The sequence below is a fragment of the Melopsittacus undulatus genome, chromosome 6 (genome assembly GCF_012275295.1).
Source record: "Melopsittacus undulatus isolate bMelUnd1 chromosome 6, bMelUnd1.mat.Z, whole genome shotgun sequence".
Lineage (NCBI taxonomy): Eukaryota > Metazoa > Chordata > Aves > Psittaciformes > Psittaculidae > Melopsittacus > Melopsittacus undulatus.
In genome coordinates this window covers 22,964,995-23,037,083 of record NC_047532.1, presented here as the reverse complement: position 1 = coordinate 23,037,083, position 72,089 = coordinate 22,964,995, and the positions used below count along the sequence as shown (strand labels likewise).

General features: G+C 37.4%; 1 long non-coding RNA gene across 1 annotated transcript; it reads right to left on the bottom strand.

The window, feature by feature from the left end:
* Window positions 1-33,007: 33,007 nt before the first annotated feature.
* On the bottom strand, window positions 33,008-51,419 carry LOC115946853 (uncharacterized). The gene is made up of 4 exons (XR_004080869.2): window positions 51,344-51,419; window positions 45,576-45,649; window positions 38,822-38,929; window positions 33,008-33,464 (listed from the first exon to the last, which is right to left on the bottom strand). It is a non-coding gene; the product is annotated as an uncharacterized lncRNA (long non-coding RNA).
* Between the last annotated feature and the right edge of the window lie 20,670 nt (window positions 51,420-72,089).

The following is a 72,089-nucleotide window of genomic DNA, read 5'->3' as shown; positions in this document are numbered from 1 at the left end:
ATTTGGGAATTCCTAAGTGCTAGAACCAGACTAAGAAGTCTTGCACTATGCAAGGGGTGGAGAAGCTGAAGGAGAAGAACAGCTGCTTATTTTCCATAGAAGATAAATTCCATTTTCAGTCTGTGAAAAACATGCATTTCCTATTTCATATCAGGCCCCAAATTCTCTATAGATTTTTGTTTTCCTTTTAATTTTTCTTCAGAGGAAACTTACTTCAGATTTATGGCAGTCTTTTCTAGTGCTAAGGTACTTTCCAAATAAATATTCTGATTTAATGCCTTTTTGTTTCAATATATAAATTTAAGCATATTCTTTCAGCCTGAACTATAGGCAAAACTGGAAAAATGCCTTTTGTACTAGACTATAGAATGATATGAGTTTTGAGACACTGACAAATTCTTAATTCTGCAAATTTATGGCCTGATCTTGGAAGGTCTGATTACTTACTTTTTACTCAATGCTCAAATTATTCACATACTTGTATGTATTTTCCTAAAATACAGACCTTATAAGATACACAGGTCTTCATGAGGCAGTCTCTAAACAAACCTAATTAAAATGTTAGGGTTAAAATAAAAGTTTCAGATATTCCCCTTTTAGAAAACTATATAGGCCTTATGACTGTCAACAAATATAGACAATATTTGTGAGACATTTAGGAGAAAAAAAATTAACACAATGGGGAAGAAATTTTTTAATAGGGTGCAGCAAGTAATCCGTTTCTCAACCAACCTAATCCTAGCAAATCTTGAATCTTTACCATTCTTCAGATTAGCAAAACTTTTAACAGGGATAGGTCTAGTAAGAATAATGACCTCAATATTTAAAGGCACAACCGAGAATGAAAAATAAACAACATTGTTAGTTATACTTCATATTTATAAAATATTACTACCCTTGTTTTTCAAATATACAGTTCTTTTTTTTTTTGTAACTTGTTTATATCTGTGTCTTGTCCTATATGGAAAATGTTAGGATGTGTTTTATATAAAAACTACTGTGAACTCAATCTCATCATTTGTTGCTTTTTTTTTTCCACTTCAGATTTTATTTCCTAATGGCATAGGCATTTTAAGATCAGCAAAACCAAATCTTGTTCTCAAGAGACTTGGCTTGCTCTGAAGTGTTAAGCTAATTACCCATTGAATGAATGGCTATGAAATACCAATAAAGCAGTTCTTTCAGATTCTTTATGTATTTCAGATACTCTTATGTTTGAAAGTGTTATTATACTTTTATGAGTTATACTGTGATCTTACGACAATAAAATGTGTTGGGTTTTTTAAACTGATTTTCTGATACCTCTCAACTTTTAACACATTGCAACTGCATTGGCATCTTCAAGAGAATATAAGTAAATTTTGCATCAAACTCCCTGAGTTTCAGAGAGAACTGAGCATTGGCCATGAGTATCAGCCTTATAGCATCCTGTTCCGGTTTAATGCATCTCTGTCTTTGTCTTTTCTAGCAACAGCTGGAAACACACAAGGAGAGACTACTAGACTGCTCCTAGTGGGTTCCCCTTTGCAGGATAGGTTACACCTTAGTGCATTGTTGGTGCAGGCTGCAACTGTGATACAGATAATACTTAGCCAACACTTAGCTTATAAGCATAGACTCATAGAATAGTTAGGATTGGAAAGGACCTCAATATCATCTAGTTCCAACCCCCCTGAGATGGGCAGGGACACCTCACACTAAACCATATCACCCAAGGCTTCATCCAACCTGGTCTTGAACACTGCCAGGGATGAAGCATTCACAGCCTACATGGGCAACCCATTCCAGTACCTCACCACCCTAACAGTAAAGAATTTCTTCCTTATATCAAGTCTAAACCTCTGCTATTTAAGTTTCAACCCGTTACCCTTGTCCAGTCACTACAGTCCCTAATGAAGAGTTCCTCTCCAGCATCCCTATAGCCCCCTTCAGATACTGGAAGGCTGCTATGAGGTCTCCACACAGCCTTCCCTTCTCCAGGCTGAACAGCCCCAACTTTCTCAGCCTGTCTTCATATGGGAGGTGCTCCAGTCCCCTGATCATCCTCGTGGCCCTCCTCTGGACCTGTTCCAACAGTTCCATGTCCTTTTTATGTTGAGGACACCAGAACTGCATACAATACTCCAAGTGAGGTCTCACGAGAGCAGAGTAGAGGGGCAGGACCACCTCCTTTGACTTGCTGGTCACGCTCCTCTTCATGCAGCCCAGGATACGGTTGGCTTTCTGGGCTGCAAGTGCACACTGCTGGCTCATGTTCATTTTCCTCATTGACTAACACCCCAAGTCGTTCTCCTCAGGGCTGCCATGAATTTCCTTTTTGCCCAACCTGTAGCTGTGCCTGGGATTGCTCCCACCCAGGTGTAGGACCTTGCACTTGGCATGGTTAAACCTCATGAGGTTGGCATCAGCCCACCTCACAGGTGTGTCAAGGTCCTTCTGAATGGCATTCCTTCCCTCTAGCGTATCAACAGAACCACACAGCTTGGTGTCATCGGCAAACTTGCTGAGGGCACACTCAATCCCATTGTCCATGTCAGTGACAAAGATATTAAACAAGACCGGTCCCAACACCGATCCCTGAGGGACACCACCCGTTACTGGTTTCCAGCCAGACATTGAGCTGTTGACCACAACTCTTTGAGTGCGACCATCCAGCCAGTTCGTTATCCACCGAATGTTCCACCTATCAAATTGATGGCACTCCAATTTAGAGACAAGGATGTCATGTGGGACAGTGTCAAACGCTTTGCACAAGTCCAGGTAGATGACATCAACTGCTCCAACCCTGTCCATCACTTTTGTAGTCCCATAATAGAAGGCCACCAAATTGGTCAGGCAGGATTAAGCATAGATACATGGAGGCAGACAATGAAACACCTTACACCTTACTTGGTGAATACAGTGGATTTACTGGTTATTTTTATGTTATATACACATTGACAGTTCACCCATTGTCAGACCCAGAGTAAAAAACACAAATAGTTCAGCTTAAAGTGAATTATATATATATGGCTCAGCCACTGTTAGAATAAATAAAACTTTTATAGCAATTCTTTACATATTTGAGAAGTGTTTTGAAGAGTTTTTTTTGTATTTTTAATGTATGGGTACTTAACCTTTTTTTCTCCCTGATCTGTAATACAGCTCTAATTATAGCAGTTAAAGGTGAAGGAACAATTAGAAATTTAGAGAAATGCATCCAACTAAATTTTACATAAAACTAAGTCACAAATTTAGGCCAATAATAGAAAGGGATTGTTTTCCTAATAGGAAAAGAAAAAAAAAAAAGATTTCTTTTCTGATCCAGAGTGATATACAAAATTCTAGTCTGGCTCAATGGTTTATGGATATACAAACTTAAATCTGTAGCTGATCAAGAACTGCAAAATGTTTCGGAATAAGTATTTTTGCTTGCCAGTTTAATTTCTTTCTTACAAAAGATCTATCCTGAAACAAGGGGAACAGAAAATCACAAAATGGAATTTATAAACCTTTAGAATTAGTTTTAAGCAATGTTAAGTTCAATGGCTTTGTAACAGTAGCAGTGGGAAATTACTGAGGTGCATAATACATAGAAAAAATAGAGTACAGCTAGAGAACATACTGGCACAAGATAAATCGTTATAGTTGATGTGGTCTTAAGAAAAACAGTCTAGAAAAACAGGACACAGGGATAAGGAGTATCTGGGAATAGCAGGTGTCCAGGATAGGCTGTGGGTAAACTAACTGATAAGTAGGAGGATAGGGGGATTATTATGTCTCTGGTGCTAGTGAACCAATTAAACTGGTATGAGCATCTACTGCGCGTGCTTCAAAGGCTGCCAGAAGTGATGAAGATTGTTGGAAGAAGTAAACGACCCTCAGAGACCACCACCACAGTTCTGTACGCATGCGGGGAGCTTTCTGGAAAATGATGTAATCCATACGTAGCCTCATGAATATGTATGTATGCCCAGGGACTATATAAGGATGGCTTGTGTAGTAATAGAGAGACACACGTTAGGAGGAGTTATCCCCCGTGTCTCCCGGCGCCGCAATAAAGAATACCTGCTTGTCAGCTTGAAAACTTTGTTGGCAAGTTTGTTCCTGGAGTTTTCTCCGAATCAATTTGGCACCCCAGATGGGACCCTCTCTGCTCGGCTGCAGGACCCGCTGAGGACAGGGCTCCCTAGGGCCCTCGGGAGTCTTTCCCGGAGGGACCCCTCGACTCATTCGGATCACTGCGGGAGCAGACAAGGACCATCTTCGTAAAAGGTATTCTTTTCTTTTCTATAGTCTGTAAGGTGCAGGGGGCATCTTGCATAAAGACTGCATTGGTAATTGGGTTGGTTTGGTATGCGTACGCAAGGTTTGGAAGCCTTCCGTAAATCGAGATAAGAAATCTCGTAGGTAAAGGCGTATACCCGGCTGCTAGCGTCCGTTTGGTATACACCCACAAGAAGCAGGGGGCTTCTTGTGGTTTGGGTTGTACAAGACGCAGTGGGAGTCTTGTAGAAAAGGTTTTGGATTTTACTGGCATACACCCTCAAGAAGCAGGGGGCTTCTTGTGGTTTGGGTCCTGCAAGATGCAGGGGGTGTCTCGTGGAAATGGTTTTGGATCTTGTTGTGGCTTGTGACATTAAGGATTTTGGTCTTGTGATTTTGGTATTGGTGACAGGATATTATAACTGTGTTATTAACTGTGGTTTGTTTGATAGAATTTTAGTCTCTGTCTTTTTCAAGTGTTGTAACTGTGTGGAGTGTGTCTGTGGGATCCCGTGTGTGTGTGAGTGAGAGATTAATAATGGAAAATCAGCAGAGTGAAGAGATCATGCAAAAGAGTCCTTTAGGGTGCATTTTGGCACACTGGAAAGAACTGGGAGGGTCTCCTGGGGGCTCAGTAAATAAGAAAATGTTGTCCAGCTGTTTTGAAAAATTTTGTAACCGATGGTGGCTTTTGTATACTTTGGAAGATCAGGAAAAATGGTCTAAAAATGGAGCCTGAACTATAATACATTGTTACAATTAATGTTGTTTTGAGGCTGCAAGGAAAATGGCATGAAGTAATGTATGCCGATATGTTCTTCACTTTAAGAGACCACGTGGAGTGACAGACGCAATGCAAAATTAATATGGCTCCACCAGATCCCTTAATTTTGGTTTTGGAAAAGGACAGGGAAAAACTGAAAGTTAAGATGGAGAGATGTTGTTCAGCCTGTGATACTGGGGAAAGATGTTTAAAGTTAAAAAACAGTAATCAGGAAGATAGGCTGTAAAATTATCTATCACAGGTACCTCCGAGAGGAGCACCCTCTGCATCTCTCTGATATTCATAAGGAGCGAGAGATCACTGTCACTGGCACCAAGCAGCAGATGCACTTTCCGAGTTCAGAAAGGGTTAAACCATCAGTGCTGTTGCAGAGGCATCTGCAGCCCCTGCAGAGCAGGGTGAGCAACTGTAAGGAAAAAAAAAAGGAAAACCAAGGGCAAAAGGAGGGGAGCTCGCGCAGCTCCTGTGTTTGAGCGTGGGATGCTGGGTGCTGGGGTAGGCAAACAAGTGGGAACAGATATGTGCACGGACGGGACTGAGGGGTTGTTGAATAAATGTGGACAGGAGGAAGCATGGAGAGTGTATAGGAATTGGGAACGAGTAGAAAAGAAAAAGCTGGGTCGTGCTATAGCCACGGCTGCGGTGGTTGATTTGAAACTGCGGGGGGAGAGTTCGGACGCTGGAAGCGAGACTGCCCTTGGGGGGGGTAGTGCCATGGTGTGGCTCCAGTGACTGAATTGGAACCAGACTGACAGGGACCTGGGGAATCTACCCTAGCAGATCCACTGGTTAAATTAAAAGTAGAAACTAAAGGAAATAAAGTGGAATTTTAGTGGATAGAGGAGCAACTTATTTGGTGTTAAATCTGAGAGAAAGGAATTTGTTACAGATGTGGGAGCTACTGGCCACCAAGAAAAACAGAGAAAAAAAAACAACTCACAAACAACCCGAGGCATTCTTTCTGAAACCCTTAAAGTACAAATTGGGAAAAAATAGGAATGCATAAATTTTTATGCATGCCAAATTCTCTAAAATATTTCTTAGGGTGAGAAGCAACATTTAAAGAAGGCAGAATGGAATTTAGAGTTAAAATCAAACAGTTAATTGCAGTTTTGAGTTTATCTTTAATTCAACAGAAAAGCAAACACGAGAACCTCCCTGAAATAGAAGAAATCCTTAATCAGGTATATCTGGGAGTATGGGCATCTGAAATTCCAGGTAAGGTGAAAAATGCTTTGCCTGTTAAAGTGGAAATAAAAAGGGGGGCCTGCCCAATTAGAATAAAACAATATCCCTGAAAATTAGAAGATCAAAGGGAATTAAAAAAAAGTCATTGATAAATTTTAAAATATACATTATTAATTGAATGTGAATTGGAATATAATATTCTGGACAGTAAAGAAATAGGATGATAAAAGTTGTAGATTGATTCAAGATCTCAAAGCAGTCAACAAAACTGCAGAGGATGTTTGTCCAGTAGTAGCTAATTTGTATTAATTATTGACTAAATTGAATAATAATCAGGAATGTTTTGCCATCTTGGATTTAAAGGATGCTTTCTTTTGCTTACCATTGGCCAAAGAAAGCCAAAATTTATTTGCTTTTAAATGGGAAAATACTGACACAGGAAGGGAAACTCAGTTAACTTAGACAGTATTACCTAAAGGATTTAAAACAGTCCAGCAATTTCTGGAAATCAGCACGAGAACTAGGATCATGGAAGCCACCTGCTCAGATGGGGACTCTGTTACAATATGTGGATGACCTATTAATTGCTACAGAAATAAAGGAAGAATGTATCCAGTGGACAGTGGAATTATTAACTTTTCTGGGACTGAATGGTTATTGGGTATCCAGGCAAAAGGCCCAACTAATCCAAACCCTAGTTTCCTACCTAGGATATGAAATAACAGGAGGACAGAGAGAACTTGAAGCTTCTAGAAAAGAAGCCATCTGTCAGACTCCACAACCATCAACTGGCAAGGAGCTCCGGACATTACTGGGAATGACTGGATGGTGCAGACTTTGGATCCATGATTACGGTGTTCTGGTAAGACCACCATATGAACTGTTGAAGGGAAATCCTCCCTCTTTAGAATGAACTAATTCAGCAGAGGGGGATTTTAGAAATTTAAAAACAGAGCTAATGAGAGCTGCAGCTCTGTGACTTCTGGATGTAACTAAATCCTTTTGGCTATATTCCTATGAAGAACAGGGAATAGCTTTGGGGGTCCTTGCTCGAAATCTAGGACCCTACAGAAGGGCAGTGACGTTTTTCAAAACAGCTGGATGAAGCAAGCAAAGGATGGCCCAGGTGCCTAAGGGCTGTGGCAGCAGTTGTCATGAATATTGAAGAAGCTCGCAAATTCACCTTGGGACAAAAATTACTGTGCTAATGTCCCGTGTTGTATCAGCAGTCCTGGAACAGAAAGTAGCCCACTGGTTATCTCCTTCATGTTTTTTTTAAATACCAGGCCACCCTTGTGGAACAAGATGATATAGAAAGTGTGGTCACTAACGTTGTCAATCCAGCATCCTTTTGCAGGAACAATCGACAGAACCACTAACACAAGACTGCTTGGCCACCATAGAGACTGTATATTTGAGCCGACCAGACTTGAAAGAAAAACCTCTGGAAGATGCTGATTCTTGGTTTACTGATGGTAGTAGCTTCATGAAGAATGGTAAACGAAAGGCAGGATATGCCATTACCACCACTTCACAGGTAACAGGGGCTAAACCTTTACCCTCGAACACTTCTGCCCAGAAGGCAGAAAAAAATAGCATTAATGAGAGCCCTGGAATTGGCTAAAGACAAAAGGATAAATATTTGGACTGATTATGTACATGGTGCTATCTGAAAAGAATGAGGACTTTTGAACAAACATGCTGCAGAAATTCTACAATTACTGGAGGCTGTTCAGCTACCTGAAGAAGTAGCTGTTATGTACTGTAAAGGACATCAACAAGGTGACTCTGATCAGGAAATTGGAAATAATTTGGCCAATTCTGAAGCCAAACGAGCAGTTGAACAATCACAAATCATGTCCTTAATCCGTGATGGCAAACTAATAATTGAAAAATCTAAACCTAGGTATTCAAAAGGGGATAAAAATTGATTGAGGATCTAAAAGGACAGGAAAATAAAGAGGATTGGGTTCAGATACCTGATGGGCGAATTGTAATTTCCTATAACCAACTCTGGAAGTTAGTTCAGGGAGAACATAATAAAACTCATTGGGGTAGCAACTCTTTATATAAATATTTAGACAAACAAATTGTAGGAAGAAATCTATACAACACAGTTCAATCAGTGACAAAACAATGTCAGCTATGTCTTAAGAATAAGCATAAAACTGAAAATAGAAATCAAATTGGGACAATTGTAAGAGGAAGTTTCCTGGGACAGCAGCGGCAAATAGATTTTTCTGAATTATCAAGAAAAGGGGGTTATCAATATTTGTTGGAGTTAACAGATACTTTTTCTGGCTGGCCAGAAGCATTCCCTTGTAGGATAAATGATGCAAGACAACTCATTAAAACATTATTTAATGAGATAATACCTTGCTTTGGAGTATTAGCAGCAATTTCTTCAGACCGAGTTTCACAGTTTAGTGCAAAATTGTTATGAGAAATTAGCAAAAATTGGAAATTGATTGACAAGTACATGCTCCATACAGGCCTCAGGCCAGTGGGCATGTAGAAAAGATAAACTATCTGATCAAACAACAAATTAGGAAAATATGTCAGGAAATGAAATTATATTGGCACCAAGGTTTACCACTGGCTCTATTAAGATTTCGAACTAAACCTCGGTGGAAAGAAGAGGTTAGCCCGTTTGTAATTTTATATGGAAGACCATAACAGTCCCAAGTTAAAGGAGAAAGTCTGCAGGAAGTGGGGGAAGGTTATCTCTGACAGTTTTTGGTCAATCTGGGAAAAGAATTGGAGGAGATAAATAAGAGAGTAGCAGGGACAAGAGCAAGAGGTTTGGATTATCTGATTCACCCTTTCAGATCTAGAGACTGGGTTTATGTTAAGAATTTTTCAGGAGATCCTCTACAGGACAACTTGAGTGGACTGTACCAGATATTACTGACCACCTTTACAGCAGTGAAGATAAAGGAACAACCTGCTTGGATACATTATTCAAGAATAAAGAAAGCACCAGAACCAGAGAAGACGTGGCAGATGGAACCTTCAGTACTCTTACGTATGAAATTGCGTCGGTGATAATTTGGACTCATATGATAACTGGTGCATAAGCTTGAGACCAGAATTTATACCTGAAATTAATGCAAAATGTTACTGAAGTTTTAATCGTAGTGACTGTCGGGTGTGTGCACAGTTGCCTAAATCAAGAGAAAGCCTGGAACTGCCATTAATTGGAGTTCCAATTCCTAACACTGTTTCATGGACAAATCTGTGGGTGAACACTAGCAATTTGTATTCAAATGAAAGGTTCAAATTTGGAATAGTTAATCCTAATCCAGGCAATAAATATTACACCTGTGCACAAAGATGTATTACACCAGGAACCAGGGTAGGAGACTATACTTTCTTAAATGCCACAGATGTAGGTCACCATTCAAATTGCAATTACACTATTAATATAGATGGTATCGTAGTTCAGTGGTGGCCCGTTCCTAAAGGGAAAGGATGGTATTGGTTATGTGGAGAAAATGCTTATAAAACTTTACCCCAACTGGAAGGGGGCATGCACCTTAGGTGCTATAATACCCAATTTTACTATTATCAACAGGTATCCTTCCGGAACCTGGATTAGAAGTTTTGTTAAACGGATTAAGCAAAGGTTTAACCCTATTATTGAACGGCACACTGCATTTCATAGTTTTGTGAGAGGGCTAATTCCATCTTTGGGAGTAAGTGAATTAGAGAAAGCAATTGTAAATATCTCAGCAACCATAGAGGAAATGGAAAGTAAAGGTATTGATATAATGCAGGCAGAACAACAAAACATAACGAGCCTATCTAAAGTGGTATAAAACCGAATGGCTCCAGACATGTTATTGGCATCAGAAGGAGGAGTTTGTTCCATAATCAATGAAAGCTGTTGTTCCTACATAGACCAAAGTGGCAGAATTGAAACATATCTAGAGGAAATTTGGAAACAAACTAAGATATTTCATGGGACGGCCATGGATGACACCTCCTATGGTTTCGAAGAAATATGGAAAAACTACATGGTTACCTAATCTCTCCTGGTTGAGGCAACTGACTGCAAGAATATGGATGTTAATTATTTTAATATTGTTTACTTGTGGTATGATACAATGTTCCCTCTGGTGTTGTAAACTATCTATGATAAATTATGAAGATTGGAAAAGGAAATCAGGCACCAAGTAGAAATGGGAAATTATTTCAAAGGACTTTGGATGGTAATGGTAATATATAAGATGTTGCAAAAGAATTTGCAAAAGGACAGAAAAAGGGGGGAATTGAAACAAGGGGAACAGAAAATCACAAAATGGAATTTATAAACCTTTAGAATTAGTTTTAAGCAATGTTAAGTTCAATGGCTTTGTAACAGTAGCAGTGGGAAATTACTGAGGTGCATAATACATAGAAAAAATAGAGTACAGCTAGAGAACATACTGGCACAAGATAAATCGTTATAGTTGATGTGGTCTTAAGAAAAACAGTCTAGAAAAACAGGACACAGGGATAAGGAGTATCTGGGAATAGCAGGTGTCCAGGATAGGCTGTGGGTAAACTAACTGATAAGTAGGAGGATAGGGGGGTTATTATGTCTCTGGTGCTAGTGAACCAATTAAACTGGTATGAGCATCTACTGCGCGTGCTTCAAAGGCTGCCAGAAGTGATGAAGATTGTTGGAAGAAGTAAACGACCCTCAGAGACCACCACCACAGTTCTGTACGCATGCGGGGAGCTTTCTGGAAAATGATGTAATCCATACGTAGCCTCATGAATATGTATGTATGCCCAGGGACTATATAAGGATGGCTTGTGTAGTAATAGAGAGACACACGTTAGGAGGAGTTATCCCCCGTGTCTCCCGGCGCCGCAATAAAGAATACCTGCTTGTCAGCTTGAAAACTTTGTTGGCAAGTTTGTTCCTGGAGTTTTCTCCGAATCAATCCTTCCAAAAGAGTGGTGGTCCCTGGCTGATACAGAAACTGAACACGGAGTGTATGAAATATAACAAACACCCTGACTAAAAACCACCATATTAACTGGCAACTTTATACAAAATAATAAGTTTGAATATCATGTTTTTAATAAGACAGGGTGTTTTGTTAATCCCTGCAGTAGGAAGGTTGTAATAATTCATGCACAAGCTGACTAGGGAGAGACTGCCAGACTCCAGGACAAACGGTCATGAGGAAAGTCCCAACAGCAAGGAAAGTGGAGGGTTAGTACATTAAGTAAAAACTTTGTGAGATCTGGGAGATCAAAAGCACATTGTTTAGAAATAGGTCCAAGAAGCTTGAGGCATACACAGGCGTCCTTCTTGCATCCAGCTGCAACTAGAGTCTTGCAGCTACAGCTCAGGTAATGGGACAGAACTTGATCCTTTGTTTCAGCGTGCAGTTTTCATCTAAGATTTCAACAGCCAAAGCTTGGATTTTGGATGCTTAAAACCTCTTCTAATCTGTGGTCTTATAAGCAAAAAAAAAATCAAAAAAAGAAATTATTTTTTGTCATGCCTGGAACATCTTTAGATATGTACAGATACGCATTGTGCAGTTTGGGCAGCTATGGCAAATGGGAAATCTCTATAAGCACCATCAGAAAGCCAAAGCTAGGTGAGGAAGCACTTAAGATCCTGAGCAATGTTCATTTCCAGATGTCAGGAAGTTTGCAAGCCATAACCACCACAATGAGTCACCAGATTTGCTGGAATTAATATTCATCTCCTATCTTGATAACACCATGTCATAACAAATAATGCAAACAATGAATAAAGCAAGACTAGCTTCACTGCTTTTTTTTAACAGGAAAAATAAAAGAGAGAGTGTAGCTTTTAATTTTAGCAGGGCATTCAACTGTGAAAAGGGGGAAGTGTTCTGGGGTGTACTTCCAGCATTTTATTTCAGAGGGTTTTTTTTGTCAATAATTGTTTAATGTGACATGTATTCAGTGAGTCCTCCTTCATGTCTTTAGACAGAAAAAGTTATGCACAGTTCATTCAAGGAATACAAATAAATGCTTATGTCTAGGAGTTGTTTCATGCTTACCTTAAGTTTGAAGAGTTGGATTACAGACTTCTTTTCTAGCGTTCCCTAAGGTATTCACCGTCCATATACTGGGGACCTGATGAATGTTTCCTCTGGCATTTCTTCTGGGGAACTACAAGCACATCCTGAAACAATACTATGTCACTGTGTTTGTGTCCAGAAAACCTGAGCTAATTTGACACATTTCCCACTTACTACCAGTTATTCATAGAAATTTTGCAAAGAAAAAAACCCAAACAAACAAACAAAAAAACCCACCAAACCACAAAATAGGCTTTTTTTTTCCCCCCATTTTTTTCCCCAATGTCTAGTGTGAGATTATTCCTATTGACTTAGCTCAAGACTGCTCTTGGTTTGTTACCCAGCTAATTACACCTGAACATTGTAGTGAAAAGCAGAATACTTAAATTTTGTTTTGAGATCTTATTCTATATGCTAGACATATGATTGTTCACATTTGAAGTCTCCTGACCTTACAAAGCAACAAATCTTTATAGAATATGACCTTTTGTCTACTGGAGTCCAAGTTTTTCCTCTACAAAATGAAATAATAGAGGCTTTTTCCTACCTTATTGAGGCAGGTATTAAAGTCCTCCCTTAATGAATGAAATCTTGGCTTTGTCAGAGTCAATGTCAAAACTCACATTGACTCCAATATGGCCAGATTTTATCTAATATTTAGGATGCCCTTGTTGCTGCCCTCTGTGAACTGTGACAAACCCCGAGTGTTCTGCACATGCTGTAAAATATAACCTTGTGCACTCATCTGATGACTCCCTCTGTGTCACTTACTTTTGCCCTCTTCCCTCTCCACATATAGACATTTAATGCATCTATAATTTTCTTGATGATTTTCGTCTCTTGTTTTAATATTGCAACCATATTTGCTGGCTTCCTGCCTGGTCTCTTGGACTCATCTGACAGTCTGTGCTTTCATTTGTTATTCAGCTATTTTACTATCCTTTATGATTTTGTTTCATATCCCTTCCTATATTCTTTATAACTTTACCCTTGACCTCTCTCTTCCTTTGGCAGAACTAAAACCCAAAACCTTCCTGGATTAATGTGATTTGCATTTCCAACTGTAGTGTTTCTCATTTGAAAGTTTTTCTTTGCATTTGCAGTATCTTTATCTGCTCTGAAGCATAACAGAGTTTCAATTTATATACTGCTTTTAACATCAAGCAGTCAGTTCAAAGTCTTTTATAAAATGGGGAAAGGGGAAGCTAAACCTAAATGGTGCAAATAGAAAGTTTTCAGGCTAGATTTAAATTGAGATAATGTAAGCACATTCTACATATAATAATGTTTCTTTCTTTACTCCCAGTGTTCTCTACTTGCGTATTTTCTATTAAACATTACACTAAGTGATCTTTCCATTCTTCTGTATCTTTTTTTGTTGCTAATTGCTGCTGTACATACCTGTGGGAAGTTGATAGTGTTGCTTTTTTTTTTTTCTTATGGTCTTTCACACATACATTTTGGAATCGTTTATTGTGACTTTACTGTTATTTTTAGACATAGGGCAAAATGAAACTTAATCAAATACCTTGACAGTCAGCTTTAGCATCACATGTAACACTCCAGGCCAGCTTCATTCTCTGGTAGAAATTTCAGCCACTATTCACTCTCAGGAATGTTAATTTACCACAAATTGTACCTCTTTTCTTGGAAGTGATTTGCCTGTAATAGACAGTCCCTGGAGAACAAGAAGAGACCTTTCCTTTTTTTTTTTTTTCTTGAGGTTATCAGACACAACCAGGATTTGCAGTTCTGGCTTGAAGCTACTAGAATAACACAAACTCAGTCTGATTTGTCTAATGCCATGATGAGAGTCATTATTAGGAGAGACACGGACAGGGGGTTGTAGAAAACACTTTGATTCTGTAACCCAGAGACTTTCACAGACATGCTGTGTCACTGTGAGACTTTTTCCTCTTGTGATTATCTCTCTGTAATGCAACATTATTGTAATGGAACTCTCAGTGACTTATTTCCCAGAGTATTACATCATTCTATTATAAGGAATCCTCCTTATTGTCATTCCTTGATCAGGATTATGCAGAAAGGCTAATGGATACCCAGGGATTAATCATTACCATAACTGTGGATTGAGCTCTGGGAGAGGAAGAAGTAGAAAAACATCCACTACTTATCATTCCAGAAGGATTCGGGAGGCAAATTTTTATCCAGAATAAAGTACAAATTAAAACATGCTAAATTAGCAGATGGTAACAACCCCAGGTTACAGTCATTACTTTTTTTTCCCTTCTAAATTAACCTACAAGTTCCCAGCTGCTAGTTTGCCTTTGATAAATACTCAAGTGGACTTCTGTCCACCATGAACAATACACATGCACTGAGGAAAATGGAAGTTAGTGGCCACTCTGTGCTGTGTCTCACCCTACCTTTAAGAACTGCTTGCCAGTCTCCTAATCTGAAGAAGGCTTCATAGTAATGATGGAATTGATAAAGGAAAAGATATTTAAGCTAGAGCACAAAGACATTTATTTTGCTGTTGATCCATGAATTGTTATTTCTTTATAGGAAGCATGATGCATCTCCCCAACAGCTATTCAGAGATACTTGCTTGTAGAAGATTTTCAATTCATTGTTCAAAGGAAAGAGTTTACCTACTACTTCACTGCAAACTTCTGAGGTATAAAAAGGGAAATATTTGCTTTAACACACATCAAAAATTACCTTAAAACTTTACTGCTTGCTTCTGTTTCTCTGTGCCTGAACTCACAATCACTTTGCTTTTACAACATCCTTTGCAATGAATGGAAAGCATTACTAGATTCTATTTCTCTCAAGATCATTCCTGAAAAGTTCTGTGATTACTTGTCTCCTCTTTTCCATGTATCATTGGAAGACAGAGTAGGGGACAGAAATACTATAAATACAGTGAGAGGCATTTGTTGAATCACTATCTTGCTGCTAGTAGCATTGATCAACACACATTTCTAAGAGCTCTGTAAGCCATGGCTTCACTCACTTTCTCTTTAGTAGTCTGTCTCACTATGGTATACTGCATGTCAAGCTATTTTACATGGAATACTTCATGTGTTTTGATTCTGTTTCCAACCTAAAGCCATCTTTTCTTTCCAATCAAGTAATATTGATTTCAGGATTTTTAAGTGCTGTAGCCATACTATTCTCTTCTCTGCTGAGCATGGTCTGATTCCCTCTATAAAGAGGCTAGCTTGTTCCATTCTTCATCAAAGGAACTGTTCTCAGCTCTTCTTTTCCTCCTGATACAGTTGGCTCTCATTCCTCTTCCCACCGCCAGCACTATTGGCCTACTTTGTTATGCTCTGATGGAGACATCCTACCCTACTTGGCTACAGTTGTCCTATTCCACTCATCTCAGATTAAGCTCTCTAACTCTGCTCTTTTTTTCCTCTGATACGGTCATTCTCCTGTAATCCTGTGTGCTTTTCTATAATCAGTCTGCTCATCATTTGTAGAAAGCCGTCTTGATAATAAGATTCCCATATGGAATTTAATCCAGGTATTTGCTAATGACTACTACTGCTTTTTTCCTGCCATGTTTTTGACAGGAAAACTATACTGTGTGTCTGTCATATGCTCTATAAAACAATATACACTTCCACATTAATGTATAATGATCTGTGTAAGAGCATATCCATACAAAGCTGTGAACAATCCTTGCACGTATCTTGGGAGCCAGACAGAAATGGACCCAGGTAAATTCTAGTTAAAGGCTTATTATTAATTGAAACACATATTACAGAGGCATAAAGGGATCCCATTGGTGTTATTAAAAACCACCTGACTAAATCCTTCATAGAGTGTATCAATACCAGTGCACATGCCGTGGGGTCTCTGGAGAAAACTTTCCAAAATGTGTATAAACTTAGGTTAAGAGCATGTCTAATCCTACAGTGTTTACAAGCTGCTAATTATTTGACCCCTGATCTGTATTACATATGAAAGAATTTTAAGTATCATTTTGTATGTTCCTATTGGCATGTCCTAGCCACAACTGTTCTAGCCATTTCTGACAATCAGTTTATTACTTTCCTTCTTGCTTGATGCAATTTTTTTTTAGCAGTTACAATAATACAGAAAAAAGTCCATGAATTAAACAAATGAGAAAGCACAATTAATTCACGAATGACATCTTTGAAAACCTTGGCCCATATTAATCTTTGTCTATGTATTCATGCCATCCTATTTCTTAACTTACCTATTCTGCATTATAAAAGAGTAACCCTAATTCATTACTGTGAACATTTATTTTGACTGAAGCATCACCAGTTTTAAGCAATATACTTGTATGAATCAGAGCATGATAAAAAACATTTACCTTCATAAATCTTTTACTTCTGAACGACTGATGAAAAAAGAAAGGGTCTATAAAGCCATGAATACCTCCTTAGTAAATGATGCAAAAAGTTCTATTAAAAAAAATTGATAATTTTGAGATCAGTGAAAAAAAAATCTGTCTCCTTTATGAAGTCTCTTGTGTGAAATATGGAATAGTTTAGGCTATAAAATATATGCTTACCAGCAGGAGACTCAATGCCTTTAAACAAGATATTTACAGATGAAAACAGAAACCAGTGTTATAGATAAGCAATTCAGATTTTTTTATTTATATTTTTATTCTCTTCCTTATTCTCACTTAAAATAAATGATCCCAACATTATACACAGTTAATGACATCTGCTGGAAACTAAAATATTTAGTTCCAGCACCTTTTCTCAATGGACTTGTAAGACCCTTTTTAGAATTTGTGTATATGGTGTGTTGCACATCTTAAAACCATAAAGACCATGTCAGGGACTCTAAGGAATAATAAAATATTAATTTGATGGCAAAAATTAAGTGGCTTAAAGACAGAAGCTGTTGTTTATCCCAAGAGTGGCTTTTAAGACATTGATGTCTGGTTTTGAATGTGTCTATTCTTAGCCAAACTAACCACACGTAATGAGATCTAAGTAACTGTCTGACTTCAATCAAGAGCTCACTTATGGAAAACCACCAATTTTCTTTCTGTCAGGTCCTCAGTATGAGAAAGGACATTTACTGTTTCTGGGCTCTCCTGATTTTGGTAGCACTATAAAAAAGTCCATTTCTTCACTGAGAACTTGCAGAAAAGACATGCCCTTAAAGAAGAAACCTACTCTTTACACACAGAGAAACACACGTACAGAAAGAGTGCATCTTATGTGTGATATTCTAATTCACAGAGAAAACAGAAACATCTAACTGACCATGAATAGAGAAACATATAAATTAATTATATGCTTGTTAAAATAAATGAACGGTTCCAATGCTCTGCTGCTTCAAGAGAATTAATTCAATTTACAGAGCCTAAAGTTCCAGGTTATAGTTTAGTAGGGATATATATATTGTGTTGTCCAGTTTAAATAAGAAATCTAGGGATGTACTTCGCTTTCAGTAACTGCTAAAGCTAGTCATAGTAGTATGGACAAAATACCAATTTACCCAAGGAATATTGACTATGAAAATGCGTGAGACTAGTCACTATGATTTCTAATAACATTTAAAAGTAATCACAAAACATGGTAATAATTAGTTTCTTTTAGAAACTAATATACTTACTTTCAGAGCTGGTTTTGTATTTTTGTAATGATTACAGGGACTAATAACAACTTACATTTTTTCTTTTGATTAATAACATTTAGAACAAATCAGAGAAAATATGATCTCTGAAAATGTCAAGGAAGCATCCTTTTAATATCCAAGATTCTTGACTTTACCCTGTCTTCTTCCTGCTTCTGCTGACACAATTCTTCAAAACAAAGCAAAATGCTGAATACATCCTAAGGAAGCACCAGATAGTCTAAGGATCTTAAGCAAAATAATGTGAAAGCATTGACAAAAGTGTAGAAGGTGGAAGAAGAGCCAGTAGAGCAAACGGACACTGTAGCAGCACAGAGGTGAGCAGAAAAGGGTCTATTTCACAGGCTTAAAGCGGTACAAAGAGTAAAAGTTACCGAACTTAACCCCAGATTCCAATTCTTTTGAGATGTTCTGGTAAAATCATTCTTCTTATCCCTTGAAGTTAATGATCAGAAGGACAAAATGTTATTGTGACCTGTGGTCCTTGAGAAGAATAAAAAAAAAAAGGAAAAAAGAAAAATATCTGCACTGTGCAAACCCTAGGACTCTTTCGAGGATAGAACAGCTGGATGTATTTTCTGCTGACTCATGTCGTTGGTATGTATGCCATAGCAGACTTCATCATTCTTGCAATTAGTATTAAAATTATTTTTAGAGAGACAGTTGGCCTCTGAATGCAGATGTGCTACATACAGTTGGTTATGCATACGCGTCAACTGTTTCAACAGAACTGAGGAGAAAAGTAGACAGACTTGGATGTTTTGTTCAGCTTTTATGTTTTAGATGCTTTGCTTTGGTCCTATGTGTCTGATATTCACTTTGTCATGTAATTATACTATGTCTTGTTTGCTTTAGAAAACCAGGTTTATTTCCTTTTTCAGGAAAGAGATGACAAGTGCCATTTTAATCCTTGCAAACAGTTTCAATATTAAACTTTCCTAGCACATATCAGCTTGGGGAGAGAAAGTTACAGCTTTGGGTCACTACATCTAGAGTTTTGTCCACTCCCAGGTAGATGTGACTGCCAATAGCAAAAGACAGAGACGAGTTTGGAATTGGATTTTCAGTTAAGGTTATACAGACAGCATCAATGGTGTCAGGCTCAAGGGAAGCATTCACAGTCTATATTTGCTATGCAAACCACCAAATGCCTCCATCTGACAGCTTTTCAAAATAGCTACACTTGGCACCACTACTTTGGGCACAATATGTCCTAGATAATTTATTTAGTTTATATATTCAGCTGTGTACTAATTAACTCTTTGTCTTTTGGAGTTCTGTGTTCCTGTTTAATACACTTAACGTTGTGCCATTGGAGTCCAAGGGGAAAAGTTGTTTTGACATTTACCTGGGTTGAATTCAGAAGATGGTTTCAGTGGACTTATACTGCCTTTAGAGAGCAGAATTTGATCCTCTCAGTGGAATTAGCAAAGTGCTATAAATACCTCAATTAAAAAAAAAAAAACCCTGCAAACAGATTTTACCTTCTTTTCTTACCATTTGTTTTTTACATGCCAAAGGACAATTAGCAGAGGACAGCACAAAGCTTTTCAAGGAGGATCACTCAAGCCAGTAAAGTCAACAGTGAGACAGAACCTAGATTTTTAATTGGTCCCCCATTAAAATTGCTCAAGGGGCAGTGACTTTAAAGATTTTAATTTTTGACTTTTAATCTGGAGAAGTTTTTTCTGAGAGAAAGGTCAACGTGAAGGAAATTAAAGCTAAGGTTTGCATTTTTTGCAGGCCCCATGCTTATTGAATTAGTCATTAACGTTTGTAGGAATTTTCAGTTTAGAGATGAGGAAAACCATGTCACTATTAGAAGCTAGTGTTCAAAAGCAGTTTGTTACCTAGAGCAGCAAATAGGATACTAAATAGTAAACTTTGAAAGGCATAAGAGAATTTCCCTGTGCATTCTAAAGAAAGGAACAGATAGGTAATAAACTTCCCTTACTTGGATTTTTTCAAAATACATTTTTTTTTAACTACTTGTATTACAGTAGAAATGTTGCACCTTTCTACTGTATTTTGTTTTCTCTTGCTTTTTTCATGATAGGCATGAATATTTTTTCATTATATTTTTTGAAGAGATAGATACCACTCAACCTCCATTGGATGTGAGATTTAGTGTTTCAAGTGTATGAATTCATGCTTGTGTGTATGTTTATTTTTTTTATACTGAAATATTTTATTTAAACAGTCACATTGTGAACTGTGTACGGTTGAGAAATGCTGAAATCTTTGGGATGTTTTAAAATCTCTTGGTGGCTATCCGGGTTTTGTTGCAGAAGGCATTTGGCTTAGTTCTTTATTTAGATTAGTCTGGTTAATTTGATCTGTGCTCCTTTTATGATACACAATAACCTGTACAGTGCACATTAAAGAAAAAATTATTTACAAATATGTTTTATCAAACTCATTATTTCCAGGTGCTTGGTGACAGCCAGCATGGCTTCACTAAGGAGAAATCCTGCCTGACCAATTTGGTGGCCTTCTATGATGGGGCTACAGAACTGATGGACAGGGTTAGAGCAGTTGATGTCATCTACCTGGACTTGTGCAAAGCATTTGACACTGTCCCACATGACATCCTTGTCTCTAAACTGGGGAGACATCAATTTGATAGGTGGACCACTTGGTGGATAAAGAGCTAGCTGGATGGGTGCATGTAAATAGTTGTAGTCAATGGCTCAATATCCAGCTGGAGACCAGTAACGAGTGGTATCCTTCAGGGATCAGTGTTGGGACCCATCTTGTTTAACATCTTTGTTGGTGACATGGACAGTGGGATTGAGTGTGCCCTCAGCAAGTTTGCCGAGGACACCAAGCAGTGTGGTTGTTGATACGCTGGAGGGAAGGAATGCCATCCAGAGGGACCTTGACATGCTTGTGAGACAGGCCGATGCCAACCTCATGAAGTTTAACCATGACAAGTGCAAGGTCCTATACCTGGGTCAGAGCAATCCCATGCACAGCTACAGGTTGGGCAAAAAAGAGATTCAGAGCAGCCCTGTGGAAAATGACTTGGGGTTATTGATTGATGAGAAAATGAACATGAGCTGGCTTCAGTGTGCCCTCACAGCCCAGAAAGCCAACCGTATCCTGGGCTGCATGAAGAGGAGCGTGACCAGCAAGTCAAAGGAGGTGGTCCTGCCCCTCTACTCTGCTCTCGTGAGACCTCACTTGGAGTATTGTATGCAGTTCTGGTGTCCTCAACATAAAAAGGACATGGAACTGTTGGAACAGGTCCAGAGGAGGGCCACGAGGATGATCAGGGGACTGGAGCACCTCCCATATGAAGACAGGCTGAGAAAGTTGGGGCTGTTCAGGCTGGAAAAGAGAAGGCTGTGTGGAGACCTCATAGCAGCCTTCCAGTATCTGAAGGGGGCCTACAGGGATGCTGGAGAGGGACTCTTCATTAGGGACTGTAGTGACTGGACAAGGGGTAACGGGTTGAAACTTAAACAGCAGAGGTTTAGATTGGATCTAAGGAAGAAATTCTTTCCTGTTAGGGTGGTGAGGCACTGGAATGGGCTTCCAGGGATGTTGTGAATGCTCCATTCCTGGCAGTGTTGAAGGCCAGGTTGGACAGAGTGGGTGGCATGGTTTAGTGCCTTGGGTGAATGGTTTAGTTGAGTGCATGCCTTGGGTGGCATGGTTTAGTGCGAGCTGTCCTTGCCCATGTCAGGGGGGTTGGAACTAGGTGATCTTAAGGTCCTCTGGAACCCTAACTATTCTATGATTCTATGATTCTCCCTAGTTATTATATCACATATGAAATATTATATGTGTTTAGCATGTATGGCACACTATACAAAAGTTTATTTCACTGAAGTACATATTAGAGTCTTCTCTGCTTAGTGTTATATTTAAATTTCCTGTATCACATGTGGATGTTTTGTCTTATTAAACCATTTCCAGCTTAGAAGGAGACAAGAAATTAAACCTGAGAGTTCTGAAATTCACTTACAAAAGCCAGTTACTTTGATTTGAGTTTTTAACTTGTTAAATTAAAACCAGGATATTCTGAAATACAAACTGTTGAAATTAGAGTGCTTCAACTTCTTCAGAACTGTATTCCAGGGTTGATCTTGGGTTTTTGTTTGAAAGCTGATTCTGACAAAATTAGAACTGACCTTGTACTGTGTTGACAGAGCTGCATATTCTAGAGGAATAACCCTCTGACAAGGGCTACTAATAATTAATGGAAGTATTTGAAGTTCCCGTCACAGAAGCATATGAACTGCTGAGAATTTAGAAGCCTGAAAAAGAGATAAAATATACACATTTCATCATTCAACATATGGAACTAGGAATTTGATGCTGTTTGTTGGCTGACAAACTCAGTTCTCAGATATCGAGAAAGTCAGAACTTTGTGGCAGGATTAAGCTGATATGCCTGACTGTCGAGTGATGAGCTCTGATTGACGCAGCACGAGTCTGAATGGTGTTCCCATGCACAGCAGGGGAAAAAATGTAAAAATTTCCCTTGCCTTAGAGAATGGAGAGGACAGAGAGGGCAGTGGAGGAGAAGAAAATACATAGACGTAACATATGTTACATATTAAAAAGAAAAATTGTTTACTGAACTGCATTAAAGAACCATTAGTTTTTTGCCTTTTATTTTTAAATATAAAATTCACTTGTGTGGGGTGAAGCAATACTGTGGCAGCCAAAGCGCTAGAGTGGAGGTCAGGCTTTCGCTGTCACTTTTGCAAAATGCTTGGTAGCCCCAACTGCACGAGAGACCACAGGCAGAAACTTCACACCAACCCAGCAGTCTGGCTCGGAAGCAAAAACATTTCCCAGAAATTTACAGTCTGGCACTTCTTATTTGTGTGTACCAGCATGCTCAATATCCAGGCTCCCTGCAAGCTACTTTTCACTTTGGGATTCACAGTAAGCATATTGAAAGCAATGGAAAAATTCTCATTGATCTTAGGGGCCTTCCAGACAGACCTTCTGTGAGTGCAAATGCTCCAAACACCAAGTTAGAGATGTTAATGTGAGTTTGTCATACAGTGAGGTTGTTACAGAATTGTATATAAACAGTGTTTTAAAGTGTGGGGCAATAACCATTTAGTGAGTGAGATGAAATGGGGACATGTAAGTCACAGCAACATATTTTAGTAATTTGTTTATGTGAAAGCAAACAAATTGCTATGAGTTTTGTCAATTGCCATCAATTTACAGGAAATTATTTACATTTTTTTTTTCTGTATTCGATTGACAGATTCAATCTATTCTATTTATTTACTTGCTCTCTGTTTTTTGTTTTTATTTTATACCTCTGGGATAATTAGCAGAGACACAGACCACAGTGAACAGAAATGCCCATGGACCTTCACAGCTCTTAGAAGCAGCAGTGAGGAGTGACACATCAGCTAAAGGGAAGATCTGGAGCAGATGACCCACGTAATGACCTATCAAGAGAGACAGGGGATGAACTGGATAATTTGGGGATCTTTTTGATACGAAGAAAAATCCAACTGACTATGATACCCAAGTTACTAAATTTTTGACACCTCTTTTTTATTTTATTGGTGTTTTTTAAAAAAATTTATTGCACTTCACCAAATCCAGATATCAAGGGAAAAAAAGCCAAATGGTAAAGCTCCAGTTATCAAAGGTTTCCAGTATCCTCAGGAGTGTGTGTATAAAGGGGAGCATGCTCCATCTAACATACACCTTGATCACTCTTGAGCTTCTACCATCCTAAAGCAAGCACAAACCTAGAGCCAGAGCCATGTGTATACATAAAAGACTAAACAGATTAGTTTACTCAGAGACATTGAACCAAACAACAAACAAACAGAAATTAGGCTAAAGGAGATTAATACACAGAAACACAAGGGGAAAAGTTAGCACTTAAATCTCAGATAACAGACACCTAGCAGATTCATTCCTCTTCCAAAGGAGAAATAGCCGATTCAGCATATGCAGGGAGTGCATAGGCAAGAATGGCATTTACCCTTTTGGGACTCACACAGCCATCCTATGAGAATGGATTATTGCATGCTGATGAAAACAAACATAAGACAAGCTCTGGGATTGCATTATGCTGCTAACTACTTTTCAAAGAAAATTTGGACTACTAAGATTGCAAATATAACAGGTCCCACATTGCAGTGACAAACACAGTGTACAAACACTAAACCTAGTGCTTTGCTTAGATAGCCCTGTTCAACCACACTGGACTCCTGCTATGTTTTTGAAGGGAATTTTCTGAAGGATAATAAAAATGTGTGTACATGAGAGACAATCAAATACACCAATGTTTTTAAAGCAAATGACATTGCCTTATGTGTTCCCCTTGAGCCTTGCAGAAAAAAAAAAAGAAAAAGAAGAAAATTGCCAGGTCCTAAATTGCAGCTGTTTTTCTCAATCGTCCTGGTGGCATTAAGTTCTAAAACTTTTAATTTTCCAGCCAAATACCAAGCATACCTGAGATCCCTTATTATGGACTTGATTATCTGTGCCTGATTGACATGGTAACCATGTCACCTTGTCCTGGGTTCAGCAGTAGCAGTCATTTTTCTCCTTCTTAATAGCTGGTGCAGTGCTGTGTTTTTGACTCTCAGTCTGAGAACAACGCTGGTAACAACGGTGTTTTTAGTTGCTGTTCAGTAATGTTTGCTCTGATCAAGGACTTTCTGAGTCTCATGCTGTGCTGGGGAGAAGGGGAAGCTGGAAGGAAGCAGAGACAGGACACCTGACCCAGACTAGCCAAAGAGGTATTCCATACCACAGCACATCATGCCCAGCATATAAACTGGGGGCAGTTACCTGGAAGGGCTATATCTCTGCTTGGGTCAGGCTGGGTATTGGTCAGCGGGTGGTGAGCGGTTGTTTTCCCTTCCCTTGTTATTTCCCTTATCATTATTATTATTATTGGTGGTACCAGTAGTGATTTGTGCTATACCTTAGTTACTGGACTGTTCTTATCCCAACCTGTGGGAGTTCTATTCTTTCAATTCTCCTCCCCATCCTTCTGGGAGTGGGGGGAGGAAGAGGGGGGAGTGAGTGAGCAGCTGCATGGTTCTGAGCTGCTGGCTGGGCTTAAACCATGGCACACCTTTATGGTGATGAGGAATTCAACTTCAAAAAAAAAAGAAAAAAATCTTTCTAATTTACAACCATACAGTTTCACACAACATGATAATAAAGAGAATACGTGATGAGACCTGACAGGACGTTGAGTTTATTGCACAAGTGTGGACAGCTGAAAAGGCAAAAAATAATTCAGTTGTCACTGGACCGTTTCACCTTAACACTGCATAAACAAAAGGACTGTTGTTAATCAGTCCAGCTCTTCAGCTGCATAATCCTGAAGTACTAATGTTAAACGTGGAATCTGTAAACCTCCAGCTTTGCTGGGTACATAAATTATATGACTGTACAGCAGTCTGTTTTGGTCAAGAAATTGTTTTGATGTTTGAAATCAAGACATCCACATATAAAGTAAATGCTTTCATAATGCTTTACATTTTTTGTACCTTAATGTTGCTCTTTATTTTCTGTAATATTCAATTTCTACTAAAATGGCACTGAATCTAGTGGTACACAAAAGTTACAGAATAAACATTGAAAATGTACGAGAAATGGCTCAGCAGTAAATGGTCTACTTGTTTTTTCCACAGACATTCTATTATAGAAGAAATATTAAATCTGCAATAGCTCTTTCAAAACAGCTCTTTTTTTCTCTTTAAAAAGAAAAACCTAAACACTTCTTAGAGTATATGATCTTAAAGAGTAACTTATCTTTGAAGAATTGTATTTTCACTCTCGCAATGCTTGCTTCAATCTCACAATTTATAAGAATAATTTATTTTTCAGTAATACAGTAATTTCATGTGCTTCTCGGTTATTGAGTGTTCAGACAATCTGGCACAAGAATGATACTGAGATGGTCTTTAATATAATGTCAGTGTGCTAGTCACAGCTATTTATCCTTAATATTAATCAGCTTATATTATTTTTATACATATATGAAGATAGTCTCCACATGTTTTCACAATAATAAGGTTATCCATATTTGACTTTAAGTTCCGAGTTGAAATATAAATGTAAGCAGAGGATCTTAAAAAGCTGTTTTGTATCATTCACACAGGTTTTTTTCTTCTACAATAACCTAGAACAGCAAACAGTGGGTAACAGTATCCTCTGTACAGTTTACCCAGCCTAATGATTTTTTTCCAGTCTTAAGCCCCTTGCATTTCATATTTTTCTACATGCTTCTTCATAACTAATTGAGGTAACATAAGCTTGCATTCTCTTGGATATTTTTCACTGTCAGCTTTCTCTCCTGAATAAACCAATCTCTTGAAAACTTACTTACATAGCACACAGTAGGAGAAGTGTAGGAGAAGCAATCACTGTCTAAAGAGAGGTGGAAAGAGGAGGCTGAATGAAAAATGGATAGATATGAATCACACATGGCAAATGCTGAAGTAAAGCCTGTTTATCCCCAATAAGTTGGTGAAGTTGTGGCGAAGAGTTTATCCGTGGGAATATAGGATTCTTGTAGTATTGCTAAGGTCAGTAATAACGGATGGTGATCATCAGCCCAATAAATGCTGGTTGTGCAAGTTAAAGTTGCCTAGGTACTGCTTTAACCTGTGCATCCAATTTTTTTCCAAGCCTATAAAATATTTCAGAAATGAAAACATGCATAACATGCCTATGTGAGTCATGCGTTCTTCATTTCCTACTTTCATAAGAAAGCCCTTGTTTTCCTGTATTTTGTATTTTCTTTATGCCCTCGGTTCTTGAAGATGGATGTCTAATAGTAGTTTGAATGACGGATTGGGGTAGTGCCTTTCATTCCCACCGCACAAACCTCCAGGATCCACAGGGTGCAAGTAGGGGCAGAATAGAGTGCTTAGCTTTTAATGGATGCTTAAGAAGTAATGAAAGGAGAATCAGCTTATCTCGAGGTGCCCTGTGGGCTATATTGTTTTCAAATAGCTTTTAGCTGGGACTTCTCTTTCTAAGGTTATATATTGTTCCAGTGATTACCTCAAGAAGCATGACTGTTTTAGATACACCCCTCAGATACTATAACTGTAGCCACAGATCTAAATTGTTTAAAAGCCAGTTTGCATTGTACTGATAATGCCAAAACATGCTACTGAGCTCAGTTTATGGTGAAATTATATTTTTTCTTGCAGCAAAGAAAGTGGTTCAGATCTGATCCACTAATGCACTGCATGTGTCTGGCTTCAGGATAAACAGGCTAAGATTACAGCAGATGTGGGGATTTACAGTGTACATAGGGACTTACAGTCCCCCCTGAAGAGGATAGCCTCTTCTTCTTTAAGGACATCAACTCTCCAGGATTTTATAGATTTCTAGACTATATACAAGCTGCATAAAATGATTTCTCTTTCTCTCTCAAAGTATCACTTCAGTTATATTTATGCAACACCCACACATTAAATTGTTTTACTTGACAAAGTGATCTGTGACAATCTGAAATCATCCAGCTACTAAACTGAATACTAACTTGAACTTAAAAGCATTTCTGGTTTAACAATATGGTGTGCTGATTTAAAAGAGTGATATGTGGAAACACCATTCCCATAAAGGGAAACTTTCTGAGAAGAATCAGGGTTTTGAGAAAGACCCAGAACATTACTGCAGCCAATGGAAAGTCTGCCATAAAAAACTACAGTTTTTCACTGTGGTTTCTGGGAAGGAGATTACACTTATACTTGCCTCCATTAAGAAGGCAGGATGGTCATCTTCTGGGCATTATAAACCTTTTAGAGTTGTAGGAAGCTTCTGAGCAAATTCCTTAGAGTTCTCAAAGAGGTAAGTGAGACAAAGTGCCATATTACACCTGTCCCTTACCTCCTTCAAGAAGTGAGAGCCCTAAGGTGCAGAGATGTTTGGTTTTGCAGAGCTAGGATGTGTGTGAATGTGTGCCTCCATATGCTTAAGAGTATGCCTGTACATGCAATTCTTAACAACCATATGGGACCTTTGATAGAGTGTGCATAGTAAATGTTTATCGAGAGCTTTTTTTCTCCTGAGCATATGGAATACTCAGTATAGTAATGAAAAAAAAAATCTGAATAAAATAAGAAATATAGAAGTGTTTATTCAAGGCAAAATTGAGTAACTTTGAAAGTGCTATACTTGTTTTTTTTGCATTCCATTCTTTTAGTATCATATCAGTTATCATCTTGCTTATTTTCCTGTCCAGTCTAAATTTTGACTTCCAAAGTAATTTACTGCCCAGAGAATTGAAGGACAGGATGTGGTCTACAATTCATACCAAGACACAAACTCTTATCTAGTCTCATCTTTTACAATTACCACCCTCCTTAAAATGTAAAACTTGTTGTTCACCTCATTTACCTAGACTATAATGGTCCATATTTCACTGAATTCAATAGAAAGAATCCTATCGATTTTGGGTCAAGTCCGAAACACATTTAATCATAGTATTTAGGTAAGCATCTGCGCTCAATAGAACTGTGGTGCTTTTTGAGGTTTGCCCAAATTAGGTGACATATAAAGCACAATATTTTGGATAGCCAAGGACTTAATCTGCTTCTGTAAGTCAGCATTTCCTTGTCACAAGTTAAATAACGCATGATTTAATTGATTTAGATGGTATGAACAAAATCATTCCTTTAAGTCACACAAATGTATATCCTGCAATTGACTTTTCCTGAGAGGATTAACCAAGTTCATCAAGACAAGGATCCTGAAGTTTCAATATGTCTTTTCAGTTTTATATTTATCCTCTGATGTCAGTGTTTAATTCCAGGAAATTAAAATAGGACTATCAAAAATATTTACAATTCATATGCCAGTGATTGTTTTGAAGCAGAGGTTACGGAAATAAGGAGCAATAAACAAGCTGAGCACTAAACTGGAGATTTTGGAAGTTTATTATACAGATTCCTCTTCAACTGAGCATTCAAAAAGCTGATATACCTGAAAAAGAAAACATTATATATAATATGTATATACACACATATCTGTATGTGATATATGTATATGTGTTTTATGTTTTAGTTTTCTGTGTCTTGGCATTGCAGGTAGTTTACATGAGTAACTGAAAGACTATTTATACATGAATGCAAATATACACATGTACCCAGACTCCCCACGCAGCTTTCCAAATGCCTCCTCCCTTCCTTGAAGCTTTACAAGAAGGTACACATTTTTTAATGACATTTCATTAAAAGCATGCTTCCTTGGAAAGTGGTCAAGAATAAAAGCCATGCTACTGCTTGGCAGGAAAAGTGGTACAGCAGGCACTGTGCTGCAGCTAAAGAGCATCACAATCTGCTTTACTACAGCTGCGAGTAGTACTCACAGGCACTTCCCAGAATAAATCACTGGCAATTCTTCCTTGACTTTTGATTTCCCTTTTCTTTCTCCTCTCTCTGGTTTCAAAGTTTTCAGTTTATGTTCCTTTTCCGAATGGATTAAAGTGACAAATTGTGAAATATAAGTAGGTTATTAGGAAGACAATCTTCAATGGAACTGGTTTCCTTGTTTTTGCTTGGGAACTTGTTTTCTTAGAGTCTGGTATTGCAGTTAAAGAGAAAGGGATTTCATTAAAAAGAAAGTTTGTGCGACTCTCAATTGTTAGGAATAAGACAACAAAGCAACTGACCTTCAGTATCTATTGAGGTCAGTAGTTAAACGTCACAGTTTTGCTTCTGAAAACAGTGATCCATTTTGCTGTTCAAATAAGCTTTACAGGGCTTCGGTTTTCAGAATACATTTCCCATGATTAAAACTAGCTAAAAGCAGTCAGCAGAGGATTTTTAAAGATGTATTTTAGCCAGTGTAGCACCAGTACATTCATATGTCCCTTACATTAGCATTTCTGAACAGGGAGTTCTACTTCAATTTTTTTATTCCTCTCAAAATCTAGCCTTTCTTTTTATTAAATATTAAAATGCAAGAAATTTTTGAAAGACGACACTGTTTGCATTGATAATGGTGGTTCTCTGAATTACTTTTAACTAACTTTCTAATTGAAAGCTGAGTTTGAAAAAGGTGAGTTTAGCATCTTCTTTGAATGGGATTGTAAGTGTTTTTCAAGGTTACTTTCTCTTCATTAAAAACTTTGTAAAATAATAATGAAGAGGAAACCATCTCATTAAGGAAAGAATAAGATCACTCGTCAATTTTACTGCTCTTCTCATCTAACTTTATATTGGTAGGAGTGTAGCAATGCCTTGCATTTCTTAAGAATTCTTTGCCCCATATTCACTGTAAACAGAGAGGAGCCATAATTATACTTCATTTGATCCATATCAAAGCTACTGATCCATGTACCAATTTACATAAAGTAAAGCACATAAAACATTTTTGCTTTTCACCCTTACTTCACCACCTTCTAACGAAAGTTTCCTTTTCAGACTTCATTTGAATATAAAAATCTCCTGTTGAAATTTGCGATGTTAAACAAACCATACCAGTCATTCAACTTTTTAATTAAGGATTCAGTGTTCCATCCCTTTTCAGACATTAAAATTCAGGTGCAGTCATTAATCTTTCTAAATGAATTCACCTGTGGCTAATACTGATGTATTTTCTATGAGGCTTGTCATGGACTGCGTACTGCATGCATAACTGCTCTACAGTTAATTACACAAGGGATTATCGTTAGTGTCATAAAGATAAAGCCTTGCTAGAAGCATTACAGACATTTTTTTGAGCAATGGCTTATTCCATTTTTGTTAACAGCTACCTAAGTGTTTAAGAACAATAAAAGTTTGTTTATAGCCTGGAAGAGTGAATGGTAAAGTTCAGAGAACTCAAAATCAGAAGTCATGGCCAGAGCAGCTGACCACTTTCTCTTGTCTTCCCTATATCTATCTGCTAAGCAGCAAGAGAGAAAATAAAACAAATACTATACTCCTTTTAAGATTCGTATGTTAAGAGTATTCTTAGCTAAAAAAAATGAATAGCACATCTTGTGAGAACTGTAATTTATAGCACTACGCACCACTCTGCTGAGGAAGAAAAAAGTTCAAAGGTTGCTAAGGAATAAAGCCAACTCTGAATAGCAAGTAGTGTAATTTACAGGAAAGTGTATGAAAACGTTCATGATGTGGTGTTTCAGCACAAAAAAAAAGTTCAGAGACAATGGCGTAGGAGTTGCATGAATTTTTAGTACTCTAAGGTTTGAATTTATTAATTAGATAATATCAATCAGAAATGCAATTCCAAAACTGTTGTGGCTTGTAGCAGACAACAAAGTGTTGGTAAAAGACTTGCTATATTCAGCAAGACTGAAAAGCATTTCTTATCAGTTGAACTCATAGGCGCTGCTCCTGTCAGAACTTGAGTAGTCTTGTCTTAGCCATCCAGAGAGATTTAATCAACACAGAGCAAACATGAAATAAACATATGTAGTTAAAAACAAGAACAACAACTTTGTTTAAAAGATAATAAAGATTTGATTTTCAAGCCCATTGCATCTGTTTTAAATTAACTTCCGTTGATTTACTCCTGATTTACACTATTAGAAAACAATCCCCAAAATGTTCTTAAATTATTTAATAATTGGAAATTATAAACAGCAGGGAAAAACACAGAATGGGAAAAATAACACCATTGTGAAAAGCTCAAACCAGAAAAAAATTGGGGCAAAACAACCTTTAAACAATAACAAATGAAATAAAAATTAAAATTTTATTTTTATTTCTTAATATTTTTAGTGGAATAGAGATGGAAGGTGAAGACTGAAACTATATGTTAGTTTTCCGATTCACATATTACATTATGTTCCAGTCAAGAGTAAGCCATTTTTAGTCTAAATGGCATTGTAATGCAAAAATAAACAAAAAGAACCAATCAGAAGCCTGATGTAATGGTTTACTGTGAGAGATTCACAGAGATTTTTTTCTTAATTTCCTGTAGTTTGGTACACCTGAAAACTGAGGGGCAGTGGCACGGGACCACCCACTTCAAACCTTTTTTTCACACTTTGAATTCCTGTCTGTTAAATCCCTCAGGGCTTGCTTCTATAAACAAAAGAAGATAATTAGATTTATGCATGTAATTTGATTTAAATTGATTCTAGCAGTTATTCAGTGATGTTGTGGAAGCCGTCAAGCCAGTTAGTGGGCAAACATGCACCAGCAACTTCACAAATGACATGAAATAAACAATGATCTCTTTCTACATACAGCTATGTAGCTGCCACAAAAAAAAAAAACAAAACCAAAAACCACCAAACCTGTAAATTAAGGCACTTTATTTATGTAAGAAACTTAAAGTTAATAAAGTTCGTAGTTTTCCTCATGCACATTCCTCCTCCCCCATTTTGTTTATTCTTCATTGTTAAAGTATCAAAACTTTATGGATGTTCAGATAACAGCAGCAAATCAGTTCCGAATTAACCAAATCTTTGGATTTTGGGGTAGAGTCTCAGCTGCGACAGTTTTGTGGAAAGTGGCTGTGTGATTAATTAGGGTAAAGAGAATGCAGTTCTTCCTAGAATGGAAGAGTTAGTGAATATTAAAGCTAATTTGGGAAGCATCCCATATTCTTGCCCAATGCAAAATGCTAAAACATACCAAAATACTGCTGTTTTTATGTTAGCAGTGGAATAGATTCCCTTTTCTATACAAAAATAGATGTCTCCAGTAGCCTTCTACCAAAAATACTGTGCATACGATGTTTTCATTAACAATGAATGGAATATTCCTAAACCACAGATTCATCACTGCAGTAAAGCAGCAACTTTCTCAAAATATTTGGTTTTCATGTTTCTTCTTTTTTATTTCTCTTTTTGCCCAAATAGTTTCTTTTACTATGGCAGCGTTTCTTCAGTCTTGAAAGTTTTTACAGAAAACCAATTACCTCGTCAATGTTCTTTGCCTCTACAAATTTGAATTCACCCATCAGTTCAAAGATATAATTCTTTATGCAGAGATATGTCTAAAGGGTATGGAGCAATTTCAGCTATACAGGATGTATTGTTCTCTTTCCCCTTTTGATTTAATATGATAATGGTCACCACCAAAATATAGTAAGAACAAAAAACTCTCAGAGCAAACAAAACTCTCAAACCATGAATTTAACTTGGTTTTGTTTCTGCTTTATTGGTTAGGAGTGGGAGGTAGGGAGGAAGAAAACTGTTTCAGTGAAAACTAAAGAAACTTCAAGCATTTCTCCCATTTTACTCTTTCTCATCTTGTTCTGCAGAAAGGCCTCCATAACCATTATTTTCCTTACGTTGCCCAGTTGGAGAAAGAGTAGTACAATGTCATATTTTATTACTTGGGAACATCTTAGGCATGCTGCAGGAGATAAACAGCACTGTCAGAGTCTCTTATTTATTTATTTTTGAGAATAAATTTGGTGCTAATGAGGTTGAGGGGCTGATAGCAAAGTCTAGAGTCAAGCACAGCATGGGCAGGTGCTCTGAAAGCTTCTTCAAACAGCTCTGTCAGCGAGTGCACTTTAATCCTGCTTTGCAATATCCCTGCTTGCCATCAAAGTGCCAGTTCCTGCCAGGTGCTGAGTGCCCTCAGCTCTCACTGATGACAACAGCAGAAGAACTTCATGTGGTGAGCTCAATGGTTGGCAGGATCAGGAATTCAAACTCCAGTGCAGATCTGTAAATTAAACCAAAAATTAACTTTGTCAAATACGGACATTTGTCCTGAGAACAAAGACATTTACTCTGAAAAATCTTTCATTACTGGCACAGTAACTACTGACAACTAGATTCTCCAGAGGTCAACACATTGCATTTAACAATTATGATATTTGTTATTAGATAGATACCTATATGATATAAAATTTATATATTAGAACAATTATCAACTGTACTATAACTAAGTGTACCACGTCTAGGAATCTGAAAGTTTTGTCTGAACATACAGAGGTGATGGATTCAGATTCTGTGAGTGTAAACCCCTCATTTATATGTGTTCATGCATTACACAGGCCAGAAATAACGGGACTACTGGACACTGAATTAGCCACGAGAAGGTTTGTGCATCTGTTTCAGATGAACAAAATCATCTGAATTCCATGATTTAAAGAGCCAGAAAGTTGCTTCAAGCTGTCAGGTTTGGCCTGAGGCATTAATTTTCTTTAAAATATCTTTCTATCTTTGGTTGGTTGTACATGGTGATCTTAAATGTCTTTTCCAACCTAGCTGATTCTATGATTCTAGCCCCAACCTTGAATAGTGATCAACCTTTCAAGCTGCTACTGTGTTCAGCTTCTTTTCTGCTATAGTAACACACTTCTAAGGCTTCAGGCTCTGAAATCCTCACTGGATGTGCACAGCCACTGAAGAAAGTGATGCTCTGGGACCCACAGATAGGGCAACCTGGATTCTTATAGATTACTTAACTGGGATGTCCAGGACAGCATGAATCCTGACTGAAGCATCTCCCAGGTTTAGACATCTCTTAAACCTTTTCTGTTAATGGATTCACTGATGCTTAATAAAGACTTCATGTGATCTTTCTTTCCAAGTAGTTGGTGATAGACCCTCTTCTACACCTGGCTTCTTGCCATCACAAGACCTCTATTAACTGACTTTTTCTGTCCATAACTTTTGAAAACGTGTATCAATCAAATTTACCAGGAAAGTTTCAAAAATACAGGTGATGTAGCTGTAGCCATTTCACTCAGAAATAAAACCAAAGAGTGAGCTGCTTATTTAGGATCTTGCATTAAAAGATGTACCAGGGCCTCATGGAAATGTAATAATTCCATTGAAAAGAAACAAAGCTGGGGTTAAACGTGGGAACATAGAAAACCATGCACTGCCTTATACTTTTTGGATCAAATAGTGAACAAGGAAGGTGTTCAGGGAAAAAAATGAAATATTTCGTATTATTAGGTTTGGCATGTCAGATCAGAGGCAAATTACAAACCTCTAAAAACTATTCAGAATCATAGAATGGCTAGAGTTGGAAGGGACCATAAAGTCCTAGTTACAGCCCCGCTGCCACAGGCAGGACACCTTCCACTAGACCAGGTTGTTCAAGGCCCCATCCAACTGGCCTGGAACACTGCCATGGATGGGGCAGCCACAAGTTCTCTGGTCAGCTTGTGCCAGTGTCTCACCACCCTCACAGTGAAGAATCTCTTCCTAATCATAGAGTAGTTAGATTTTTAAAGGACCTTAAGATTGTCTAGTTCCAGCCTCCCTACCATGAGCTAGCACACCTCACACTAGATCAAGTAACCCAAGACTCTGTCCAGCCTGGCCTTGAACACTGCCAAGGATGGAGCATTTACCACTTCTTTGGACAACCTATTCCAGTGCCTCACCACCCTCACAGTAAAGAACTTCTTCCTTATATTTAACTTGAATTTCCCCTGTTTAAGTTTAAACCTGTTATCCTTTTCCTATAGTTACAATCCCTGATGAACCTACCCTCTTTCAGTTTAAAGCCAGTACCCCTTGTTGCATCGCTACATGGATGTAAATGTAAACATCCTTAGAGAGGCCTACTTCCATCAACACTTTAATGATAACAGATAGAAAAAATATAGCCTGTGTTTCTACAATGCGTGACAGTGGGTTCATTGTGTTAGCTAGCACTTCATTTCTATTTTTGGTGTAAACATACAGGTATACAGCCTAGTCATGTTAATCAATATGTGTATTTGTATGCATTAAGACAACCACAATGAAGCATTCATGTGGACTGCACAAAGAAGGCATATGCCTATGTCTGAGTCTCTCTTGGCAGAATATGTGTTTCATTATAACTAGGTCACAAATGTACTGACAAGAGAAAGCCTAACAATGCACTAAATTACTAGTAAGTTTAATATAACTCCTGTGGTGCAGATCTTCGAATATTTTAATAGCTAGATTATTACTCCATTGCTCTTCTTAAACTCTAGTTAAATTTGGCTCCCATAATTCGTTCATATTAAATAGAATTTACATAACAATTAATCTGTTAGTGTAAATATGCAGATTTCTGAAATACGCTTTTGTGATTCAATAATACAACTACTGTCAAATTAAGAATGCTATGCTTAAACTAGAGTGGCAGCACTTTGCAAAGCCTTCCTTTGCATTTCTGGACATATGCTCCATTTCAACTGATGAGCTACTAGCCTGATGCAACAGCCATGAAAGGCTTCATTTCTCTCATTTATTGGTTCAGCAACATGCCTTGCAGAGTATATTTGCAAAATGTCATATTCTAACAAGCATATAAACAGGGCATGGAGTCAGAAGCAAATTTCACAAAAGACAAGTTCTTTTTTATCTATGGACTCTAAAGCTAAAACCCCAGCAGGATCCATCCAGTTTACAAAAGCTCTTCCGCTTTGCATGCAGGGTGTTCTTAGATATACCCACATCATCCTTACGAAATGTCTTTTTCTGGCTGCTCAGTTCATATTTGTCACCAGTATACAAAAATGTAAAGTCTAAAGAAAACATGAGCAGCTTTGCAGCACTAATCTCGTTACTGTAATGGCTATGAAAGTATCCAACAAAAAAGTAGCATATAAGCCAGTCCACCCATACATACTATGCACAGCATGTGCCTTGTGAGCCACAGATGTTCTCTGGCTTCCTGAAACAACAACAAAAACCGGTCATTTTAATGCTACTCTGCACATCCAACCACAAGTGACAAATACCTCTCCTAGCTCAGATGAAAGGGCTGCTGACAGGTTCTTTCTACCTTCAAGACAGATGAAGCACTTTGATGGGAATAAAAAGTTCACCAACCTCTCAAATCCAATTAAATATTTTTATCTTTAGAGTCTTTGGGAAAAAGAGAAGAGGGATTCCTTTTGCTTTCTTCCCCTTTCAAGCTTCCCACTGTCATTTACACCCCTCTTTAATCTGCCATCGAAAACCCCCAAGACTTCAACCCTAAGTCTCCTGAGACGAAGATTACATCATTACTGTTATGGTATGTTATACACTAATCATAACTATTACCACTTACAAGTTCACAGTTTCATTCAATTAACTGCCTGACATGGATTTTGCAGTTAATTCATAGTGAAGGTCACCAGTGGTCAGAATGGCAGGTGCATTCTGCTACCTCTCTGAATGCCAATTACCAGTCTTAAACAAGTACTGGGGAATACTGAGTCTCAACAAGTTAATCAAAAGGCTTAGAACTTAAGACACATTTTTATAGGCATGTCTAATGGACTGTAAAATAATATAGCATAATTAGCATATTCAAATGACAGCCACATCACTTAAAACTCTAATTTACAATAAAAGGCAAAATAGTTTTTTTTTACTTTATCTTTTCACAGGAAAGGAAAAAGAGTATACAATTATATTAGAAGCCATCTATTAGAGTGTCTAAACCTATCACATGTCCTTATGTGCTGTAATTAAATATGCAAAGGTACACTGTAGTAGCTAGTTACAAGTACTTTTTGATCTACTGTTTAAGACTTAGGCCTGCTTGCTTTATTGCTGATAGACATTATCAAAATATGTTAAGGTAGAAATGCACTGGCATAAAAAATACAATCTGGCTTTACATTTGCAGAACAAATTCCTAGAATGGTTGTACTGGAATGCATGCAATTAGGCAATCATAGAAATAAAGAATGACTTAAGAAGAAAGATATAATAAAGACATGGTGCTTCACAGGTAGACCTCTTTCCAGCTGCAGCTGACTGAATGGTTTATGCAAGAATCTGGTTCCAGCACGCCTGGATGTGTCAGGATGAACCCAGCCATCCAGTAGGTAGAAATCAGTCACAGAATACAAACCTCTCCCTAGAGTATCCATGGCAGAGTCAACAGCTGTTTCTGAAGAATATCCTGAGCTCTACTGTGCTTGCATTTCATTTGCTTTAAAACAGGAATCCATATACTAGGATAGTGGACAGACATCCCCAATGTTTATTCAACCCTACTTTTGTAGTATAAACTGAGCTGTAAAACAAGCTTACCCTAATTCAGTGAATCTAAACTTCCCAGCATGGCACCAATCTAACTATAGAGTGCCATAATAATATTATGTATGTAAAAATATATTTTATAACACAGCTACAGAATAAAATTAGGTTAGGAAGTCCTGGTATAGAAATTTAGTTACCCTATTTTAAAAAGTTATTAGAGGTTTGAATTGCTGAAGAAATTCACCTAGCTGAAAGGGGGAAAATCCACACAGCCTTATATTACAATTCCAGTAAAATTTCCTACCAATGTTAGGAAGCTGCAGGCTTACCTAGTGTTAATATATAAAATTAATTTCATGCTTGTCTACTCTTGTAAAATCACTGTCAGAATACTGTACTTTTTAAGGTAAAATTTGGGACTCGTATAAACTCAACATTATTTTAAGCTAACTAGTACTTGGGTTATATGGCTGCCCAATTAATTGAAATAATAAAACATAAATTTAGCCAGGGAAGCAAAAACTTGTCAACAGACATAAATGCTTTTTTTTGTCTCTATTCCGTTGCTGACCAACACTTGATGTAGTGTTTCATACAGATGGAAAATGACAGTAAGAAATATGTATATTCTCTCTATATATTATAGAGTGATAAATACAAAAGAACTGAGAAAGATGCCTTAGGTATAACATTAGGAGGATGGAAATCCCATCAATAATTGAAATAGAACATTTACATGAGTAACTATTCAGGTATTTTATTAAGAAATCATAAGCCCCAAGATTGTTTCCTCAGCAGTAGAAGAATGCTGGATCCAGTGGTACACTTGCCAAGGAATACAGAGGAAAGGGGTTTACATTTTGTGTTTCTAACAAAATTTGAATAACAGAGCAAGCCATACCCAGGATAAAATGAGATTAATTATTTTTATGCTCAAGAATGAGCAATCTTTCCTAATTTTCCTTCTATGACTAAGAACAAGCTACCCACCCCAAACCAGAGGACTGTTAAGGAGAACGCATCAACAGGAGACTTTACAAATGAGAATGAGATACAAAAAAAAACAGTAACTTGGGAAACTTCAATAATTAAGCTCAGCAAGCCTACCTGCCCCAGGCTATTTCAGCAGGACAGAGATGCTGGTATATCAGATGATTCAGTCTTGCTCCTCTGATTAAATTTGCACGTAGTTCACTGGGTCTGCAGTTCCTATGTCTGTTAAGGACACATAAATATTAAGCAGGAACTACCTGGAGCTGCTGCAGTGATCAGAGCTTGGTAGGACTGCTGGGGGTCCCTCCAGCATTTCTTCTCTCCACAGCTGAAATCAGCCTTAAGGGATTTCACTTGCTTTCCACCTAACTTTTGTTTCCTCACTCCTTTGAGCTACACCACAACTGTTTCCCCTCCTTTTCTCTTAACAATCCATACATCAAGTGTACAGTTATTTCAAGAGCACATCAGTGACACTCCAGATCCTCTCTGTTCTCACTATAAAATACATTAGACCTGAAGGAAAACTCTTCCATTGCCCTTTCCTTTCCTATTTCTTTTATGCAATAGCTGAAGACTTTGACAGAGCGTTTGATGACCCTTCTCTCCCAGAAACATTGTACAGACATTCCCAAACATGAATACAAACATCATGATCACTCCAGGGTTACCTAGTGTGATGTTTTAAACAAAAATGTCACAAATGCTTCATATCCATCATACAAATGAGGTCTGGCATATCCAGGCAGCTCTTTGTGCTCTCCAGCACATTGCTTTAGAGGACTTCCTCCACTTAGGGTCTTCTGCTTACCTGGCCTGTTTTCCTCTCCACATGCCATCAAGCCCAACTGTAATCTCACTATTCTTTTGAAGATATCTAGCTATGAGACTTACATTTGATACTCTCAGTGTATCAGCCAGATATCAGAGATGGTTCTTGACACAAAGCCAATCCCTTTGCTAACCAAAAAAGCTGTGTTATATTCAGTGGCATACCTCAAGCACCTGATAGCCCAGCTGACTTGATGCAAGGTCTAGGTAATCTAGGTACAGTCCAGGTAATCCTCCATAAAAAGGAGCTACTCTCCTCAGGGGCTGCTTCGCTGCAGAGAAGCATTGTTACTCCTACCTGAAGTTTCTCTCAGGCATCTTAGCTCTCAACAGAGCCTGAGCGTTTGTGAAAGAATAAACTGTTAAGCTGAGGCTCTCCAGCTAATATTAACTGCAATAAATGAGAGTGTCCAGGGACTGGTTTCTGTGCAAGGGTCACCTTCAGAGGAACCTCTCTGTAGAACAAAGCCTGTGCAAATGCTTCTCTTTGCACCTTCAGCCAGAGAAGAGTCAGAGGATAGACTACACTTTACTGTAATTGAAGAAACAGGTTTTCTTTTATAATCCTACTAAACGGCCCTTATAGTAAAAGCTGATTTATCTTAACTCCAATTTTCTTTTAACAGCAATTGTCCTGTTGCATGGTGTCACCTAGACTATGTTGCAATTTAACCTCAGCCAGTGCTATAGCTCACAGTATAGTGAGACACGGGTATTTAATAAGAAGTGATAGAAATGATAAAACAGAGAAACTCCTTTCTCCTTAGATCAGTTACTTGCTGCTAGTTCAGACAACAAATGTCTGGTATACAATTTAGGGCAATTATTTAAATAGTTATGACATAAATTGTTAATGTCTTTGCTCCCCCCCATATTTTCTATGTACAGTAAGTAATAACTTGACACCTTTCTATATTTAAAACCGATTTTTGTAGGAATCAAATTAAAATTTTTGGCAAATGGTTACTCTGCATGGAACTATCTGCCCTTTTACCTTGAAGTAAGCACATAAAACTCCTAGATGGCTTCCAGGCTCTAAAGAAAAAGGACACTAAGAAGAAGCAACAAAACTATAAGATAAAAAACACTTCAGATAAAGAAACCTCAGACATGCCACAAGGGAAAGACTAAATAAGAAAGACAGGAAACCAATCTTTTCCCTGTCAGTTTGTCCTCATGAGATCAATCCTTCACTCTTTCAGTGGCTTTAAAAGTTGCCAAAACTCTCCATAGTACTAAGTTCCTAGAAAAATCTCTTCCTTCCTATTGCCCCAAAGACTTGGCCATGTATCTTCTCCCTGATTCTTATACAATTGCTTCTCTGCTTGCTCAGGGAGAGCCGCTTCCTCATAAGGATTTGTTATGGATATGATATGATCCAAAGCATATTAAAGAAAGCAAAAATGACAATTTGCTTTTAATGATCTTCCCTCTACCCTTCTGATCAGGGCAATTTGTAGAGTTAGATTTATGGCTGATAAATAAACAAAATAATACATTTTTTAAAAAACATCTTTTCCTCCCTCTCCACCGACTTCCACTTGTTTTCCCTGCCAGGTGGTTGTTGCTGCAGCCTGATACTTAAGCCAGGCAAGGGACAGGTTTTCCTTCACCTCAGGATCCCTCTTAAAACTGCAGAAAAATCATTTACTCTCTCCTTGCCAGTTCCCCATTTATAAATTGAAAATAATACTATTTCCAGGACTATGATAAAGGAAATACTTTTCATTACAGACTAGGAAGTGCTTAGGTTTAAAGGTGCTGATATAAGTACCTTAGATAAGTATCTGGGGTACAATACAGGCAGATAACAAATAGCTTAATCCAGCTCCTTATCAAGCTAGTCAGCAACTTTTGCAGAAGCAGGTTGTTGGGCAGAGGAGAAACCACTTGAGGTTCAGAGTGGATTCTGTAGAGAGGTCTGAACTCTACATTAAAGACTGCTCAAAATAGTGAAGTGCTATTAGTCCCAATTTACAGATGAGGCATCTGTGGTAAGAAATTTCAGGAGCGATTATTCCTCTGCTGCTTCTGCCTTTCCAAAAGGCCAGGGTGAGTAGCTTTGCAGCCCCAGCTCATACAGGAATAAAAGCAGCATGGTCATCAGCCCTGTGTGGTTCCTGTGATTTCTGTGCTGCCCTGCAGTGTGTTCAGAGTTGGCATAAATTAAATGCTGATAAATTCAAACAAGTGACAGAGTGCAGTTTTGCACAAATCCAGCATTATGTTTGAATGGAAGCTCCAAGCGTGCAAAAAATGAGGATCAGGCATCCAGAATATACTCTACAACAGCTATGAAATTTCAGCATCATGTTTTTTTCATGCATTCAAATGGGATCTGTCTCCCTATGCCTACTCTACATCATCTGACTGGACTGCCTGCTGGGAAGCAACAGTACCATGGCAGTTCTCACTGAGAGATCACTCAGTCACACCATTTACAGCTATAGAGATTGTAAATCTCTTAGGAAGACTATAAAAGGGTGACTGTAAAAAAAAAAAAAAAGCTGATTGTTTGTTAGATTTGTTTTTAAAGTACAGTGTTCATTCCTATTAGTAAGGATTTCACTATAGTATACAGGGTATTATAACTAATTTCCCTTCAGAAAACAAAGGTGCTTCTCATGAGAAGGCATATTTTTCACCAGTGTGCCATTCTTTTTCTCCAAACTTCTGAACTGAAAAATAACTGCCTTCAGTTTTTAAGACCACACTGTTAGTAATAACCTGATTGTGTCTGTCTGTAGTAAAGCAATTTTTACAAGTATGTTTTGCAGCTTTTTTTGGTTTGAAGTCCGTAGTATTTTGCTCCCCATACTGCATTTTGCAGACCATATTGCATTTTAATGCCTTCACTGTATGTGTAATTAGGTCAGTTGTTTACTCTTAAGAGTTATTTCAAGATCCAAACCAGACTAAACTGAGAAAATGAATTAGTCTTTTCCAGTTTTGTGTTTGAAGTACACCAGAGAAGAGAAAGTAAATGAAAAATGCGTCAAGTAACAGGAGATCAGACAGCTGCAAAAACAGTGTTTTATAATCTCCCATTTAACATGCACAGATCTTTCCATTTCACAGCAAAAAAATTCCTAGATTCACTTAAATAGAGCTAAGAATTGTGCAGAAATGACATAAAATGAGTGAAAATCATATATCACTGTTTAAGCTGCCAATAGCCAAATAGCATTTTCCTAATGATTTCTACTTTCAGACTGCAAATCAGACTTGTTTGAGTAGCTAAATTGCTCCTGCTCTTAGCCATCATGCTCAGATAGCAAAGTAACATAGAAGATATTACTTCTGTGTGGGAAAGAGGAGGAGAACTAAGTCATTTCTGCAGTGGATGAAGAAACTCTTGAAAAATTTTTCCAGCTTATTGCAGAGAAAATTATTTTGAGATTTAGGGAACTTTTTGACCAATCCCAGAAGCTTTTATATAACAGAACAAGTGGAACACATTTCATGGACACTCTAGTGTGACATTCAGATCTCCAGCTTAAAGAGTTTATTTCAAAGTTTTTGTGTGCACATACAGTTAAAAATTCCCATTGTATAAATAATAATAATGACGACAACAACTACTATTATTATTGTTATTATTACTATTATTATTATTATTGCTTTAAATGACTACTGTAAATTCCAACAGTTTAAGAGAAATAGAAGACAGGCAAAATATTATTCAGTTAGAGTTAAATCAAATTTAAAATAAAAACCTACATTAAATTACAACTTTTTTCTGATCAATTCATTGATTGTGTAAATTTTTAGTCATGCACTGCTGATTCCTGTGCTTCTAAAATTGGCTTTTAAGGTTCTTCTGCATGTTTAGGATATCAATGGCATGTTAAGTACGGCTTTGTAAGTTTATTTTTGGGAAGGGGCAACAACACAATATCTCAGTTTTTACTGTAGTTAAGAAAAATGCAACGACATTATTTCCTATTTATGTGTTTCAACAAGGAATCGCAGAAAAATGTTACCTTTTTTAACAGAAAAAAAAATCTTTTTTTAATAATTACATTTTCCTTAGATAGTAGTCTTTTATTAATATATAAATTTCAGTCAAGTTTTAGCTCATGTGTTTACCAAATAATTATCCATTCTTACTTATTTTCAAAAGGAGCTATTTAATTTACAAGAGGCCTATTAAGAGTTATGTTTTTCCTCATTAGATATAATTGAGGGATATGACATTTTGTTCAAGAGAAACTTTTTAGTCTTAATTAGTCAAACAATACAATGATTCAAGCTTCTGCTGAATTTGTGTGACATTTCCTGAAATTCTTATAAACTAAAATTAGATAAACAATAAGAAGAAAATGGAAGAAATGATCATATAATACAACATTTCACTTTCTGAAAAAGTTAAGTTTCATAACCTGAAACTGAGGCTACTGTCTTGAAAGCATTTATGCATATGCCTAATTTTAAAGCTGTATTGTTAAACTGTTTATAAGATCAAGACCCAGAGTAAAAAATATTTAATCCAGCTGATGACAAGAGAATTGTGTCAAATGTAATTGAGATCAGAACTGATGCTCCAGATTTGTGATTTATATGTGTAAGCAAATGTAAAACATGAGACCTGAAGTTTCCTGAAAGGATGATTAATGTTTCTGAAATATTCCCATGAAGCCATATTCCAAAAGCGTGCAAAATGTGCAGTTTCTCTCACTTTTGACACCAAGCCAGAGAAAACTCATTGGTTTTGATGGTGTTTCTCTTTGCAATTTTAAGTTTGCTTGAACTCAAAACCTCATAGTCAAATTTGAGGGTGGAAGTGGGTGTGAGCCCACACAGGTTGAAACCTATCTTTCTGCTTGCACAAAGCCAGAAAGTTGTGCAAAGTCCAAATGCAAACTAAAAGTGGGTATGCATGAATATGTATGCATATACAGCTAGATCAGACCTAAAAGTCATAAAGGCCTTTGTTAGTTCATATTTGATTTCAGTGCAGCCCCTGATTTCAAGACATGTAACAAATCTGTGTAACTTACAAATCCTGGAGACTTTTCCCTTTCCTCCCCTGTATTGTGTTAACAAGGCAATTGCAGTTGTTGAACACTCTGAACACTACACTTTGAATACTCAGCAAGTCAGGAAGGTCTCAAAGGTTGTACCATGTAAAAGTCAAGTAATTAAACACTGATTACTTACTGTAAAAAAAAAAAGGAGAAAAGAAAAAGAGTGCAGGGAAAGGCTGGATTCAGAAGGTCTAATTTAACACAGAAGATTTCAGTGGAAATAGAGCCTTTAACTACATTCTGCTTGACTTCATCCAAAAGAAAGGGATGAGAGAATAGATTAGGAAAGCTATTCAGTACTTTCTTTCAGCAGTGGGGCTTTGGGAGGTGACAACAGCTACTGGTAATTCTTTCCATAATCTTTTTCCCAAAACAGCATTTAGAATCCTCTTCGAAATTTGGCTCTGGATCTATGGCTTCATTATTTTTACAAAATACAAAGCCACCTCCCTTCTGTGCTCTTGGCTACAGATTAAATGTTTCAGTTCCTCCAGAAACATCTCATTTAAAAAAGGCTGTTACAAACTCAGGGAACTCTGTTCCACCTGATGCTATTGCCTCCTTGCATGTTAGAAAAACCCTGCTTTTGCCCTGAACCCCCACTCAAGCATCTCCCCCCAGTACTATCAAAAGCTCAGTTGTGTTTCTGCTGCTGGCTTGTCTCTGCAGCATCCCAGGAGAAAGAGAAGGCCGCTGTTTTCTTTGCTATGAGCCATCACTCCCCTGCCTCCCCTCCTCCTGCCACCTCTGGCACAATGCCTCTTTTTATAGTACGGGCACGATTAAGAATTAACCATTAAAATCTGTTGCATGTCATCACAACATCAGGGAATTTGTCTTGTAAAACATTGTGTTGGGTTTCTTTTACCACAAAAACAGTGGGTAGTGAAGATTTTTCTCTGTAGAAAATTACTGCTCCAAGCTTCTCAAGCACTTATGTATTAATATTGTTTATTGGAGACATCAGAACGAAGGCATTATTCGCAACATACAGCGTGTTGATTACTTACATCAATTGTTGTGATGGAGGAAAAAAAAGTGCTTCATTTTCTTGGCACTGAATATTGGCTGAGTTTATTCACACCTAGTGAAATATAAACAGACTTATGTTTACATTAGATACTTTAGGGAAAACATCCTGCAGCCAGAACTCTAGAGCGCTTCAGGAATTTTGAATACAACTATGATATTATACTCTCACTAGATAGGCTTTTCTGTTCACTCTGCTCTTTGCAGTCACATTTCATATGTGCATTGTATTCTCCAAAGGTTAAAATCCAGAGAGAAAATTAAGTATTTAACAAATTGATGCTCATTTCCCCCACACCTTCCATATCATTAAATTTCATTCTTTCCCAGGGTTCACTGTTGATGTAATTATAAGGCACTCAGGAGGTGAATGTTAGTTGGGGAACACAAGAATTCATCTTCTGAATTGTGTTGTATTTTGACAACTGAAATTAAACTGTTTTCATTCCCATTAAAGGAAATTCTAACACCTTATGTAAAAGAGCTCTGAGATAGCACCTCTGTCAGAAAGTGATGGTAAGGGGGTCAAGGTAATGGGTAATGTGTGAGAGATGTGGAAGGAAAATCACACTGCAAAGGATTTAGGATGAGATTTGGGACAACACAGTCCCTCCTTTTGCCATGGATTTTCCCCACAGCAGGCAATTGCATCCTTCTACCATCGTCTCATCTCCATCTCATTCCATCCATTCCCCTTTACTTGGTCATGCTTTCCTGTTTGAATGGCAGGATCTTCAGCTGAGAGAGACTTTGTACAGCAAGGAACATAAAGAGGCTTTTTACTTGTTTATAGAGATTTTAGATACTATTTTCCTTTCAAGCAGCTATCAGATTTCACAATCATAAGCAAAGACTGAGGGGTGACCTCATCAATCTTTACAAATATGTAAAAGGTGAGTGTCAGGATGATGGAGCTAGGTGTTTTTCAGTGATAGCCAGTGACAGGACAAGGGGCAATGGGTGTAAATTGGAGCATAGGAGGTTCCATGTTAACATCAGGAGAGTGACAGCACTGGAACAGGTTGCCCAGGGGGGTTGTGGAGTCTCCTACATTGGAGATATTCAAGGCCCGCCTGGACAAGTTCTTGTGTGATGTACTCTAGGTTACCCGCTCTTGCAGGGGGGTTGGACTAAATGATCTTTCGAGGTCCCTTCCAACCCTTGGGATACTGTGATTCTGTGTAATCCTAGGTGAGCTTATTACAGTATGTGAAAAATTCTTTGTAAAATGCAGAACTATCAACATATCACTGAGACATGACTGGTGCATACTAGACTCAAGTGGTCAATATGCTTCAGAAAAAAGAATTAAAACCTTTTCAATCCAGACAGAAACCTGTAAGAAAAGTCACCATATTTGATCAGGCAGATTGAAAGAAGGAGTGATGCAGTGGGACATGCTTAACTGCACATAAGGAACAATCATCCAGGACAGGAGAGAAAATACTGAAAGAAATGTGGTAAGTAAATGACAATTATTGAGACTGGTATATGTTTTAATTTCTATCCTGAACATTTTAAGACATAAATATTTAAGACATAATTAAGACATATCCTGAACATTTTAAGACATAAATAATTGACATAACATTTAAGACATAAAGTTACAGCTTTAATGTGGCAGCTCAAATCTGACTATATTTTATATCTGTTTTAGACTACTTTCTAAACTAATCATTCATTTGGGCAGATAGAAAGGATGTAAACCAGCAAAGAGGATGTATACTACCTCTGAGGCTTTATTTTAATTAAGTTCGTTCTTATACAAAAAACAGACTAATGCACTTCCTTAATTCCTCTGGTCTAAAGGTTCTCATTAGCCTTTCAGACTTAATCCAGGCTCTGACAATGACTTGAAATCTCAGCCTCAGTTTCCAAAGTGTTTTGAAGATTAGTTAATATCTGTAAATAATTTTAATTCAAACATATAAGGAACCATACTGTAGGTCTATTTCACTAAAACACATTATTGAACTATGACGAAAGCATTGGAATGCTATCAATTTAAGATTAATTTAGGGTTATACGTATATATACACGAGAAAATATTCGTAGGCACATGACTTAAGATGTGTCCAAATGAGCTTTGTTCTTATTTTGTAAAAGATATTTTCTTGCATACACAAGAAAACCTTTTTGTTTCCCTATTTCATAATAGAGCATGATATTTTTTCGCCTTAAGTTTGTTGTTTTGTTTTTTTTTTCTCCTTGTAAGTCCTTTTTTGAAAGTAAAATCTCTGTTGAAGACCATGGAAATGCTCAGCTGTAATACAGTTCGCAAGAAACTGGCAGGAAAGTGAAGGCCATGAGAAACACTTTCTCCTTTTAAAATATTTTAGTAATTATCAGAGTAACTTAGACCTATCAGCAAGTTCTCTAAGGAAAGGCAAATCCTTCCAGCCTTTTGATCAGACAGGTAGATGATCCCAGGAAAACAACTTTCACATATATGAAAGTCTATGTGCCTCTGTGTTTGTGCATGTACATTTATGTCTCCTAGACCAACATTTATTGATTCTATTTCATGCGAGTTGCAAAGCTGTTACATTTGAAAATGGCAAATGGAGAGCTTAATTTGCAAACTGGGTTCTGGGAACTGAGTGCATCATTGCAACTAGCAACTACACAAATGTTGATCTGTCTTGTCTCCTAGAAAGGAGAATTTTTGCATGATAGCCAAGGAAGTTATTTTGTTTTCATAGGTAACGTCACACTTTACAGTAATGATGAATAAAACCAGCATTCTATAATCTCAGTCTTCCCCCCTCATACTTGAACTTGTGATAATATAAAAAAAAATAAATTGTTATAATCAACATAGTCATGCTGTAGACTGACTTCTCTGTTCAAAACAAAGCAATTTCACTGAAATAAATAGGATTACTTGGATGAATAACTTCTCTCTAAAGACTTTATCACCTCTTCCCAGGAAACAACAAATATTTTACTTAGAATTGATAAAAATTTTAATGTCAACATGATCTATATGGAAACAGAGCCTGCTATTTAAACTGTGCCCAGTCATGATGGTGTGGAGTTGAAAGTCACTAGATAAATGAGCAAGAGGGGATGATAGAAAAGAGGAGTATATTTGACCAAATAATCTCAGGATTTACATAGCCACCATTGTTAATGCAGCGGTTGGTTTCACTAAAGCAAATTACAAACATGATGACAAGAATGCAGAAAAATGTTTGGAGCTTTCCATGGAACATTTCTCAATAAACTTTTGATCTTTCTTGAAGATGGTAGAAAAACTACAGACCTCTTTCTTGAAAAAGTCCATTTGTTTTCATTGAGACCTTGAAATTCTCTGGGTTTGGCAAAGCTGGGAGCATTAGTGTTAATGAGAAGTCTGGGTAGTTTTAAACTGAGCAGTTAGACAGTTAGGCTGCAAATTATTAGAAAGAAAAACAGCGGCCAGTGCATACCAGCTTTTCAAATACAGTGGAGCTGAAGTAACAATAAAAATAGTGAGAAATATAAACAGGTGTTTCATATTGATTAAGCTTCTCTGATTCTACAGCAAGAGTAATTTTTGTAGATTCATTTATTTTTAAATAAATAGGATAAAATAACAGCATGAAATAGCATACAGCTAACTAGCTGTAGCTGATAACAAGTAGGATTTTATTTAGAAATATCCCACAGAACAAAGGGGAGAACAATTAGACTGAAAATCACATTTCTGTCTAAACAGTGGTTCATTCTTTTGGTATAAGCTAAGTGGGAGGTAACAGAGCCAGTAACGACTGCGAATGTTAGTGCATGTATGTGTGCATGTGTGTATGTGCATACATGCACGTGAGTGTATGAGCATCTTTTCTCTTTTTCTCCTTGACCATTATCCTGTTGGAAATTAAAAACATTCTTTTTTTACTCCTTTTTATTTCATTTTCACTTCTTCCACCTGGAATATATAACACAGTATAGCTAAACATGAATCCATCCATCATCATCATGCACTGGTATCAGAGACAGGAAATACCCAGGTAAGTTGTGAAGTGTTTTTCAGATCCAGTCAGCCTGGCTCAGTAGTGTACAGGGTTACAGGCAAACATGCCTGACTCAGGTTTATGCTGCCCATCATCTATCTAGAAGGTGCTATTGTCCTTCTATGACTGTAGCTTGCGCCTGTGTACATGGAAATCCTAGGATATTTCTAGGGCACATGACACCACCCCTGCAGTCTCCCTCCACAGCTTGGCAGGAGTTAGTTTTCTCCCATTAGCCTTCTGTTTTCTCAAGATCAAAGCACTGTGTAATGAACTGCACTTTATTCTTTGTGTTTCAAGTTTTTCCTGTGCTTCCATTTTGTACTTCTGGCATGTAAATATCAAGCAGGTGTAATGATGTTTAAAGGGGGATGTGAAACCAATATTTCAACATTAACATCAGGAAGGACCTACTGCAATAGAGAGGGTGTGTGCTGCCATAGGGACTCCATCACATGGCACAGCAGCACAGTGGCGTGGGGCACAGCCGTATGGCGGTATGGCAGCATGGTGGCATGGCAAAACGGCAGCATGGTGGCTGTGGCTTCGCCAGCGCAGGAGCAGGCAGCCAGCCATTGCAGCAGATGGGGAGAAAAGGAGGCAGCCAAAAGACGAGACATGTATGAATGCAACTCCTGAAATGTACCTCTCAGATAAATTTTGAAATGTCAATCTGTTTCTCTTAATCTTATAGCCCGATATAGCTAAACAGCATGGACAGTTTGTATCTGTAGAAATTAATATTCCAAATGCAATTAAATTTTTCATAGATTTTTGTTTTACTTTAATTTAACAGGTTCTAGTAAAGGCAGTCAGTGCTATTGTATAAACATATATAAATACATACAAATATGACAGGTTTTAGAAAGTGTGCAGGTATAAAATAAAATAAGACTTAACCTCTGCCTTTTATTTGTGTTTAAAGGAATCATGGTCTTTGCAACATTAATTAAACTATGTGTGCCTTCAGGAATGCCATCTAGAAATGATGGAAAACTAGGTGGCAAATACTTCATGTCATTATATGAACAACTGACAAGGTTTATGGCAGAATGTTTTTGTCACATCTGTTGCAAAAGCTGAGGAAAGAAGAAATAGAAAACAGTTGAAAATGATCTCTGAGGATAACTGAAGGCATAAAAAAATCTCTGAAGAGAGTAAAAAGAATAGGACTTATAGAGAAAAGATAAACACAAGGAGGACAGATAAAGCTTTATAAAATAATATGTGGCATAGAGAGCAGAGAGTGGAATATTCAGCTCCAGCTTTCTCACATTACACAGACAAAGGGATATTCAGTTAAAAGATGAAATTTAAAGCTGAGGAATGGAAATATTTGTCTTCACAAAGAAGAAGAATTATACCATGGAACTCTTTGCCAAAAGGCAGCATTGGTTTTAGTGGGATTAAAAACAAATAAAAAAATCCCATGGATGGTGAGAGTATCCAAAGTGATAATGCTGAGGTGTAAATCATATATAAGTCTAATTTTAAATGCATTGCATTAGAGGGAAAAGAGCAGAAGAAAAACCCTTCTTTTGGGTAAGGCCCTGAAAATGTCTTTTTTACAGTCTTTCTCCGAAATAACAGACACTTGCCATACAAAGTCTGTGGAAGGGAATGAGGTGCCAGTTGGATTTAGCATATTTATTCTGTCACAATAAGCAGGAAAAAAAGGTTAAAACCACTTTCTGCATTATTTGTAAGTAATAAATAAATATTAAAAAAAGAATAACAGGCATTGTTTCACTTACCTGATGTCATAGACTCTCATTGTGAGATAAGTGGCACAATAACAGTGGAGGAAATTCAAGATGAGTTTCACACAGTTTCACACTTAGACACAGGCACTGTTTCGTGAAATGGGCTGCTGGCCAAAAAATATAAATGGCAGTGATGGTGGTGAGGAGTCAGAAGAGAGTGGTGGCTGGGAGGCAATGTCTGAGCTGTAAGCAATCCCCACATTTGCTGTAATTAAGGGTATTATTCAAAGACTCACTCCTATGGAGAAGCATCATTGCTACAGCTGCTTAGGTATTAAGGATAAAAGTATCCAAACTAGAGAGCTAAGATGGGCATTTAACAGTCTTAATTATTGAAATTTAAATAACAAAGGGGAAAATAGTAGAATATATATTAAGAAGATTTCATATGCTTTTTTGGAATAATTTAGTTAACATTTAAAATACTTGCTCCAGTGAAGATAATCACAGGCTACTGCTGGCTCTATGCAACCCCCCTCCCCTCTCCAGTGAGAGCTGTTCCATGTTTATCTATCTTAGGCTTCACATCTGCCTTTCATCTTGGCAGACTGATTTTGACTGACATTATGACACAGAGGTGAATAGAGATGCTTATCACTTTGCCCCATTTCAGGTTGCCCTCCTACAGTCCTTGTACCTGTGACACAGCTTCACAAGACCCTTGCAGTCCAGATTAAAGAGCTGCTGAAGAAAGAGGAAGATTCTGAAGCTTATGTTTACCAATGAGGTAAGAGTGTCAGGTCTTGCTGCCTCATAGTCATCACCAGCAAGAGCAGCCCACCTGTCAAGGTGACCTGCTGAAGCTGCAGCTGTGCAGCCACAGCTCCTCTCCACTTTGTTTCCCCATTAGCATGGGGCTGCTACTGCTGCCAACAGTTCATGCATACTGCTCTTTTTATCTTGAGTTCATCAAGACCTCACAGCTGCTTTCACAGTATGTTCAAATTTGGTATGAATGCTGTATGTAACTCTAGAGCCATGATCACACACTAATATGCTAATAGGATTAGCATTACAGTTCTTGGGGAAGAAAAATTATATCTTTAGATAAGAGGTTTCTTCTGCTTTGAAGATTTTGAGCTCTATACCCCAACACTGTTGTAGCTAGGGGCTGGGGGAAAACCTCTCACCATCTTTCTCAGCATGTTGTCCATTGAAGTTTGAAGGCTTTCCTTCTATTTATTTCACAGCTCTTCTAAGTGGTGTTACACTATTATTTTCCTTCAATCAGTTGAAGGAAAATCTAAGGAAGAAGGCCCATGGGTTACGAGAATTTATGTTAGCATTGCTATCTCAGTGTTGTTGCTGATACTATAGAGCTACCATGTTCTTGGCCACAGACAGTGTAGCTGACAAGGTAATTAGAGTTCAGGAGACTGTGCAGCACTTTGGAGGGTGCTTATGACTGCCCTACAGGGCAACCAAGATTGTCCTTAACTTTCCCAGTGTCCTTCAATTCAAGGAACCATGACCATGGGATCCAAAGGATCTCCCTATTCTTTCATCTCTGTGCATGCTTAGAGGAGAAACTTGCCAAATTAATTCTGCCGGATGCTTCTTTACTCCCAGGAGGGGAAAGAAGTTAAAAAAATGTGTTTATTCCCAGCTCAGGTCAAAGAACATGTTGGTCATTGGGGCTGGAAGAAAGACACATGCACGCAACACTGAAATTGCGAATAATGTTCTGTTGTGGCTGGCTACAGTATGGTATTAGGGTTGTTTATTTTTATTTCAGAATTAGCCATTTAAAATATGTCATTAGAAAAAAAAATCACAAATACTTATTGCAATAAAAGTTAGCTAGATGGGAGCTTTTACAGCTATCTAAAACTGCTTGTTATCCTTAGATAATACAGCAGAGAGTAACGGAAATTTAGACAAAATGCCATTTCTTGAGTGATATTTCTCTTAGCACAAAGAATCATGAGAAAGAAAACAAAAGGAGAAAATAAAAAGTTATTTTGGTTTTAAATTAGTCCAGCTGAACATATTGACATACCCGTGTCCATAACTTTTTTTTAGGCAAAATATTCTGTCAGGGTTATATAACTGCTGTTTTTAACTAGGAAACCATCATCTAGCTTGGTCTTTTGCTGCTTCTCAGTCAGCCTGTCATATCCTTGCCACAGTCTCACTTACAGAACCCATATTATTTTGAAACATTTACTGGTTCAAAGGGTAGTTCATACGTACAGGAAAAAATGTTCCAGCTGCAGAAATACCCTTCGTGAGATGACAATGTACTATTTACTGTCTGGCAAGCAAGTAGTGGAAGGCACAAATAAATACCAGAACAGACAACTGTAAACAGAGCACTTTAAAGCAGTCTAACAATTTTTTATATTAAATCATCCATTGAAAATTTCACCAGACAAGATGACTCTCTGTTTTCAAGGACTGCATGAAATGATGTATTAGAAGACAGGAATAAATTTGTGATTTCTCTGAGTTTCATGATGGAGAAAGTAATTCTGAGATAATCCTGTAAGAAAACGTAAAATACTGCAAGGCATCTTACCCATACACACATGACTTTCAGAGACAAGGAAAATTTACTAAGATGGTCCAACCTATCTGCTCTAATCCTGTTATTTTTCAACAACTTTCCAAGATATCCAGTATAATGTTCCTAATATTTAATAAGATTCTACCTTCATTTATGGCTTCCTGGTAGGTTTGCACTCTAAGCGAGCTCTTCCTAAGTGACAGACTCAAAAGGATTATATTTATGCATACAAGGCTTGAAATAAGACATATCCTAACCTTTAATTATGAATCACTGCCATGGTTTCTGAAAAGCAGCTGAAATCCTAGTGATGTTTTAAGAAGGTAAAATCCTGAGGTTTATTTAAGAGGGTTCTGTTACTTTAAATGTAATATACTGAAAGCCCTTGTTAATGAAGACTGGCACAGGTCACACTGTCAAGGATAAACAATCATTCCTAAATCCTTTGTTTCAGGCTACAGTGAAACCTAATCCCCATGGTGTTCTTGCCTAGCCATGCATGCATGTAGATATGCACCACTTTTAGAGTACTAGTGCTTTCTTTCAAGCGCATTGCTCCTGACTGCAAGGCATTTGATTTCTGGTAATTAATCAGCTCATCATACATGCTGTGTTTCTCCCTCAGGCCCAACTCAAGTTAGTGATCCAAATCTGGCCCCAGGAAAAAAGAAACCATTTATGTTCTTAGTGCGCAGAATGAAATCCTGATAAACAGTGCTTGGCTAAACTTTCAATTCAGATGGCATTATTTTTTTTTTTTACAAGCTATAAGTCTAGGTTTGGAGTTGGCTTGGTTTAGGGATTTGTTTTCTTTTTTTGCAAGCTATAAGTCTATTTTTTTCTTTTTAAACTCTGTTTCCCCTATCTGCCCCTTTAGAACTGCAAAAACCCTGAAACTGCCAAATGTGACCCTAAATGAGACATCTAGATCACTGTCTGTTTTTTTCAAATTTTGTGCTTCAACATCTGAATGAATTGCCTGAAATATTGGTGTTCATTTTTTTAAACAACACTTTGGCACACGCTCATCTGTCATCTTTTATCTTTGTATTCTTTCGTATTTGGTTTGTCTGTGTAATAACCTGGTTACTGCTAATTTTATCAGACCCAAGAAACAACTTCAGCTTGTGTTGGCAATTCGTCATGCCTAGAGATGTGGCAACTCTCATTCTTTTCAATTATCTACCAGTTGGCCTTAACTGCCATTTGAAGTCTTGCATTGTTATTAAGAATGCACAAGAGCATTAGAAAACTTAGCAGGCAAGCTCTCACTTTTTATTTCTTATGATTAAAATAATAACCTGTATGTCTATAAAATCATCATGATTCAGCTAGTGAAGACTACTGGTTCCCGCCTCTCCCGCTCATGGATTGTAGTCTGCTGCTTGTTCTGCTAATGCATAAGGATTTTGAGTACTTGTTTCCTGCAGTGATGAGACATACAGCGCTGCCAGCATTATTTCTATGTTATATTTTTTTTTTTTGGCACAAACTAAACTCTTTATGCTGGTTCTTTTCCCTATGGCAAAGGCAAGAAACTGAAAGGAATTATTTCACCTAATAGCTCCTTGCCTCACAGGGCTGTTGTGAGACTTAATTAATTAATGTTTGTAAAGTGCTTTGAGAGCCTGGGATAAAAAGGTGCTATATAAGCACTGATACAAGTATAAAATATTTTTATTATTAATTCCCAGTCTGATACAAAGCCACTGAGTGAATGAAAAGCTGAACTGTAATCCCAAGTGCAGAAGTGGAGATAGTTTGTCCAGCATAAGGAAAGGCATCATAATGCATTCTAGTTTACAAAGACCTGCGTATAGAGCTGTCTTTAAGCCATGGGCCAGCTTGACTCAGAATTCTTGCAAAACAGAAAAAAAAAAAGAAACAAAGTCTTTTGAACACTACTACTGTGCTGCTTTTAATTTCTCTGTCTTTTCTTGTTCTAAGCATACCATCCAGATAAGGAAAATAAACTACAGTGGGTTACAGATTAAGTCAAATATCAAAAACATTGCATGCTGACCGTGAAAACTCACTCATGCTGAACATTTGTGGGTTATCAGGATCAAAGAGCACTTCAATATTTATCAAAAAGCATAGCCCACCATGGTTTAGTCTTCATTAACCTGGTGTGTATTTGAAGAACTCAATAGAGCTAATGCAGTCGAAGTTAAAGCTGACATTTTTTGACTTAGGAAAACATTTATCCTCTTGAAGAGATATGTATCAGTTTGTAAATGTTGTGAAAGGGCAGAATAACATAAGGCTCACATATGCTATTGGGTTGTCTGAATTCAATAAGCTTTACGGAACTGAATTATGCTGTGTACATAGTCAAGAATGAACTTGTCAGTTCTGTAATACCAGTAAAGCTTATTTCACGTATAATGGGACACCCCGCTGTGCATAGATGATACAATTTTTCTAGTTGGATTTAAAAATATTAAAATGAAAAAAGAGGCTAAATTAGGCTGTGAGAGCTTGGGTATGTGTGATACGAACCAAGCAACCAGCTGTAGGGAGTTTTGGAAATACATGACATTACTCCCCCTGCTACTTTTGGCTGATTGGGTTTCATGTCTGAACAAGACCTCGAGGAGTTTAGCTCTTATAAAAGACTCTCCCTCTTATATACAAAGGAATATGGATCGTAATGGGTGTTAGTTTTGATTCCTTGGCACTGCCTTTAGCCTTTTCAGTCTGTTCTTACTGTGCAACTAATGCTCATATCCATGAGGTTCAGCTGGAAAAAGATCATTTGAAAACTTGCCATGCTAAAACAGCAAATTAGTATTTCAAAATTAAAATCAAGGAAAGTATTTGTGCATATTGATGATATATCACATACATGTATGTCAGGGAGAGAAATTGAAATGTGGATTATAGCACAGGACCTAGACTGCTGACTCAGTATTTCTACCAGCTTTTCGTAACTTGATCAAGTTGTTTAATTTCTCTAGGCCTTGACAAGGTGGTGTCAACCTTTGAAATCTTTTTTTTTTTTTTTAATCTGTATAAAATAGCAGGAAGTGAAGCAAAGGGAAGCAGGATTGTGTGACTGAGAGGATCATGAGTGTCAGAATGGATAAAGAGAAATTGGGAGTTTGATGCTTTAAGAAAAGTTAAAGGCAAATGCCAGTCAACAATTGCTCGTTGGCTGGAATTCAAGTTAGAGAAGTATTTCAGGCAAAGCAGGTTAGGCATTTTTTTTACTGCTGATTTACTCCATGTTCCTTTCTGAATATCTGAAAATTTTCTTCAGCCATATAAAGTCTTAAAGGTGTAAGAAGGCTGGTGAGAACTGTGGGCAACCATTCCAGTGAAAGATGCACATCTTTCTAGAGTCTCTTTATACTTAAACTGAATTATAGTAGGATCCAGAGCTAGTGATTCCTTAACTAGCTTCTCAATGACTGTTGAATCTCATAATTATTTCAATCTTCTGCTACCTCTTCAACTGGGATAATGAGGGAGCAAAGCACAATATTTGGAGTGTGCAGTGATCACAGATGGGAAATGAAGCTTTACTGTTTACCATTTAAGCATACATTATATTTAACATGGTTTAACACTGCTTTTTTTGCATTTCATTTCCTTGTGGCTGAGGTTCTATTCTCAAATCCTAACAGGAGACAGTTTAGTCAGACACTGCCAGTAATCTCCAGCCTGTGCAGATTTGCACATTTTGACTAAAGCCAGATTCTTGGGAGCTGCATAACACTCTCATCTCATAGCACTTGCATAGCCTCCGTCTGCACTAACAAGTTGGCAGCACATGCAAGTTGCACCAGACCACTTCATGTCAGCAATCAGTCAGGTGCTGGAGTAATAAGGCAAAGTAACAGCTCCTCATTCACAGACTTCCTGCTGTAAAGTTGTCTGTTAGTGGGGAGTGTGCTGGGCCACATGAAAGGTGGGAGAGCTCTGTAATTCCACGTCCCATTGAGGAACATGTCAGAGCGCTAGTTGCAGAATGATGCGGGAAAAAAAGAAAGCTGGGCATTTTGCACCACCTGCAACAGAAGCCTGTCAAGGGAAGAAGACTGAATATCTGGATCTGCTTGCAGTTAAATGCAAATTAGAAGGAAAATACCAGCTGCAATATGAACAGAACAGTGGCCTCTAAAGGTTCAGTGGTTCAGTTTGAATACCTTTCTTGTAACATCAGGGAACTACTTTTTAAAGGACCTGTGCACCTGTAGTTCTTACTATTCTTTACTGTTTGTTTATACATTCCAAAAACTATTTTACAGTTAGATGTAAATTGTGTCTTTGGACAAAGCTAAGAAGGAAAAAGGGAAAAATAACAAAGATACGCTGAGATAGAAAGTATTATTGGAAATTTTTAGATCCTTGGGTTTCTTTCCAGTTTTGAAATAGGGTTCAACTGGGGTTTTCTTACCAAATTAGTTCCTCTGTTGTCACAAAAGAGACTGGAAATCTAAGCAGCTTCCTGAGTTAATCAAGTAGAGGAGAAAGCACAACCAGGGTCTTATCTGAGTTTTCCCTCTGGCTTTTCCACCATACCATTCCTTTACTCCATAAACTTCCAGCAAGTTTAAAGGCTCTCTGGCAGCATAAATATAAGTGGGCTGCCTAAGATAAGGGACACTGCATGAAATGGAGAACATGAAAGCAAGCACACATCGAAACAGCCATCTGCTCAGCCTTGGAATAGGAACATTGCAGAGCTCATCTGTGCATTAGTGTTGCCATTTAATGCAGTTTCTAACAAAAAAAAAGTTAATAAAATTCATGGCTGTAGCTGACTCACATTATAATGTCCTTATAGAAAAAAGCCTGTACCATTTCTCTGTGATTCTGTGCACAGAATAATAATATGTACCATAAAGCAAAACTGGATTCTCAGGTTTCCGTTGCTGCAGATAGGCAGTCTCTGAGTTTACAAATCAGTTGGAAATCCCTTCTGGATTGGCAGCAAGAAACAACCTGTTCTCCCAGAGCATACCCCAGCAGAAGTTGTACCCAATCCTGGGGGCCATGAGTTTGTAGTGTTGAACAACTCTGCCAACAAAGTATTGAAGAAAAGGTATGGAACAACTGCTATTTACATCACTGGCAAATTATTAAGAAATGGGATACAAGGTCAATGGAGTTTTGGAACACCTCATCAGCATTATCTGTTTCTGTTCTCCGTTATTTTGCACATGGTGGTCCACAGTGAAACCTTTCAACATTCACCTTTTACCTAACAGTTCACTAGCTGTATTACCAGTAGAGGTAATGATAAGCTAAGCTGATGGCACATAACAAATACCAGAGTAAAGGTAATTACTTGCAAATAGATGCTGTGAGGCTGTTAAGAGCAACCATTGTATACAAATAGTACAGTTTAATAGCTTACCCTACAAATCATTGCAGTCATTTTAGACTGTCATTCTACAGAGAAATATTATTTCTATAGGCTGGCTCTCATTCTAAAGCCTTTAAGGGATATATTTGCTAAGAGCTACTTCCACTTCATTTGTGTTATTAAATTAGGTTTCTCAGACAAATATTGTCAGTACTATTAGTAAGCAGTTCTTGTTTCATTTACTGAAGATGGAGCTGTGAATTCTCTGAAGGCAAAATTAAAGTGTTTTAAGATTAAAATTTGGAGGACACAATCCACTGCATATTTTCTTTCTACTGTAAAATGATGTTTTTCATAGACTTCCAGAGAAGTTGTATACTTTATACATACAGAAAGATAAGTATACAGAAGTCTCTAGGTACAGAAATATGGCAAAGCAAAATATTTCACAGTTTACAAAGTACTCTTAAGGCCTACTTTGTTTAAGATATTTAGAAAACAAGGTACTTTACTACAAGATGTATTAAGTGTTTAAAATATGTGAAAGATAGCTGCAAAATTCTGGAATCTGTCAGCTCTGGAGGGACTGATAGGCTTTGTGTGTGTCTGTGTGTGCATGCATGCCTGTGCTTGTGACGTCTTTGATTCAACTGCCAATGTAATTAATATACTACCGTGGGAGATGGAGGTGGGACTTATTTTCCAAATCACAAACTCCTTGTTGTTGAGCCCAGGACTGTCTCAGCTGGGTGTCTCTAAACATCTCACACTAAACTATTTTATTTGGCATAGATAAGTAAATAATATGTAAAAGAGGGGTTCTGACCTCACACTTTTTTCTTAGATGAGCTCCAAATGTTGAAGATATTCGGCTTGGACAGGAAGGGTATGTTGCATTGCTATGGCCAAATCTTTTTCATATATTTTCTCCTAAACTGTTCAGGAACCATTAATTGTGAAACAAAGGTTCCTTAGTATTTAAACTGTGTTTGAAATGAAACTCACGCACCTAGGCTACTCAGAACCTTTGGAAAATGCGATCCTTGCAAGGATTTATGTCTGTTCACAGTATCCCACACACGGAGTCCCAGCACTGCCACAGTAACTCACAGGAAGGGGGAGTTTACACAGGCATTCGATTGCTGGGTCTTGGGTTACATGAAACAGGGTTGAAATCACAGTTCAAGTGACACCTGTGGCAAAACTCTCAACAACTTTTGGGTTTCACTGGAGGATGTGAGATGGAATTACAGGGGAAAATACCAATCTTTACATGTCAGAGACGTTCATAGACTGCATCTAAATTCTTTTATAATGCAGCACAAATAAATGAATTTGGCTCAAATAAAATGAACGTTGACAAGTGCTTGTAACACTGGCAGCAGAGGATTTTTTTGTTTTTGGAGGTTAGTATATTAGTGTTTATTACAAAAATGGATGAAGAAGGTGATCCAGGTTCCCTTTCTTCCTCTCTTAGACAAATTAAATCTATATCTGTCACTGATCACTAGCTGCTTTACTGGATAACAGCTCTTGTTGTCTCCTATTTAAAAATGCAGGACAAAACACTGAGAAAATACATTAAATGAGATCCACTTTTAAAATTAACATTAGTGGAGAAGTAGAAGATAACAGAAAGAAAGGCCAATGGAGACTTTTACTTACTTGAACTAAATTCTCTATTCCAGAAATTTTTTATTATCCTGATTTTTATCCTCCTAACTAAGAATGGGGAGATTGATTGAAATCTAAAGGACATTCATAGAACAGAGCATGCATATTTGTACTCTGTGAATATAGCTTAGATATGAGGGCTTAAGAAATTTCTGTAAATCAATATCATAGAGAATCTAAACATGCAAATAGAGAAACAAATGTGACTATTAACTAATGAGAGAAAATGAAAAGAGAGACCTGAAGGTTTTTCCCACTTTTAAACACTCTCCAACACAATCTTTTCTCCTTCCACTGTATAGCAGTGCTGACTAATCTGCCACTGATGTGTCATACTTGGATCTCCGTCTGCCACATACTCAAAAGTTTTTGCCACTATCTTCTTGTTTCAAAGAGGCACAGAAGCTTATACATCAGTGCAAACAATGCTTAAATGTGCTCAACTAATCACTGAAGGCATTGTCACAGAACAGAGGAGTGACACAGACATATCAGATGCTCTGGCAACAGTAGCATAATCCAATCATTAATTAACATAAATTAAAGCTACAATGCTGCAGACCTAAGAACTGAAAAAAGTTGGAAATCTTGAAGTTAAAAGGACCCGAGTTTGAAAACATTGCTCTACACAAACCCTGCCTGCCTTAACCAATGGACAGAGAATTTAATTTTCCTAAAAATAGAGGCTTTGAAGAACCTGATTAACACAAAGTTCAGCCTGGTGTTATGGGCTACTGAAATGACTGATCAAGCCCCTATTTTGAGACTGAAGTAATAATGTAATAGCACCTTTTCACATCATCTATTTTGTTTCTTAACAAAAACAGTTATCTCAGAAGTAATTAAGAAGCTTCTCTGATTTTTGAAGCCTGCACGTTATACTCAGGTTGTAGTTTTCCCTTCTGTGTTCACTGCTAGTTGTTGTGGGCTTTCTAAAATGCTGAAAAGCTGTTCAGAGTGACTGAAAGGCAAGTTTGTGCTTAAAGAATAGAAATGCCTCTTTCACAGTGCTGCATGTGTCCAGTTTCAGGGATTTATGTCTAAGGTGTGACATATCTTTAGTCCCACAAGATCCATGGAAGCAAATTTTTTGTAGCATATGAAGTGGGATATACAAAGGGATTTCACCCAAGCAGAGAGTTAAATTCTATCTGATCCTTGTGCCATAGGAAGTGTTCATTGCTTCTGAAATTGTCAAATCCTCCTACAATCATCAGCCTACTTGAAAGACAAAATTCTAATTTAGAACCAAATGACAGATGAAACATTCACATTTTGAGGAATAAATTGACTGTATGTAATAACATAATCGTATTACATTTTATATATTTTATTTAGAAGACATTTAGTCAATTAATTGTGCAAAATTCTACTTTTAATCTTTAAGTAGAATCCAAGGTTTCATTGTGTTATTACACATACCATCTAAATATATGAAACAACATACATTTAGTCTTTGAGACAAAACAATAACTTCTGATTAGCCAGAATTGCTGGCATTTCTCTGTTTGCTGATGTAGCAATATCTGTGTTTTCATGTATTTCTGATTTCAGTCTCCTTCTATTTGTAACTCTTGCTACTCCAGTGAACCTATTACCTTCAAAATTGCTGTATTTGAAATTATACAGAAAAATCATGCATGTATGAAGTTTAGATAAATAGGATTAATGTTTAGCAAAAGCATGAAGTTATTAATGGACTTATCTTTGTCACTGACGTGGACAATGGGATTGAGTGTGCCCTCAGCAAGTTTGCCAATGACACCAAGCTGTGTGGTTCGGTTGATACGCTAGAGGGAAGGAATGCCATTCAGAGGGACCTTGACACACTTGTGAGGTGGGCTGACGCCAACCCCATGAAGTTTAACCATGCCAAGTGTAAGGTCCTACACCTGGGTCGGAGCAATCCCAGGCACAGCTACAGGTTGGGCAAAAAGGAAATTCATGGCAGCCCTGAGGAGAAGGACATGGGGGTGTTAGTCAATGAGAAAATGAACATGAGCCAGCAGTGTGTGCTTACAGCCCAGAAAGCCAACTGTATCCTGGACTGCATCAAAAGGAGCATGACCAGCAGGTCAAAGGTGATCCTGCCCCTCTACTCTGCTCTTGGGAGACCTCACTTGGAGTATTGGGTGCAGTTCTGGTGTCCTCAACATAGAAAGGACATTGTTCTGTTGGAACAAGTCCAGAGGAAGGCCACGAGGATGATCATGGGACTGGAGCACCTCCCATATGAAGACAGGCTGAGAAAGTTGGGGCTGTTCAGCCTGGAGAAGAGAAGGCTGTGTGGAGACCTCATAGCAGCCTTCCAGTATCTGAAGGGGGCCTACAGGGATGCTGGGGAGGGACTATTCATTAGGGACTGTAGCGATAGGACAAGGGGTAACGGGTTGAAACTTAAACAGCAGAAGTTTAGATTGGATCTAAGGAAGAAATTATTTCCTGTTAGGGTGGTGAGGTACTGGAGTGGGTTGCCCAGGGAGGCTGTGAATGCTCCATCCCTGGCAGTGTTCAAGACCAGGTTGGATGAAGCCTTGGGTGATATGGTTTAGTGTGAGGTGTCCCTGCCCATATCAGGGGGGTTGGAACTAGATGATCTTAAGGTCCTTTCCAACCCTAACTATTCTATGATTCTATGATTCTATTTTTAGGAAAGTGGTGATACTTCTCAATTAAAGTGTAGAAATACTTCATAATCTTAGTTGTGAATCTTAATAGAATTTAAAGTGTTAACTGAGATTTGCAACACTTTGATTTTTTTGGCTACTATACCTGCTTTCATGTTGTAATTGCACTTGAACTTAGGTGAATAATTTGAAGTCTCTCTCTAACTGTATATTGTCTTTGCTCATCTTCTTGGACATTGCTCATCTTATTGGACAATTTTTCTCAGTTAACAGTCAGTTAAATGTTTATAATGTTATTAATTTAATGCTTTTAAATCTAGAATATATGCTTCAAGAGTTTTCTTCATCTATGTCCACAATCTTAAAACTGAAAAAAAAAAGAATCTTTTGTATAAGGAGCTTTTGTATAAGGAGCTCAAGTTTCTGTGCCTTCTAGCTGGGAATCACAACTTTAGTCTAGGCTTAACCTAGAAGGAGTACTCAATAGTACATGAAGCCCATATTTCCCAGCAGTACATAAGAACGTACTTTCGTCTTTTTATAGAATGTGCTGTATAACATTTGACAGCAGTAACTGGATTGACAAGTTCAACTTTTATGATCATTGGCATTCTGCTATTGTTAAAAAGGAAGTGCAGCTTGACTCCAAACAGAGTGGCCTAGAGCTTGGCTTGGGTTGTGGCTTACTGAGAAGACAGAGATTTCAAGAATAAAGCAGTGAACTTCCTGTGTTTGAGCATGATTTTAGTTTTGGTGGCAGGAAAAAGAACTCCTGATAATAAAATAAAGTTATTTCTAGATGATTCTTTATAATGGTTCTTTATATGTTTGTCAGCAAATACTGATCTAACCTGACTTGGCACAGGATATCAGTTACCAGAGGAAAAATCATATGTATTATGGAATGGATAAAATGGAGTGTACTTAAATGTCCAGTGTAAGACAAAATCTACAAAAAAAAAAACCCCAAACACACAAGCCTTTTAACCATGGGATTTATTAATGATTATACCAAGAATGTGTTAACTATTGAAACACTATGAACTATTCAGTATAAAATGAATACATAGTCTAAAGGAAAATGTAATTGTGCGAATGATTAATACAACAATACCTTTAGCATAGATACCTCCTTTTTCCTTGTCTTTTTGCCTTACAAAAAAATTAGTTTCATAGCTCCCAACAACTTGAGGTTGACCAGCTCCATGCACATAACTGTTAAGCACTTAAATGTTTAAACTGCTCATCCATTTCTTCTACATTCTCAACTGCCTTAGGATTCCCATTTTCAGATATTAGCCCATAATTTTGATCTTGCATCTCTCTAACAATAATGAGGTCACCAGAACTTTTTCTCCAAATATGTAAGATACTTTTTTTTTTTTTCCCCTTAGGCTTATAATTTTCCTGCAGACATCAGTATTTCAACAGGAAGGCAATAAAGCATTTCTGAACACTAGAAGTGCCAGGTTACCCTGTAATAGATTCCTATTTATTTTTAACAGAATCAATAGTTGTTTGCAAGCAATTGCGTGCTTCAGTCTGTAAGTAAGGTCAGATTTAGAGTATGCATCTGTCTCACAATGCAGGTATAGTAATCTGATGAAGTCTGTGGCTACTTTCTATGAAATCCATAGTGCTAACTCTTTCAGCAGGTTCATAAAAGCGAGCCCTTTACAGATGGCTCCATGTATCCCATATGAAATTCATCAATACAGTAACCTTCCTTTGCCTAACCTCTGCATTGATTGAAGTTAAGTACTACATTTGCTACCTACTAGAACTCAATGAAGCTAAGCATCACACAAGTGCAGCTCAATGTTTCCTATTACAACAGACTTCAAAATACCTGAATATCATCATAATTGATCAGCAGTCAAGTATATTTCTATCTTCATCTGAAAAGAGGATGAAGTATCCCCTTTTATACTCAAGTAACTCTCATTCATCACAAGTAAATCCTGAAAGATTTATACTAGCCAGTTATTTTCTGTCAAGAGGAGGATGTTTGAATTGTCTTTGAATCTCAGCCTAACTCTTCCTCTCCAGCTTGTTCACAACACACAGATACTTGGCATATGTATTAATGAATTATATGCAAAATACAAATCTATAATTTCCTTTCTCTCCGCCACCAAAATGATATTACTGCTACCACAGCTGGAGTATTATCACTGACTGGAATTCGACTTTAATCAGTATTTGAATCTAAAAGACAGATGGGCACAGTACCATCAGCTTACAAGGCTTTTGCTTTCAGGAGAGAGAAGTCATGTTCTTCATTCCTATTCTAATCAGATACTCTCTTGAGAAGGGTTGGGGTATATGTAACCCTAATTAAAATGCTGTTACTGAAAGTAACTGCCTAAAGATGTACAGCTCTCAATTATGGCAGAATTTTTATTCATTTTTATTCATTATAAGAGGAAAACAAGTGTGCTTTTAGAGTTTTATTACTTTAAATGCAATAAATGCGTACAGGATTGTGCGATTGAATTGCCAAAAGGATGTTCATAACATAGATGACAATGCAAACTAAACAACTTGCAACACCAGTTTGTATCTTGCATGGAGGTAACCAAATAGTGTTTATGGGCACCCCTAGGGTGCTTATCCTGTGTTGTATGAAAAAATGTAATGTCTTGGAGAATCTGTCAAGAAGACAAATGTTAAAATCACAGCTGTGCTGAGAAAAAAAAACATAAGACAAACCCAAGGATTAAAGAGGATTCAAAACTTCTATGAACTGCAGAGCAAGATGTCACCACAGGTCTTCTAATCTCTATGTTTTGTGAAAAATAAGTCAAGAACATTGCAAATATCCTAAGTTTATTTTTATAAGGTTTATCTATTTAAAAAGAAAAAAAAACCACCTAGAGCAGCAGATCAAATCCTAATCGAAGTGGCTGTACTTTGAAAGAAGCTGTACAAAGTCCTTTATTCAATGCCATTGGCCTTTAAAAACCAGTCCGAATTAAAGTTACAAAAGTCAGGGGTTTGGGATAGTCAAAATAATATTTGTGAAGTGAATATTTTATACAGTTACCTAGCTAGTCTATAACATAAACATGTATGTACAGGAAGAGGGAATATGCTTAACAGTAACTCATAGAGTGGCATAGCCACTGACTCCTGGGTGGAGTACAGATGTTTTGCTATCAATGCCAGCTGCTACATGCTTCTAAGGAGTGAAGGATTTTTTTAATGAGACACAACACATGTGCTTCAGGTCACTTGACATCACACAAGATCAATCAGCTAAAAATGGAAGTGCCTAATTGATGATATTTCATGATGTCCCAAATTTAAAGAAATGGCTTTTCAAAAGAAAAGAAACATTTAAAAGTTATTTTAAAAGGCAAAATACATATAATGATTAAATTAAATTTTTAAATTATAACATTTTTTTAATGAAAGGGTGATGACAAGGTATTGCAGAGGGAACCATTTCCTGGCAACCCCCTTGTATATCCTTATCTTTGGAATCTGCTTCCTTCTTGCTCTGACAGAGGCCAAGTGTTGATTTCTAGGGAGCGTTTAAAAGACTTTTTCTTCTTTCTCAAGGAGGAATAAGATCATAACTCAAATTGCAGGAAATGTGTGGTTTCCTTTTCAGAAAGTTTGTTTTTTTCTTGTGTTTTTTTTCTTGTGGGTTTTTTTTCTTATTTTGTTTTGTCTTTTTTTTTGTTAGGTGATTTAAATTATAGTTTATTATATGTTGAGTAAGGTTCTTCTATTTACATATATTCAGGTGCTACAACTTATGAATGGCAAAAATAAACCAATTTATCAGGAAAAGGATGTTTAAAAGACAGTCATCATTCCTTTTGCATAACGCTAACAATTCATCAAATAATAATGATGAAATAAACCCAAACCACAAAATACCCAACAAAACACAAAGACTCATTATTAGCAAAGAAATAAATTTGTGTGGTACTGTGCCAGCAATATATATGCAGCATCATTCTTGGTGAAAGTCTATTCAAGTCTGGACATAATAAACCACTCTATCTCTTCTGGTTAATGATTTTCCCACATAAGAATTCTCTTTCATTTTCAACCACACACAATCAAGTGCCAGTGTATAATACTATAGTATCTATCATCACATCATCATAGTTATTTGCTTTATTGTCAAGTGTTTCACCAGCAGTTCAAATCCAGACCCTTTCCCTTGCTGCCTCTGCTACTTGCTTAGTCCTGATGCCATGCAAAGATGACAAAATTGTATAGGAGTTCCAGAAAAGAAAAAGAATACAAACTACAATTAAATTTTCCCAATACTAACAAAGCTACTATCAAAAGGTACTAAACTCTGTAATCAGAAATCTACTTACTTTTGCTTGGAATGAACTTGAGAATAGAATGGGTGAAAAGAAGATGGGAAAACTGTAATAGCTTCAGTGCCACACTACTCCATGTGCTAAACTGGCAACAGAACTTATTTAGAAGTCTGCATAACAACACATGAATTTAATGCTTGTATTACAACAGTGTTTCTGCACTATGCTTTTCTGACATCCAACAAATACCATAGTTATATTAGTAAGATCAACATGAATATTCAAATAACGAACAATAATGAAAGCTTACAAGTAATATAAGAGCAGGAAAGAGTTTTAATTTACCACTTTCAGAACTGAAGAATTTTTTTAAAATAAAAAAGGATGTCAAAAAATAACTGAAAGACTTCTATAGTTGCTGTGTGTTGCAAACAGAAGACAGACTAGGCACAATGTGAGCCCTCTCTGGAAGGAAATGAGAGAACTGGCTATCCTAGATTTGGAGAAGGCTGAGTTTCTCAATGACTATTTTGCCTCAGTCTTGACTGGAGAGACATAAATTTGATGGATGGACTGCTGTTTGGATAAAGAATTTGTTGGATGGCTGCATACAGACAGCTGCAGTCAATGGCTCAATGTCCAGCTGGAGATCAGTAGAAAGTGGTGTCCCTCAGGTGGCACTGTTGGGACTGATCTTGTTCAATGTCTGTGTCAGCAACAGGGACAGTGGATTGAGTGTGCTCTCAGCAAGTTTGCCAGCAACAGCAAGCTGTATGGTTCGGTTGTATGCCATCCAGAGGGACCTTGGCAGTCTCAAGAGGTGGGCCAATGCCAGCCTCATAAAGTTCAACCAAGCCAAGTGCAAGGTCCTACACCTGGATTGGAGCAATCCCAGGCACAGCTACAGGTTGGGTGGAGAAGAGATTCAGAGTAGCCCTGAGGAGAAGGACCTGGGGGTTTTGGTTGATAAGAAACTGAATATGAGCCAGCTTCAGTGTGCGCTCGGACCCCCCAAAGCCAGCTGAATCCTAGGCTGCATCAAAAGAAGTGTGACCAGCAGGTCAAAGGAGGTGATCCTGCCCCTCTACCCTACTCTCGTGAGACCTCACTTGGAGTATTGTGTGCAGTTCTGGTGTCCTCAACATAAGAAGGACATGGAGTTGTTGGAGCAATGGAGGGCCACGAGGATGATCAGGGGACTCAAGAACTTTCCATGTGAAGACACACTGAGAAAATTTGGGCTGTTCAGCCTGGAGAAGAGAAGGCTACATAGTAGCCTTCCAGTATCTGAAAGGGGGCTATAAGTATGCCAGAGAGGGACTCTTCATTAGGGACTGTAGTGACTGGACAAGGTGTAAGGGGTTAAAATTCAAACAGGGGAAGTTCAGGTTAGATATAAGGAAGAAATTCTTTCCTGTTAGGGTGGTGAGGCACTGGAATGGGTTCCCCAGAGAGGTTGTAAATGCTCCATCCCTGGCAGTGTTCAAGGCCAGGTTGGAGAGAGCCTTGGGTGGCATGGTTTAGTGGGAGGTATCCCTGCCCATGTCAGGGGTTTGGATCTAGATGATCTTAAGGTCCTTTCTCAGCCTAACCATTCTATGATTCTATGATTCCATGGAATGTTTTTTAACCACTTAATCTGAATGGTATAATCACTTTTCACTGCTACTTCATTATTACATAACAAAACCTAAATTAATCAAAGGTAAGATTTGCAATTGGTTTCACTGAAAGTCCATTACTATTTGACAGCTTTTCAAGTGCTTTGGTGCCCTAAAAGTACTCAACTTGCAGAACAGACACTTCACTGAACAGGCAATATTCTTTTGTAAACCTCAGATTTGGTTCACTGTAGTGCATTTATACACCTGAAAGTACATAAAGGAAATATTTCATGCAAACGTTATACTGAATCCAGTTCCAATGGTCAAGTGAAAACTGTAAGTATTTGTGAAATGTTTATACCAGGTTTCACAGAAAATGGTATCTTTTTCAGTGGTTATATAAAATGTATTTCATACTGGCCATATTTCCAAGCAATATATTATTAAGAAATATACTAACTTTAGCCATATAGCCTTTTTAGTATTTACAATATAATGGCTTTTCTCCATTATGCTTTAGTATATGTCAATGAAATAACAAGGAGAATATTAAAATAATTTTAGCTAACACTATTCATTTGTTGATTTAAAGATATTCTCTTCAGTAAAAATGCTACAACCTCTAACAACTCAAGGTGTGTCAAAAGCAAAGCTATGTGTCAAAGGCATTCACATTTAAAGCTATATTCAGTCATAGGACTTTTTGCTTATAGAATAGATTTTTAGGCATGTTGGACAGCTATAGCGTGGACAAGCCTCATATTTCTTTCTTATTTAAATTTTCTCGAATGAAACACATGCCTTGTCTGTATTTAAGCAGAAAAAAATTGCTGTGATCAGAGTATTGCAATGAGTTAATTAGGTTTAGCTTGTGTAATAGTCTAAACATCATTGCACTCTGACAGTATTGTTCTTTCACTCACCTAATTTCAAGTCAGGAAGTGGAGGTAAATTTAGATTTTTTTTATAAAATCAATTTTTTATTTATTCCATTTGACCTAGAGGAGAACCTCCATCAAGCACAGTCAAATGGGCTTGTGCCATCCAGTGCTAGAGCCTTTAACATATCCTCAGAGCTCAGTGGCCCAGTGAAAGGCTGGTCAGTTCATTAGTAATATTTGAGATTAAAGCCATCCACAAGGGTGGGACAATATCCCTGAGAGGACAGAGTATGTGTCATAGCTCAGGCTACAGCTTTCATTCCATTTCTGAGACAACCTCCATCCCAGCCCTCAATCTCCAATCCTTCTCACCACACTAAAATTACATTTCTGAAGACCAGGATCCAAGAGCTGTTATACAGGTGTACATGAAACATATAGATTAATGTGCCATATAATAAGGGGCAGAAAAAAGAACTCTCTAATCACCTGGGTTGAATGAACAAAGGAAGACGTATTTGCCTGCCATCTGTTAATGTAAATGGTGCAGCTAATTTAACAGTATTAGACCTGAATCATCATGCTATTATTCCAGTTTCACATCACTGTGAAACTAGAAGTGAATCATTAATATCAATGAAATTATACCCGTGTCAGCCATGGAGTAATCTGCAGAGGGGATCAGGTTCATTAATTTTAATAATTTATGATTCAGTGTAGGCTACACAATTTTACTAAATCTACTTTTATTTAATGTGACCTACTGATCCTTGCATGTATTACAAATCATTCAATGTATTTGATATGTCTATTTATAAGCAGTTTCTGAGGAAGTATGACTTTTTAGCAGTGTACTAATTTCTGAACTTATCTGAGAGGACTGTAGACCTGATCCTTGAAATAGTGGTGGCTTCTATGAAGTGAAGATATCACCTGAACTTTTCAGGTTGCAATGGCAGTTTGAAATCTGAACGTAGAGCACTCCATGATAATGAAACTCAATAAATATAAATAAAATACAATAGATGGAGCACCTAAACACTGATTTAATCCTCCATTTGCCAAAATATCTGAAACATATTTTTATGTGACATTTTTACCTTTCGATCATTGAAAAATACAGGTAACTGGAATTTCCTTTGAATTATAGTACTTCACTATTCTTATTTTAATCTTATGAATAATATGAAATAAATTACATAGAAAGAATTATAATAAATTGAAAGTTTAAAGGACTTTTTAATCTCATCTGGGGATTAATAAATAGCAGTAAGATATATTCATATCTTTTGAATTGATTTTATTGTACTAAACTAATTTTTTTTCTAAATTGTTGATGATTATTGATTAATGATAATGATGATTTCTTTAACTGTTTTAAAATGACTGGTAAGATCCCCATGTGATAGATTTTTATATTTCTCCACTAATCCCATAAAAAATACACCAGTTTGTACTAGTACAAGGTCTTCTGGCCATTTTTATAAATATCTTCATTTTGATTTTTAAATTCATTTGTCAACAGGTTCTAAAAAGAAGTATTTGTTCATGTGAAAAAAAAGAATGGAAAACCTGTTTGATTTGAACTGATGATTATTGTGATCATATTCTCAATAACAGTTTCTGTTGAGAAAAGTCACTGCAACTCATCGAAGTTGTACATCACTTTTTAGGAAATTTGATCTGTTGAAGTATTATTCAGTATGTTCCATTTTCCTTTTTACAGCAACATGTGAAAAGTTTTAAAGAAAGGCAGATCTGTTCAAGTGAGGACATATCAGAGATATGCAATAGATAGAAAAGAAGACATAAAAGGAAGAGATCTGGCAACCAAATAGCACTTGG